The sequence below is a fragment of the Rhinolophus hipposideros genome (assembly GCF_964194185.1).
Source record: "Rhinolophus hipposideros genome assembly, chromosome: 21".
NCBI lineage: Eukaryota > Metazoa > Chordata > Mammalia > Chiroptera > Rhinolophidae > Rhinolophus > Rhinolophus hipposideros.
The window spans coordinates 45,152,013-45,221,870 of NC_138067.1; the positions used below are offsets into that span (position 1 = coordinate 45,152,013).

Below are 69,858 nucleotides of genomic sequence, written 5' to 3' on the forward strand. Positions count from 1 at the left end.
ACAACAGCAGCATTCTTGGGAACAAGCAGCAGTGTGGGAGATGCCTGAGTTTCTCTCTGCTACAGACCTGGCAAGGTTTTGATTTATGACTTTTCCAGTGCTGTTCTCCCCCAGTTTGGTGAGCTTTTGACATCTACTGTAATACTTACTATCCTATAGAGCTTATTACTGCTTTTGGATACTCCTTACTGATGGTATTTGTGTATTTAGCCAAGTGATTTTTGATCAATCGTAAGCATATGTTGGGATGTCTTGAACTTATATGTATGTGTACTCCTTTGACATGACATTGTTATCAGTGTATATAGTTTAGTCTTAACCACCTATACTCTCTGACATTAACATATTCTATTAATTGCCTTTGTCTTTTGCTAAATGAATTGATTAGGTATTAAATAAATAAATTATCCCCATTCTAGCTTGTGTCCCTCCTCCTTCTTTCCTCGCTTGTCATTACAGACACCCTTTATCTTGCTAGGGAAATTCTCTTTCACTCCTACTTGGCCATGAGTTTTATCAGGAAGCCATTTGAAATCACCCAATGCTCACTTTTTTTATCTCTTGAAATTGAATCAGTCAAGGGCCCACATTGAAAATAGAAGCCACACCATGTATTTCAGCAGTGGTAATTTAACACAAGGAATTTGTTATGCAGATGTTGAAACACTAATGGAGCACAAAGGAAGCAGTGCCTGGAAGTCTTGCACCACTCGAGTCTCAGTGCTCTGAGGGAGGTTTTCTATGTTTTCGTTTTATTTTAGTTTTCTTATATATATATATTTTGTTGAGATATAATTGACAGGTAACATTATGTTAGTTTCAGGTTTCTGACATCATGATTTAACATATGTACATATTGTGAACTGCTCACCACAACATGACAAGTAAACATCCATCACCGCATGTAGTTACACATTTTTTTCTTGTGATCAGAACTTTTAGGAATTTTCTCTCTTAGCAATTTTCTCTCTTAGAAATTTTCAAATATACAATTCAGTATTATTAACTATACTATTATAGTTGATAGTATTATTAACTAATATTATTATTAAAGCTTTTATTGGGGAATGGGAACAGGACTTTTATTGGGGAACAGTATGTACTTCCGGACTTTTTTTCCAAGTCGTTTTTATCCTTTCAGTCTTAGTTGCAGGGGGCACAGCCCACCATCCCTTGCAGGACACCAGGAGTTGAACCGGCAACTCTGCGGCTGAGAGCCCTCTGGCCCATGTGGGAATCGAATTGGCAGCCTTCAGCGTTAGAAGCACTTAGCTCCAGGTGTCTTAGCCATGGGGCCGGTCCCGAGAGCTCTATTTTTAATTTTTGAGGAACTGCCATACTGATTTATATAGTGGCTGTACCAATTTACATTCCCACCAACAGTGCAAGAGGGTTGCCCTTTCTCCACATCCTTGCCAATACTTGGGGTTTCTTCTCTTTTTGATAATCTCAACTAGAGATTTGCTAGGCCACTCAGTGATGTGCATTGTGGGGACACAACCATGGGAGTCCTGCTTTCTTTAGTCCTTTGCTTGCACAAGACAATGTTCTCTGCAATACATGCAGAGTCATGGGTGGGTGGGGGATAGGGCTGGTTACCTCCTGTTCATGTGGACCCCGTGGGCAGGGGCAGAGCCAGGTTTTGTGGAGCCTGACATTTATACGAATGTGGAGATCACTGCTTCAGAAAGAAAACACAAATGTGGCACCCATGTGAATTTTTCTGAAATGGTAAAGCACATTGCATGAAATCACAAAAACTAAAATGCTCCAAATCAAAATATAAGACAGTCCAATAATTATTACAGACTATTTTTAGTAGTCGTACAGCATACCTGTCTGGCACTCCTGCATAACACATGTTGCCCAATTTATGGCTGATGCTCTTTGATCGCCTGTTTTTATGAGAATAATTGCCATATAGTAATAAATAAATATTAATGTTATATTAGTAAGTATTATTTATTGTCGTAAGTAATATATTTATATAATATAGAGAACAGAAAGAGAATTCAATATTTTCTCCAGCACGATTGATTGAAATTTCTTTTACTCTTGTATGCTTTAAGAAACTTTCTTTCAATCCCAAAACTTGTTACTGGGAATGTCTAAAATGTTTAAGACCATTGTCACATTTGGGAAAATGTTTATCAAGTTTCCTTCATGAAAGAGCAGTAGGATTACAGGTCATTTCCTCATAACACTAGAGCCCTTGTCGGGCTTTGAAAAAAGGACCAAACATGTGAAAGACCCTGAAGATGGAGCTTCCTGAGCTTTCAGGCAGCAAATGTGCTTCTGTGCTGAGGTCTGGCCTTTGGAGTCCCCGCTGAATGGGGCGAGTGTCTCCCTTTCCACATCCCGTTAGGAGCAGGCCTGTGCTCCATCTGCCCCACTGACCTTAAACTCATGGAGACCAACACTCGTGCACCCACGTCCCCAGAACCCTCAGCTCAAAGGGGCTTCACTGCTCAGCTTTCCCCTGGACTCCACCGTCCACTGGATTTGAGTCTAAATTCCCTTCTTTCTTGCCAGCACTTGAATGATCTTCAGAAAATTTAAAATTATCCTTTTCCAGAGCATGCAGTGATTTCAGCTGGAGGGTAGCTACCCTGAGTCCCCAGGACCAGCCCTGTTTCTTCCAAACGTGTTGGCCCCCTTCAGCGACCCCGCTCTTGACTTAAACATGATGTGCAAGGTGATCACTCCCAGATTCACATCTGGACAAGTTTCTCAACCTCTGGGGACTTCGGTATATCCACCTGCAGGGTCGGGAGGGGTCAGAGGGTAGGACAGGGTGATTTCTCAGCCCCCAGCTCACCCCGCAGGCCTGTGGAGCCCAAGTTCCCTTTCCAGGCATGGCCACAGCTCTCTGAGCCTGGGCTTCCTGCTGGGGCGTCCTAGGCCGCACCCCACACTCTCAGCATTTCCTTCCCTACAGAGGACCTGGCCCCGCCTCTGCCCTGTCAGATGCAGAACATGGTGCCTCTGCTGCTGCTGCCCTTGCTGTGGGGAGGTGAGTGGCCCAGGGTCCTGGGCGCCAGCACAGGCTGGGGAGGGGCTGCAGCTGCAGCTGAGGCTCTGTGTCCCCCCAGGGTCCCTGCAGGAGAAGCCAGGGTACGAGCTCAGACTGAAGGAGTCGGTGACAGTGCAGGAGGGTCTGTGCGTGCACGTGCCCTGCTCCTTCTCCTACCCCTGGGATGCGCGGTCTTCCTCTGATGTACTCCACATCTACTGGTACCGGGGTGGGGACAACATACAACGCGATTATCCTGTGGCCTCAAACAACCCATATAAACCAGCAAACACTGAGACCTCTGACCGATTCCGCCTCCTTGAGGACCCCAGGACCAACAGCTGTTCCATGAGTATCAGCAATGCCAGAAAGAGTGACACAGGAAGTTACTTCTTCCGAGTGGAGAGAGGACATGATGTGAAATATAGTTACACAGATAAGAAGCTGCATTTGCAGGTGACAGGTACGGTGGGGCCCAGAAAAGGACCTGGGACATGGGACCCCTGTCTTAGGACAGGAACAGGATACTGGAACACTCCCTTTCCAGGCCCAGGGGATGTTGTTGTGGGAAGAGACACAGGACCTGGGGTGAGCTCAGGCCCCGAGGCGTGGGTCCTTCTCAGGGTCACACTCTGGGTCTCCTCCCCATGGGGCCCAGGCACGGCTTCTCTCCTCCTCAGCCCTCACAGAGGAACCCGACATCCACGTTCTGGAGCCTCTGGAGTCCGGCCGCCCCACACGCCTGACCTGCAACCTGCCAGGATCCTGCGAAAGGGGAAGACCTCTGACCTTCTCCTGGGTGGGGGCTGCTGTTGACTCGCTGGACCCCCAGGCCCTTCACTCCTCGGTGCTAAACCTCACCCTGAGGCCCCAGGACCACGGCACCAACCTCACCTGTCAGGTGAAACAGCAAGGATATAGCGTGATTACGGAGAGAACCATCCTGCTCAATGTGTCCTGTGAGTTTGGAGGGGTGGCTGGGTCCCTGTGGGTAGTAGCAGTGCTGTGTGTGTGTGTGTGTGTGTGTGTGTGTGTGTGTGTGTAGGGGACGGAGACGGGGAGGCTAGGCTGACCTGAGAAGACTCTCATGCATCTGAGTCTAGGTGAGGAGTCGGCCTGGACAGGAATTCCACCTTCCTGGGTCCACCACCCCTCCTCGGGTAGGGGTCAGCTTCCATCCCGCTCCTCACCTCTGAGTGGGGCATATGTTTCTATCCCAGATGCCCCACAGAACCTCACCATACGCATCTTCAGAAATGTCACAGGTAGGAAAAAGCTTCGTCTCGCTGGGGCTGGGATGTGTTTCTGGGGCCACCATGGACCAGAGGGGTCATCAAAGCTTGAATGGGATCAGATACGGCAAGGGCAAGGATAAAAGTTACCACCCTCCCTCCCTTACCTCCCTGAACTTGTTCGTTCCACATGTCTCTCTCTCTCTCTCTCTCTCTCTCTCTCTCTCTCTCTCTCTGTCACTCTCTCTTTGCACTTCTCTCCCCAAAGCCTTAGAGATTCTGCAAACCACTTCTCCCCTTCCCATACTGGAGGGCCAGGCTCTGCGGCTGCTCTGTGCTGCTGACAGCAACCCCCCTGCAGAACTGAGCTGGTTCCGGGGATCCTCAGCCCTGAGCACCACCCGCATCTCCAGCACCGGGATCCTGGAGCTGTCTCGAGTGGGGAGTGAAGAAGGAGAGTTCACCTGCCAAGCCCAGCACCCGCTGGGCTCCCCAAATGTCTCTCTGAGCCTCTCCGTGGCCTGTGAGTGTGGGGACCCCTGGGGGCAGGACACCTGGGTGCTGGGGAGGGGAGAGGCAGCGCTGACCTTTCTCCTCTCTCCCCCAGACCTCCCACAGGTCTCCTGCTCCTGGGGGGACAAGAAGCTGCACTGCAGCTGCTCCTCCAGAGCCCAGCCGGCCCCCTCCCTGCGCTGGCAGCTGAGGGAGCAGCTGCTGGAGGGGAACTTCAGCAACACCTCCTTCAAGGTCACCTTCAGCTCAGAGGGTCCCTGGGCCAACAGCTCCCTGAGCCTCAGCGAGGGGCTCAGCTCCAGCCTCAGACTCAGCTGCGAGGCTGCGAATGCCCATGGGACCCAGAGTGTCACTGTCCTGCTGATGCCAGGTCAGCTAGTCTGCTGGGAACTGAGGCTGAGGGAGAAAAGAGTGGATTGGAGATGAAGCTGGGGGTGAGGGGCTGGGGCCTGCACAGCAGGTGATTGCTAGAACAAGGCCCTCCAGCTGTGTCTGAACAGCCAGTTCTGTAAGGAGATGGGAAAACAGGGGACTCTGTGCTGGGACTGGGTCATCCAATGCCCTTTTCTCTGTAGGGAAGTCAGTGTCCCTGGCGGGAGTGGTTCCTGGGGCTCTTGGAGGCGCTGGTGTCATGGCCCTGCTGTCCCTATGCTCCTGTCTCATCTTTTGCATGTAAGCCTTTGTCCTGGGGAGGAACAGGGAGGTGTGTGGTAGGCGGTTATGACAGGTGTCACTGAATCCCAGAAAAGCAGAGCTGAGTGCATCCAGAGGGCCTAATTTGGGAGGTGGGTGGGGGTAACAGCTTTATTGAGGTACAATTCCCATATGGTTAAAGTGTATAATTCGACGGTGTTTAGTTCATTGACACAGGTTGTGTACCCATTACCACAATCAATTTTAGAACTTTTTCATTAGGCCAAACTGAAAAAGAAACAAGCAAAAAGAAATCCCACGCCCCTTAACTGTGATCCTGTCCCCATCTTCCCCGCAGCTCTAGGCAACCACTAATCTATTTTCTATTTCTCTAGATTTTCTCATTGTAGACATCTCATACAAATGGAATTATATAACATGTGATCCTTCATGGCTGACTTCTTTCATGTAGCATGATATTTTCAAGGTTCATGCATGTGTCAGTACTTTATTCATTTTTATTTCTAAATAATATTCCGTTTAATGGATGGGGCACATTGTCCATTCATGTGTTTTGGACATTTGGGTTATTTCTACACTTTGACTATCACGAATAACACTGCTATGATCACTCGTGTACGAGTTTTTGTGTGTAAGCGGGGTCTATAGTGTTAGAAATTCAATCTTGGCCAAATGCCTGGTCACCCAGGGAACAGAGAACTCACTTGCATGTCAGGAGGGGCTCTGAGTCTGGTTTCAGGGCCTCGATGCCTCAGTTGTTACCAGGGAGTGAGGGCAGCGTGCCCACCTGTGCCTGGGCCATTCTGGCTGCAGTATTTTCATTTCTCTCCTTAGAGCGAGAGCCCGCAGGAAACAAGCGTCCAGGATACTAAAGGGCCTGGATGATGAAGACGCTGTCATGGGTCCAGTGGCCTTGGTGAGTGATGTGGGTGTCTTTTCATGCGTGTGAACGTCCATTCAGCGAGTCCAGACGGCTCCTTAGCATTCCCCAAAGCCACTCCTCTGCGGTCAGCTGGGCAGGCAGCTGGGAGTGACTTTGTTTGGGTTCTTCCCCTTCCTCTCTCGGAGCCAATGGTCAGCCCCCTGCCCTACCCCTGCTGACCACTGAGCCCACCTCACCTCGTTGCCAGATAAAGGCTGCCAGACCATTTCCTCTGAACTATTACCTTCTACCCATTCTGGGCATGTTACTTCACCTGTCCCACCTCAGTTCCCCTATCTGCAAATGGGGATAATAAGAGTATCCTTTATACTGTATTTTTGTGATGATTAAATGTATTAGTAAGCCCCTGATATGATCTAATCAATTATAGTGTTACAAAAATTCAAATGAATGAGCAAATAGTTGAGTTCGTAAGAAATGTGTGTAGAATAAGATAAATGAACATCTGTCCCATCAGCCCAACTTGCCCTGGGGACCATGCCCGCCTTACTTCTTCCCGGACTCTCTTCTCTCCCCTTCACTCAGGGTTCAAAGCAGAAGCCCCAGCCAGACAGCCCCCCAGAGCAAGCGCTACCTGCCGGGGATGCCCCTTCCTCAGGGGAGCAACAGGGGGAGCTGCACTATGCAAACCTCAGCTTTCACGGGATAAAGTTGCGGGACCCTCAGGACCAGGAGGCCACCAGCACCTGCGAGTACTCGGAGATCAATACAAGGAAATGAGGACCCACCCAGGGCTCAGTCTTGGCCGGAGGGATCACAGCCCCTGTCAGGGAAAGAAATCAGGGACGAATTGTTGTCGCAGGAGGAGCCTTTTGGCAACATGAACAGACAGGTGACAGGACTAGAAAGACTTGGGCTACACTGCAGGCTTTAGCACTTCCTAAGGCATAGTTATCAAGCAATTCACTCTATCTCTCTGTTCCTCAGTTGCCCATTCTGTACATCAGATATCATGCAGCCTACCTCGAGGGTGGTTGTGAGCATTAAAGAAATTAACCCAGAAATCAACCAACAGAAGCCCTGTCACATGGAGTGTGCTCAGGGCTTGCTGGTCTCTCTTTTGTTTAACAGAAAAGTCTTGCTTGTAAGTTCTCCTGAGGCCAGGGGTGACCAGGCACAGAGCGCCGGGTGCCAACTTGTTGGTGTCACTGTCCCTCCCAGAACTCTTCGAAGCCTCCCCAGGGAAAGACCAGCCCCTCAGCCTCACATTCGTTTCATAATTTCGTATCTTACAGTCTCCCTGGCGTCATCTCCTCACCCCATTTTTACCTGTCAAATTTTCCAGCACGTTCCTCCTGACTTCCAGTCCCCTCCCTATCTCGTTTACGGGCCCCATAAGATTCTTTGCAAGTCTGCTGACCGAAAACAAAGGTCAGCTAGGTATTTTGTCATAAAGAGGAGTCATTCAGGGAAAAAGAAAGTGTTGCAAGGTGTATGTACAGCCATAGCGAGCCGTATGCACACACTGCACAAGAAGAAGCAGGAAATCCTTTTTACAGAGGGGAAGAGAAAGGGGAGAGGCTGTTACGACCATAGAGCTCTGTTGTAACCATAGAGTTCTTCCTGCAGGGCTCTTGGGACCACGTGGGCTGTGAGAGCTCCTTCACAGGCCCTTCTGATTCCTGTCTGGGTTAAGGTCTCTGTGGCAAATTTGGACAAGCCAGAGAGCTGACCCTGACTGTCTCCTACAAAAATCCATTCACAGTTCTCTGGCCTTAGACAATCTGTAACAAGCATCTTCCCCTGACATTTATCTACTCACCCACCCTCTCCTCTCGGCCTTTGTTCCTTCAGCCTTCCATGCTGGTTCATACTGAAGTTTTTGCAATTTGAGATTCCCTCTGCTAGAGGCCACACCACCTTATTTTCATCTGGCTTACACTGTCCTGTCCTTTAAACCTGAGTTCAGGGACAGATTTGGGATGAGAAGGTGGACTGAAAAAAGAGCTCATGCTCTCCCTCTTCTACAGTTAAACTAATTTAGTTTTTGAAAAGAGAGCACTAAAACCAAAGCAGCCAAAACTTTACCAGCAGTACTACAGCGTAAGCGTCTGACTTTTTCCATTGCAAGTGCCTGATGCTAAGCTGTGGATTGCCACGTCATCCATCTATGTCTAGGGAATCCATCTGCAGTAAACATGTTGTCAGTTACACAACCACATGAAGAGCCTGGCTACCCCACCCGTGACGTCTACCCTTAGAAAGCCCTGGGTGACCTAGACAGCTGATCTCTTGAGTGACCCCACTTTTCCCTTCCCAAACTTTAATTCCCACTCTGATATTTTAAATTTGCCAGTAGAGAACCCATGAAACCCTAGGCAACCCACCCTCCATCGCAGTAAAGGCAGAACCCCCGGTTCTCTCTCTCTTTCGCTCTCTCTCACTCCCTGTGCCCTTGCTGAGAGGTCGTTGGGCGTGTTGTGTGTCCTCCAGGACTTGTGAGTGCAGACATCCCCCCTTATCCGTGGGACCCCCAGTGGCTGCTTGAAACCATGGATGGTACCAACCTTATATGTATTATGACTTTACCTACACATACGTACCTATGATAAAGTTTCATTTATGAATTAGGCACAGTAAGAGATAAACACCAAAAACTAATAATAAAATAGAACAATTATAACAATATACTGCGATAAAGATTATGTGAATGTGGTGTCTCTCTCTCACAATATCTTATTGTACTGTACTTATCCTTCTTCTTGTGCTGATGTGAGATGGCACGTGCCTACCTGATGAGATGAAGTGAGGTGAATGGTGTCGGCATTATGGCATAACGTTAGGTTACCATAAGGGTTACTTGAACATAAGCACCACGATACTGCGACAGTCGATCTGATAATCAACGTGACGAATGGGCTGGAAGCATATATATCAAGGAGACACAGAGGGATGGTTCACAGCCCAGGCAGGACAGACCAGAACAGCACGAGATTCACCACGTTACTCAGAATGTCATGAAATCTAAAACATATGAATTGTTTATTTCTGGAATTTTGCATTTAATATTTTGGGGCTGTGGTTGACCATGGCTAACCAAAAAAGTGGAAAACGAAATCACAGGCACAGGAGGTCTACTGTAATAAACCTGTTTTTTCAAAGTTCTCTGATGGCTGTTGCTGAAGTGTGTTTTATAACAAGAACCTCAAGGGCTGGTTCAGCCACAACGTTGGCTCCAGTGGGGGAAATGTCGTGGACCATATAGTATGGGCCTAGGTGAGTGTCTCAGTGACACAAAACAAGCGCCCAAATCTGGATAAGTTATTTCCTAAACTTTAGAAAGTGGGCCTTAGGAAAGAAGTGGACAATTACAGTGTGGAAGTAGGAGAACACCAGTTCCCCACATCTACTACCCAAACCCCCCTTTTAGTGTGACAAGAAGTTGAGTTGTGACTCTTGTGTTGGTAATGACAGGTTAGATCATTCTGATCAAGGCTTGGGCTGACAATAACAAAATCCTTTGGGAAAAAAATAAAGAGAAGAAATAAAATTCTTCATTTTAAAAGTATCGTACACCAGAAAATAAAATTAAATGGGAACACATTAGACCAGAATTTGGGGGAAATCCTGAATCCAGAGAATTCGGCAGAATAGCGAAGCCAACATACCAAAATTCCCAACGGCATTTACCCATACTGATCATGTGAGCTTTGGTTCTGTGGCTTTGTGTGCTCTGGAAATGAAAGTCAAGACCCCTGCCCAAGGTGGGAAGTTTCATAGGAGATCACCCCCATATTGAGTTTGTATCAGGGCAAGGGTGAGGCAAAGAAAACCAAAGACAAGGAGAAAATCTGAACAGCAACTGGAGAAAAAAGGCAGATTGCCTTCACACACACACACACACACACACACACACACACACAAAAAGGAAAGAAAAAGAGAAAAGAGAGCAGTTTAACTGAATTATCAGTAGCAACCATGCAAAGAAGAAGAAAGTAAATCATATCTTTAAATATCACTTTATAATCTATACTCAGTAGACATAATTCAAAAGTGAGGAAGCAATACAGATCTTTTGGAAAAAATAAATGGAGGAAATCATTGCCTATAGAATAAACATAAAAGATATTTTAAAAATTCCTGACAATAATAACAGCTAAGTTCAAAGTTGGGGGGAGAGTATATGTATTTTACATTTTCTGATATGTACATATTACCTAGGAGGAGAGAGAGGTTTTCATTTACTAAAGACTTAAGCAAGTTAATTAAGCATGCAGTAATTTTTATGGTACTCATGAATAGAATCATATAACTTATGAACTAGTAGTGGTTAAAAGTATACTATGAAAAACTTAGTAAATCAAAAGAAGACAAGAATGGAGAGACAAAGTAATGTGAAATTGGTGGCACATATGAAAAATAAAATATAACATGGGATACTTACATCGAATATAATGGATAAATGCTTCAGTTAAAAAAGAGAATCAGCTTGGATTAGTATTCCAAGTATATGTGCCTTATAATATATGCATCTAAATTATAAGGATAGAGAATTTCAAAAATAAAAGGAGACAAAATTATATACTATGCCAACTATACTATTCCAATTAATAATAGGAAAGCTGGTGTGGTCTTATTAAGGTCATACAAAAACACATTTACTACATCGTTCCATTTAAGTAAAGTTCTAAAGCAACTATCTTGGTCAAGAATAATACTCAGGGGGCGGCAGGATGTTGCAATTGGTTAGAGCGGGAGCTCTCAACAAGGTTGCGGGTTCAATTCTCACATGGGATGGTGGGCTGCGCCCCCTGCAACTAAAGATTGAAAACGGCAACTGGACTTGGAGCTGAGCTGCGCTCTCCACAGCTAGATTGAAGGACAATGACTTGGAGCTGATGGGCCCTGGAGAAGCACACTGTTCCCCAATATTCCCCAATAAAATTTATTTTAAAAAAAGAGTAGATACTCAGATATCAAGCTTCGAGGCAAAGGAAGGAAAAAAATGGCCCCAAATGGCGATATGGTGGTAACTCCTGAGAGGATGGGATCGGAAGAGAAACAAAGAGAAATTCTGAAGTTCCTGGGGAGCCTCCAGGTTCTGGTTCTTGACTTGAGAGATGAGCACACAGTGTGAACAATAAATACATATGCTACATATAATATAAACTGCATGTTATGTAGTTTATAATATATTATCATGCATTATATTTATAACATTGATGTTATATAAATATATGCATTATTGAAACTATATATTAATTATATGTATAATATTTTATATATTTATATAATATAAACTATAAACATATATAGTTTACACAATATAAACTACAAATATATTTTTCATACCAAATCTGTGTAAAAATATTTCAAGCTAGGAAGCGTCTTATTTTCTGATGGTCATCTTTTGTAGAAAAATGTGAAGGAAGAATAACATTATTACACAAATGATGAGTAAAAGTTAATTGAAAAAACTCAGGCTTCTTGCCAGACATCTTGATGGATGTGACAACACCAAAATTGACAACATTGTGATAAAAGACACTTTAGACGCAGTTAATAGTGACAGGCTGGAAGGAGATATCGGCAAGGCATCACACTGAGGAGAGAGAATTGGGCGGTGGGGAAGCAGGGAAGGGCTTGCCAGTTGGAAGGACCAGTCTGAGTGAGGGCCAGGAGACCTGGCACTGCCTGCCTAGTCCTGACATTGCGAGGGGAGCTGTGGCTTGGCGTGGTAAATGCTGAAGAGAAGTTACTCCTGGCAGAACTGGGTCCCCAAAGCCCGTCCCCTTCCTCACAACAGCCCCAAGGGCTCCTCAAGGCAATGGTGTCCTGACCCATTATACAGATAAGAAAACTGAGGCTCCACAAAATGTCCTGGTTCACTCTGAAGTCTGTGTGAAATCTGCTTTGTCCACTTTTGAGTCACTAGCAGCTAGCACAGTGCAAATGCCCAACATTTATTTATGAATGTTTTAAGTAGCTTGGCTTCCCTCCAAATATTTATTTCATAAGGTGAACTCCTATATTGCAAGTGCCATTGAGAAAATATGCAACATGCAAACAACTAACACAGAATGTAGCCTGTGGGCAGTAAATACATTTGACCAGTAGTTCTTGTTGTCATTATCAGCACTTGTGCACATTCTTCCCCTTTATACCCACCTTTCTCCCCAGTCCCCTGCTGGCCTAACACTGTGCCCAAACTACCCTATCTGTAGGTCACCCTGAGATCTTAATTCTTAGTGCTGGCCTGACTAGCTTGCTCAATCCCGTAAGACATGGAGCAATTCATAGGGGAACTTCCTCTTTTAGGGACATTTCAGTGGCAAATGCTAAGTGGAATCCACCCCTTCAGTAATAGTGAGCATGTTTCTGGCACCACAAGGTTAAAAGAACAAGGCAACTAGAGGGATGAGAGGAAAAGCACAGAGATGAGCCCAGCCACTCCCACCCCTTCTTCTGACTCCTCCTTCCCAAGAGGAACCCAGCCTTTCCAAACTCCTCCGACTTAGCTGCCTTGCTGGCCTAAGGCTCAGACCTTGTGCAGGTAAATTGGGGTGCTTGGCAGGGTTAAGCCCAGGTATTCTCCAGAACCACGGACAGCGCCAACCCTTTGGCGAAGAGCTCCCCAGGTCTGGCATGGTGGATGGAGAAGTCACTGGAGGCAGAGCTCTCACCTGTCTCACCGGAGGTAACAGCGCTGGGGAATGAGTCTGGTGACATTCTGTCCTATAGGACAGAGGTGCAGCCAAACTCCTCCTCAGTCTCCCCTCGTGCTAGAGAAGAAGAGACTTAGCTTCAGACACACAGGACATTTCTCAGAGGTCACTGGGTTTCTTGCCCCCTCAGGGCTGACTCTGTCCTCACTCCCTCCAGAAAACCTTCTGTGTCAGGCTCCTGCCCTTCCTCCCCTCACTTTCCAACGGGTTGATATTTTACTTTTGCTTTTGATCTTTTCCTTCTACTGTCGCAGAGCTCTGGACAACAGAACACATGACCTGTGATCCTTTTCTGTGCCTGGAGCTTTGTCAAGTCCCGAGTCAGCTCAAAGGAAGGAAGTATCAGAAGTCTGTTGAGATGTTGTATTTGGAGCTGATGGGTCACAGAAGTAAATCCTAAGGGTTCGTTTGTTCTACATGAAGGGTAGATACTCAGATTTGGGAAAGGATCCTGTGTCCTCAGTGGGCCGCAGCATTGGGGGTTGTCATGAGGACAGAGCAGACCAGGCAAGGTCAGAGGAAAATGACGGTGGGGTGAAGAGAGGGAGATTCCATAGATGCCATAGGAAGGAGATGCCTTTGGGGGCTGGAGGAACTGCTTAGAAGTTAGAAGTCATTCTAAGGACATGAGTGCGAGGCTCGTGGGAACCCTGAGAAAGGGCTGAGAGCCACACACACGTCCGGTGGGTTTCTGAACTGAAATGGACACCAGAAACCTACAAACATCACACTCACAAGTGGGGCTGGAACCACGGTCACCTTTCTCAGTTCTAGCCCTGACTATAAAGGGCCTCTTGCAGATGACTATGAGTTCAGCCCTTTCTTTTTTGTTTTGTTTTAACTTTTTATTGGGGAGTATTGGGGAACAGTGTGTTTCTCCAGGGCCCATCAGCTCTAAATCGTCCTTCAATCTAGTTATGGAGGTTGCAGCTCAGCTGCAAGTCCAGTTGCCATTTTCAATCTTTAGTTGCAGGGGGCACAGCCCACCATCCCATGCAGGAATTGAACCGGCAACCTTGTTGAGAGCTCGTGCTCTAACCAACTGAGCCTTCAGGCTGCTCCCAGCCATCCCTTCTTGAGAGTTCTTGTGTGACCAGGCCTGGGCCGAGGGCCAAAGCAGAGAGAGGATTCAGTGAACAGAGAGACCACACCATCCATTTCTGAGGGCTATGGGGGTGGACAGTTGGGACAGGTAACATGAGTGGGGTGTCAGATTGAAGAGGCCACCTCGACAGGTTATCAGAAGACCTGGGGTGAGAAGAGCTCAGCCTTCACCTCCCTGGTCATCACTGGGGAGAAGGGAGCTCCTGAGAGAGGGAGGTGGGGGCAGCCCAATCCAGAGAGTCCTAGATGTCTGTTGTTCCTGCAGCTACTCCTGATGTTCAGATAGAAGGGACTACTGTAGTAATGTCAGGGGCCCCAGACATGCCCCTTCCAAGCCCAAGCTGCTGCTGTCCCTGGTGTGTGTGTAGGGGTAAGAGGGCTTCAGGACACGGTCCTTCATCTCCACTGGGGCAAAACTTGGAGAAGCATGCAGGGTAGAAGCTGCACACAGGCGAATTGGGGACACGATGTAGGACAAAGTGCCTATGTATCTTCATGCTCGGGCCTTCTCTCATTATGAAATTTGTGGGTTTACTGTAGAATAGCCTACATCTTTTGCTTTAAGGGAGACGCCGACTTATACCAGGGTCTGTCTCTGCCCGAACAGACCAAGAAAACAGCTGCAGAAGACCAAGGGTCTTTGCCCAGTTCCACCTCCTTGGGAAACTCCATCTCCAACTGCTCCCTGAGAAACACAGATGCCAGGATGGGGAGAGGTGGACATTGTTCCTTCAGAAGAAGACTCCTGGGGAGGCACCGTCACAAATAGAAAACACAGTCTCTGAATGTGACAGGCAGAGGAGAAGGCTCAGCTTAGGGGTTGGGCTGGCATGATGTCCCCTTCTGGTGTCACACTTCTCTGAGCTCTGAGGCTCTTCCTCTCCTCTCCATTGCTAATCCAGATATATGACATCCACATTCTGGGGACCCTGAGGTCTGGACACAAGGGGATCTTGACCTCCCATGCCAGGGTGGGGTGGGGGAATAGGACACTCAACAACTTTCACTGGCAAGGGGCCAACCTGAGTCGCCCTCCACCCAACACACATCTTATGGTTGTAATGAAGCAGAAGGGTCTGTCTGCGTCCCGGCTCCTTCTCCAACCCAGGACCCCCAGGTGAACTCAGATCTAGTTCATGCTGCTGGTCCTGGGAAGGAGCCATCCTCGCCTGGTGCCCCAGTGACCACACGTAACAGAATCTAAAATGTGTAAGAAGAGGGTCAGGGCAAATCCACCTCCTCTGAGATACCCAGACCAGCAACTGCTCACCAAGCATGAGAGGTGTCCAGATGTGGGACACAGGGACATCCCAACTCTCTGTGAATACGACAGGTACTCGCTGGGACTGGCTCTAGAAGAGGACATGGGGGATGGGGCGTGTGGGGACGTGGGGTGTGTAAGGCCCAGAGCAGGGAGGCATGGAGACTCCTACTCACCAGTTGGATGACTTGACCCAGAGCTGGTGCAGTCATAGAAAAACTTATCCTGTGGTGTGGCTCACGATTTTGAGGCAGGCTAGCTGGTCCTGGGGGAAACAAGGCTTCTGCGGGAGACCCGCAGTGGGTGGCATCCTACAAGCTTAAGGGAAAAGGCATTCAGAGCACGGAGGGAGGTTCAGAAAATTCTCTAGTTCAGGTGACATGATTCTGACAGTGCCTTGCCATGTTATTTCAAACATTACTCAAGGAAAAGGAAAAGGAACTAGAAAAGCTGATAAAATTTTTTAAACGTTTGGAGTCAATGGAGAGAAAATTTGCACAGTGAACATGGAAGGAGGAAGTCAAAAGAGATGAGCCAAGTATTTGAAGCCATTTTTTCCCTCAAATAGATTGCTGATTCTGAGAAGACGCTGAGAAGCTAGGCAGAACATTCACCAGTCTCATGGGGCCAGACGGTGAAAGAGTTGAGGGCTTGCCAAGGCATAGGGGCCCTGGTAAACTCGGCAGTGTTGTTGCTGTGAGCCTAAGGAACGAGGGGAGATTGGAAATAGATGAGATCCTAGAAGGCTTGAAGCCAGGTTTCAAATTCCCTCAATCCTTGGTCAGATTGAAGTGATCCATCTGCTAGAGACAACAGTAAATATGTCTGGAGGAAGGGAATACTACCCAGAGTCTGAAATTGTCTGTAATTTGTCATAGCTGTATGAGAGAGGCTGTGGTCATGGAAACAGCCACCGAGGGAACTATGAGAAGGGGGTAGAAAACCTACACTGTACACAGTGTCAGAGGAGCCAGGAAGAGAAGTTCTGGAAGGGGCGGGAGGGTAATAGCATCAGGAAGCAGCTCACCTGAAGCACATGTGTGGGTGGACATGGCACAGCTGGCAGAGAACATAAACAGCCAAGATATACAGCTGCCCACATGGGGGCCCAAAGGGGAAGCTCACAGAAAGTTCCAGGGGAAGCTGTTGCCTGTGTGCAGCCACTGCCTCCGTGGGCACAGGGCCCGAGGGTTGGTGGTGAACATGAGGTTGGTGGTGGTCATCAGGGTTGGCAGTTGGGAGGGCGAGCTGCATGTGGAGCGACACAGAGCACAGTGTGTCACGTCATGTCGGGTGTGATTTATAGCACTTGTTTACAGCACGAGGGTAAGTCTCGTCCTAGTCATTCCACCCTGCTTGGTTCTTTGTTACATATTTCAGTTCAACAGTGAAATTCTCCATTTTAGCATCTATCTTCTTCAACCTGTTGGTGACAGTTAAAATCTATGCCTGAAACTCCTACATGTGGATCACCAGTGACCACGTCTGCTCTGTTTTCCACTTGGTGTTCAGTCATTTTGTCCTATCGCCTGGCATGCTTGTAAAAAAAATTTTTATTGAATATCAGGTATTTTGTATGAAAAACTGTAGAGATGTCTCATGTTCCAGTTGAAAAATTTTCCCTCTGGATTCTAGAACAGTCTAGAACTGCACTGAACAATGGAATTTTCTGTGATGATGGAAACATTCTCTATCTGTGCTGTTCAATATGGTAGCCACTAGCCAAGTGTGGGTAACAAACATTTGAAGTGTGTTTAGTGTGACTGAAGAACTGGGTTTTAAATGTAACCAATTTAAATGTAAATAGGCTGGTGTGGTTAGGGCTACCCTACTTTTGCTTTCCGGCAAGCAGACAGAGTAGGGATCTTCTTAATTCAGTGTGGGATTGACTGGGTTTGAAGCTGGGTTCCGGTCTTCTTGTGGGTGGGTCTACTTGCAGGTGACTTACTTCTAATCTGTAATCTTGCTTGGGTCCTAAAGTGTTTCCGGGGCCTCTCCTGAACATCAAACACCAGGGGAAAATATGAGCACAGTATTGGGCTCACCCTAAAGCTCATTCCTTCTTTCCAGTATTTTGGCTTGTCAAGTCCTGCCTGCCTCAGTGGCCCCCAACTCCACTCCCGCCTCCAGCCCCATGACACTGCTGAACACTCAGCTCAGGTTCCCAGCCTCTTAGTCTATGCTTTCTGGTTGCTTCCTTAGTCTTCTGGCCCCTCCAGCAGAATGAGCTTCTCTTTCCTCTAGGACTTTGGGTGCCTTGGTAGCTCTTTGATGTCTTCAAATAGATTCTATTATTTTTAATTAAAATGTATTGGGGTGACAATAGTTAGTAAAATTACATAGGTTTCAAGTGTACAATTCTGTAATACAGTATCTGTATATCACATTGTGTGTTCACCACCCAGTTAGTTCTCCTTCCATCACCATATATTTGACCCCCTTTACACTCTTCTACAATCCCCTTCCCCCCTTACCCTTTGGTAACCACTAAACTATTGTCTGTGTCTATGAGTTTTTGTTCCTTTGTTTTATATCCCACATATCAGTGAAGTCATATGGTTCTCAACCTTTTCTGTCTGAATTATTTCGCTTAGCATAGGAATAGATTCTATTTTATATCTGTATGTGTGTTGTATTTTTTTTTTCCATTTGGTCTCAGTGGACGTGTTGTTCTGACATGATATTCCATCATGGCTAGGCACCTCCCTTGCTTTTGGTCTTTGCCCAAACCACCTTCTCAAAGAAGCCCTCATCTCCCAAACTAAAATAGCAACCCTCACCGCCTTCCCCTCATGTTGCTTTATTTTCTATTCATAGCACTCATCATCAGACCACTTAGTACATATTTCTTTCTTTGTTGTCCCTCTCCCACAAGACTGTAAGCTCCATGAGTGAAAGGTTTTGTCTTTTCTCCCCACCAATGTCTTGAAACGCCCCTGCATACATTAGGGGCTCAATAAATGTTAGATGAAGAATGATGCTGTATTACCTGGTGGGGATTACCTGGTCTCTGCCCTCAGAGCTCAGTCCAATTAGGGAAAACAAAACCCAAGGAGTGTGGATGGCCACACATGAGGGCAGGACCCAGGGGCTGGGAGAGTCCTATGTCCTAGGCGGGTGGGTTGGGAGTTGAGAATCAGGGAGGCTTCTAGGAGGACCCTGGAGGGCAGGAACATGGGAAAGGGAGGGCATTGCTGACAAGGGACCAGCCCAGCAAAGCGTGGAGGTGGGACTGAAAACACCATGTCACCCCAGGAGTCACGCAGGAAGCTTCTGGGCCTCACACCTGCCTGGGTGGGCAGGGCAGTGCCCCTGACATCCCGAGGCCCCGGTAGCCAAAGCTTAATATGAACAAGCAGGTCAGCACCATTTACTGAGCACTCGATCAAATCCTCACACTAGTGTCTTGACGGGGGGGGGGGGGGGGGGGGGGCTTTGAGTCCATTTTCAGAGGAGGAAACTGAAGGCCAGAGGGGTTAAGTCACCGACCCAGGCTCAGCCAGCTGCGCCTCCACAGTCGGAGGTCTGGGAGCCCACCCAGCAGCTCTCACCCATCACACAGAGTCACCAGGGGGAGAGTCAGGTGTGTGTGTGTGGGGGGGGGGCAGCAAATTCACTGTGTTTACGAGCCCCGGGCAGACCTGGTGTGAAGGCGTACTCCGTCCCTCTCCAGTCAGGGCTCCGGCCATCACCTGGGCCTCGGGCTGCGGTCCGCGAGGTCCCGGCGCCCGCAGCACGCGCAGTGCTCAGGGAGCACCGCGAGTACCGTGAGTGACGGGCGCCCATCGAGCCGTGGTTTTGCTTAGCCCACGGCAGGCACACAGGGCACCCAGACCATGCGGTAGTAGGTGCTCAGGAAGGGTCAGGGCTGAGCACGCCCAGAACGTGGCAGAGGTCCGGGAAAGCAGCCCCTAATGGCCACTTGCTCAGGAGGGGAAGCTGAGGTCCCTCCCCTGAGACCAGAGCCCAGGCCGCAGCCTCCGCAGGGTCACAGGTAACCGGTTCCGTCCCCCTCCCAACCTCACAGGGCAGCAAAGGTAACTCAGGTTTATTCAGTCATTACAGGGGCCCCCTGCTCCCGGGGGGATCCCTAGAGCAGTGGGGGCCTAGAAAGTGGGGACCCGCGCCGGCTCCCGCGGCGCCCCCACCCCGTCCCGCCCCCTGCGTCCTTTGCCGATGGCCAGGCGGGGCCGGCCGCGGTCCAGGCCGTCCAGGAGGGCGCAGGCCTGGCAGAGCGCGCGGCTGGCCAGCGCCCCGCAGCGGGAGCAGGCGCCGGGGGGCGGGGGCCGCGCGGCCGGGGCCAGCGCCAGGCGCTCGGCCGAATGCACGAGGTCCAGCACCGCCGCCGGCCGCGCCGCCTCCAGCCGCTTGAGCAGGTCGCGCGCGTGGCCGCGGAAGGCCTCGGGCGCGTAGACGCACTCCTCCGAGAAGTAGTCGAGGCGGCGGAAGTGCGCGTACAGCACCACCTCCTTCTGCGAGGCCAGCTGCAGCGGGCGGCAGCGCGGCAGGGCGCCCCCCTCGCCCGGGGAGCCCAGGCCCCCGCCCCGGGCCAGCCGGCCCGCGTCGCCCCGCAGGAAGTTCATGAGCACGGTCTCCGCCATGTCGTCGGCGTTGTGGCCTGGGGCAGAGATGGGGGCAGTCAGGAGGGGGCACCGTGGGGCAGCCTGGACCCAGGGAGACGGAGCAGGTGGCGGCAAGAGGTGCGGGCCAGGGCGACCCGCAGGGAGCGCGGGGCAGCCAAGTGGGGGTGCGAGGTGGACACAACGAGAAATGGGGGGGGGGACACAGGCTCCAGTGGAGCAACTCGGGGTGCCCTCATTTGCCACCGGCTTCCTGCAAAACAGGCCGTGCTAGATGCCCTTTCTCGGAGGGAGTGACCGTCCTCTGCTCCAATACCACTTCAGCCTCGGTCAAAGGGGACTGACCGCCCAGAAGCCAAATGCGTTTCCCGCAGATCCTCGGGAGAGCTGTGGGCACAAGTGCCTCTGGAAATGCACATCATGGAAAGACCAGGCAGAAGGCGACTATTTACACGACAGTCACTGTCACATTTAAGCGAGATCTTACCCTGCGTTTTATCACCTTCCATCTGAGTCTATACAGTAAAACACTGGTCTGTTTGGGGCTTCTCAAATTGGCCCCCCCTGCTCTCCTCAGGCCTCGCACACGCTGTGGCCTCTGCTCAGAACAGCTCGCCCCACCCCCAGCGGTCCTCACCTGGTCACCAGCGGCCTTCAGGGCGGGCTCACCCAGGAAACGCTTCCTAATCCCCACCTGTCCCCGACCACCAGGTCCTCCTGTTGCAAACGCGCAGAGTCTGTGTACTTTTCCTGAGTACTATTACTTGTCAGGTGATAGGACGTGTGTGAGAATCCGGCAGGCGCTCGCTGTCGTGTGTGTCACAGCAGCGGGTGTTTACATAACGCTCCCTGCTTTGCAGTCTCCAGTCTAAGTGCTTCACACACAGCTCATCCAATGCTGGACAAGCGAGGACCCAGATACTGTGGATATCCCTCCCCATTTTACAGAAGAGGAAACCGCCCTTAGGAGATTTGTTCTAGGTTGCGGAGCTCGTATCTGGTACATAGTAAATGGTCAATAATTATGTACTGAAGTAATGACTGGGAGACAATAAGCAAGTTATCAGAGAAGCCAACAGAGAAAAGGAATTAAAGGCAGTCGCGTTTCAGACTGCAGATGGCTTCTGACGGGACATAGTCCTGCCATCCTGTCCTTTTGTGAAAGGAGATACAAAGAATGTCTTTTTTTGTTAATGCGGAGAACCACAGGCCTAGCCCCTAGAGAACCCGCCACCTCTATTTTCCAACGTGTGTGTATCTAGATGACGGCAGTGGCTGGAAGGCCCGCCGCCCATCCCAGGGACGGCACACACCACGCCGTGCACCTTCAGGGGGCATGCGGGTCCCTTTGTCCTCATTGAGGTCCTCCACCTCCACCGAGGTCACACCCACGGCCTCCTTTTCACTTTTTGGGCAGGCGCCTCATTCCCCTTTCAATGCGCGCCCTCAGCCGTGTATGAGCCCGGTCCTCTCTCCCACAGCGCCCAGGGTGCTGCGCCTGTGCTCACCGGTCACGACGTGCGTGGCTCCCACGAGGCGCGCCCCTTCCTCCAGCGCCCGACGCCGCAGCACCCCGCAGAACGTGCAGCAGGAGCGGCTCCGGCCGGAGCCCGCCGTGCTGCGGGCCACGGCGTCCATGGTCCAGCCCCCGAAGAGGTCCTCGTAGGCCACGACGGTGAGCGGCAGCTCCCAGCGGGCCGCCTGGCGCCGCACGGCAGCCAGCGCCGCATCCCGGTACCCGCCGATGCCCTCGTCCACGGCCACCAGCTGCAGCGAGATGCCCAGGCGCGGTGCCAGCTCGCGCAGCACGTGCGCCAGGACTGTCGAGTCCTTGCCTCCCGAGGCTCCCACGGCCACCACGGCGCCGGAGGGCAGCAGGCGGCCGGCGACCACCGTGTGCAGCACCTCGGCCTCAAAGGCAGCGCAGAAGCAGGTGCCGCACAGCGCTTGGCCGGAGCGGGGCCGGCGGAGGGCGGCGCGCGCCTTGTGGCAGGAGGCGCACTGCGGCGCGGGCATCGCGGGGTCCAGGAGGGGTGGGCAGGGTCAGCTTCTCCTAGACGGGTCGGCAGGAAAGGCGGGTTACGGTGGATTCCGACCGGCGGGTCGTGGCCTCCGGGGACGCTGCCTGCATAGCGTGGCTCCCCGAAATAGATCCAGGGTGTGGACCCGGCAGGCGTTTTCCAGAGGCGGGGTTGGGCCATACATATGTGCAGGCTGAAAAAGGCTGCTGTGATACACACATTATTCTCACAAAGCCCGCAGCTTCCTGCCCAGTGTCTTCCCTACACCCTCCCGGGCATCTCATCTCACTTTAGAAAAAGCTAATGGCCTAGGAGGCTGTATGCGTTCCGACTCTCTTTTTCTCTGACCTCATCTCCCAGGCTTCTTCAGCCACGCTGGCCTCTGTTCCCAAACACCCTAGGTACACTCCTGTCTCCAGGTTTTCGCACTGGCTCTTTCCTCTGCTTAAAGTATTCTTCCCTGTCACTGTGCTCAGCAGGCAGCCCTCGGGATCCATTAGCCATGACCCTGAGGCAAATCTGTCACAGCTGAGCAATACCCCCTTAAAAATCTTTTTCTGGGCCAGCAGCACGGCTCAGGTGGTTGGAGTGCCTTGGCTAACACCGAGGTCCCCGGTGCAATTCCCACGTGGGCCAGTGAGCTGCGCCCTCTACAGCTGAGGCTGTGAACAAAGGCTCTCCCTGGCCGGAGTCGGCTGGAGCTGCTGTGAGCCGACCAGTAACCCTCAGCTGGGGGGAGCACAAGGCTCATACCACCAGCATGGGCCAGGGAGCTGTGTCCTACACAACTAGGCTGAGAAACAACGGCTGGAACCAGAGTGGTGGGGGAGGCGCAAGAAGGGAGGGGAAGTAAAAAAGTGTTTAATTTTTTTTTCCTTTGTCCAGCTTTTCGCTTGATTCTCTCTCTCCGCTCTCCTGTTTTTCCCTCCTGCTGAGTCTCCAGTCTCTTTTGGAGAGGCCTCCTCATGGTCCTTAGGTTCCACCCAGCTCATTCTCCTTGTGGGTGACTGAACGGCAATGTCCACCAGGCTGATCCTCCAAATGCCCCCCTGAGAGTTCCCACTGGTCCTTCTCTCAGATCCTAAGTGCTGTCCAGTCCCCCCTGCTCCCCAGGCAGAAGCCTGTTCTTGCCCAGCTGCTTCCTGTCTCTTGAGAGCACCACCACCTTCCACCCAGCTCCTCCACAGGACAGGACATAAAGTCACCCTGGACTCTCTCTCCCTTAAACCTACAAGTCACCCAGTCCTGGGGGGTCACCTCTTGAAGGTGGAAGACCAGTAGCAGGTGAATCTGTGCAGGTTGTCAGAGACCCACAATGTAGAGTTTTACTATTATTCAGAGGGAGATGGGAGACATGGAAGGGTGTTGAGCAGAGAAGGGATATAATCTGATTTAAGTTTTAAAAGGATCCCTTTGGCTGTGTGTGGGGAACAGACTTTAGTGGGCAAGGGCAGAGGTAGGGAGGCCATTGAGGAGCCTATGGGGCAGTAGTCAGGGAGAGATGATTGTGGCCTAGATGGGGGTGGTGGCAGTGGAGGTGAGAAGAAATGGTTGAGTTTGGGATCTCTTTTGAAGGTAGAGTCCATAGGACTTGCACAGACATTGATTGGGGTGGAGGGTGGGGTGATGAGAAAAGAGAGGAATGAAGAATGACTTGAAGGTTTTGGCCAGGACATCTGGGAGGATGATGGGACCATTTAGTCAGGGGTGGATGACCAGAAATTCCATTTGGACACGTCAGGTTTGAAGTTCCTGTTAAGCAACTTCCCCCTGAAGAATTTACGGACCCCAGGCTGGGTCAGGCGCCTCCTCTGGGCTCGCAGAACTGCTGCTATGCCTCCATCCCAGCCTAACCACACCTCTACCTGTCATGGTGACAGGCTTGACTCCCCCACTATAATGTGAGCTCACTAAAGGCAAGGATTTGGTCTGCCTCACCCACCACTGTCTTCCTCCACTTCGCACAGGGCTCGGCACACAGAGTAGGTGCTCCGTAAATATCTGTAGGATGAGGGAATAATAAATGCGCCCAGAGGATAGCACGCGGACCCTACAGCTTACTGCCTTGGCAGAGGATGGATAGTTTCTGACATCTATCAGGATAGCGGTTCTAGGGAAGAATAGAAACCTCCTGGACGTACCCAATTGGGGGCAGGGGAGGGAGACAGATGGTCGAATCCCGACCTGGGGGAGGGAGTGGACGTGCAAGACACAGGCTGGGCTGCAGTGTCCAAAGTGGGGATCCTGGCCAGAAGGCCTCGGGGATACTGAAGATGGGAAATCACAAAGGCGAGCCAACCCCCCCCCCCCCCCCGCACCCCAGAGACCTTTAACTCGCACACACCACTGCAACAAAGAGCGGACGCCCATGGGCCCATCCATCAGGGGAGGAAATACTCACCTGGGCAGACTGCCGTGCTGGGAAAACCAAACTGCGAGACGCGCGGAAGCTCAACACGGAAGTGGTTCAGAAGACTACGACTCCCACAAGACTTTGGGGCTGTCTTGCCTACGGCTCCCAGAATCCCATGCAATAGCTCCACCTGAAACCCTAGTGGCTACTGAGCCCCCTTGGCCTACAACTCCCAGCAATCCTTGCGCCCCCTTCTTGTGCTCTGCCTTCTGCTCTTCAAATGCATTGCCCGCTTTCCTTTCTGCGCCTGCGCATGGGCATGGACCGCGACAGAGCTGTATAGTGGTACCTCGGTTTTAGAAGGTCTCCGTTGATGAACATTTCAGTTTACAAACGCCGTAAACCGGAAGTAAATGCTTCGGTTTTCGAACCCGCCTTGGAAGTTGAACATGTTACATGGCTTCTGCAGAGTGCAAGCTGTTGGGTCCTGAGCATCCGCGCAACACGGAGGTGATATTTGGGCTTATTTGGTGACTGTGTGCAATCAATTTGTGCTCATCTAATCTAAGTAGTCCTCTTGCAACCAATTTGTTTTTGTGAGTGTGTAGTCGATCTGTGTTCATGTCATCTCAGGAGCCCTCTGCCAATCACCCCTTGCTGTGAGAAATGGATAAAAGCTGCAAAACCAAGAGTATCATTAACAGAACAACAATAGAGGTAAAGAAGGAAATTATTTCCAAACATGAAAGTGGTGTCCATGTATGTGATTTGACAACATAGTTTGGTATTGCCAAATCTACAATTTGTGCCATCTTAAAAAATAAAGAAGCCATTAAAGGAGCCAATGTTGCAAGAGGTGTTGAAACACTTACAGGACAAAGAACACAGACAATTGAGGAAGTGGAAGAATTGCTTTTCATATGGATAAATGAAAAACAGTTGCCCTGTGACAGCATTTCTGAGAGCATAATTTGTGAAAAAGCTTTACATTTGCATGCTGACCTCATCGAAACCACCCCTGGAACAAGTGCTGAGAGTGATATTTTCACAGCAAATAGAGGGTGATTTGAAAAGTTGAAGAGGAGAAATGGCATACACCATGTGGTGAGACATGGTGAAGCTGCCAGTGCCAACAAAGAAGACGCTGACCAATTTGTTTTGGAATTAAAGATTATGTAGAGGCAGAGGGCTTCCTTCCCCAACAAGTTTTCAACTGTGATGAGACAGGCCTCTTCTGGAAGAAAATGACAAAGAGGACCTACATAACAAAGGAGGAAAAATCATTGCCAGGACACAAGCCCATGGATTGCAGCCTAATCCTTCTATTTTGTGGGAATGCAAGTGGGGATTTTAAGTTAAAGCCTTTGCTATTCTACCATTCTGAGAACCCCAGGGTATTTAAGAAAAACAATGTCATAAAAAGCAAATTGCATGTGATGTGGAGGGCAAACAGCAAAGCTTGGGTAACCAGGCAATTTTATATTGAGTGGATTCATAAAGTGTTCGGGCCAAGTGTAAAACAATACCTCCAAGACAAAAATCTTCCAATGAAGTGCCTGCTTGTTATGGGTAATGCTCCAGCTCACTCCCCAACACCTGGAGGACAAGTTGATGGAAGCGTTCAGTTTTATCAGTGTAGAGTTTTTGCCCCCCAACACGATTCCTCTCATCCAACCCATGGACCAGCAGGTCATATCTAATTTTAAGAAGTTTTACACCAAAACACTGTTCCAAAGGTGCTTTGAGGTGACCTCAGACACAGAGCTAACCCTCGGAGAGTTCTGGAAGAATCATTTCAATATCCTACATTGCTTACATCTCATAGACAAAGCATGGTGGGATGTGTCTCACAGAACAATGAGGTCAGCATGGAAGAAACTGGGGCCAGACGCTGTCCCTGAACGTGTGTTTGAGGGTGTTGAAGAGGACGCTCCTGTAGGTGAGGAAGTGAGTAGTGATGATATGGAGGAGTTAGTGGAGGACTACATTATTGAACTCACCACAGAAGAACTTCAACACATTCTGACGGAGCAGCAACAGGGGCAACTGAGGAACTGTGTTCGGAGGAGGTGGGAAGAGAAAGTGTTTCTACTGCACTGATCAAAGAAATGTGTGCAAAATGGGTTGAAGTGCAAATTTTTGTTGAAAAATATCACCCTGATAAAGCTGCTGTAATTCCACTCACACTTTCAATGATAATGCTATGTCTCACTTTAGACAAATTTTAAAACATTGGAAAATGCAAATGTCAATTGGAAAATTTATAGTGAGGAAAAGATTCAGTGAGTGTAAACCAGGTGTCAGTGGCGTAAAAAAATCAAGGGAAGGAACGGCAGGAGAAGAGTCACCTACAGTGATTCTGGAAGAGTGCTACAGAACACCTGAACAATGCTCACCTATTGCGATTACTGGAGGGGACCCCCCTCATCCAAACCATGGCTATCATAATTGCAGGTAAGAAAAAAATCACATTTTCATTTTTATTATCTACAGTACTGTGTTTACATTGTGTTTATTTATTATTGCCTTTACAGTACAGTATATTGTGTTTATTGCTTTCATTGTGTATCATTATATGGATCTATGGCACCAGTAGGTAGTAAAATTCATGCTAAATTGCTATTTTAGGGGTTGATTTTAAAGGTCTGGAACGGATTAATCCATTTTGCATTGCTTTCCATAGGAAACCATGCCTCGATTTTCAAACGTTTCAGAACTCGAATGGTCTCCAGAATGGATTATATTCGAAAACCGAGGTACCACTGTACTTCTTTTTATGTGGCAGTGTGCTGTTATGGTGCCCAACGCTTGAAAGGCTAGGTGGCTGTGTTTGGATTATCTGCTTTTGTGGGATTATTACAGGCTTTTAAAGGAATTACAGGGCATATGATTTCTATCCTTTGAGGTGGGGTTGCAGGTGGAAATTGAAAGTGGTAGTGTGGGGGTTGGTTGCGAGTAGGGTTTCCAGGCGGGAATTCCCTCCTATTCTCAGGAATTTTTTTCCGCTTTCCAATTCCTGAATTCCGAGAAACATTGATCGGGAAATCGGGAAAATCGGCTTCTTGAACCTAGGTGGTTGGTAGGATTGGTTGTCACTTTGTGGAAATGATTCATCGTGGAGAAGAGAAAACAGTATCTTGGGATTTGGGAATGGGAAAGCCAAAAAAATTCCTGAGAAGGGGCGGGAATTCCCACCTGGAAACCCTAGTCGTGAGGATAAAAGGAGACAGTGAAGGCACAGCGCAGAGATTCCGAGGGTGGGGGCTTAGAGTGGGTTTATGCATACCCTGCAAGGGTGGTAATGGTGCGCGTGAGTGTGCTGAGTGGGGAGAGGGAGCAGTGTGTGAGTTGAGGTCTCTGCGTGTGTGCATCAGCTGTTAGTGATTTTGGGAGGTCTCTGCACGTGTGCTTGGATCTCGGTAGTGGGTGCGATTGAGATCCACTGCGCAGGCCCAGGCCAGTGAACCTGTACACAGTTCCTTTCATGTGGAGGTGGAACTCGAGGAGGGAGAGCAGGTGAGAGAGATCTCGATGGGACCAGGAGACCCTAGAGACCCCGGCTTCCAAAATAGGGGTCCAAAGGTTCAGACCCCTGAAGCCCAGTAGTCCTGAGGCCCAGAGCCATTAAGATTCAGATCCAGAAACCCAAAGGCCTGGAAACCCAGATCCTCTAGACTGTCTCGTCAAAAGGCTTAGACCCTTCCCCCCAACCCAGGTCCCCTGAGGCTGGGAGACCCAGAACACTTAGATCCAAGCAGCCAAGAGAACCAGGGTTCCAGAGACAACTTTCTCCCACCAAAACCCAGGGACCTGGAGACTCCAATGGCCAAGGGACGTGGAGAGCCCTGAAACTGAATCTGGGGGCCCAACTAGTCTGAAGACTCAGATCTCTGGGACCCAGGAGACCAGAGATTCTGGGGCTAAGAAACTGAGACTCTGGGTCCCCAAACCCTTGTCCCCAAAACCAGGGCTCAAAGGTCCTCATGATGAAAGGAACAAACCCTCAGAAATCTCAACACTGAGAGGTGCAGAGCTTGAGGGTTTGTGGGTCTGTGGTGAGTGATGATAGAAGGGACATGGCAGGCACTGTGTAGCCCATGTTTTCTTCACAATGGGAACCATAATGCCTCAATTTCAGATTAGATGACCTCCATGAAGTCATCATTAAGCACGGCCAGTTCTGGCATCACTGGCTCATTGGTTCATTTGTTTAATGGTCATTTCCTGAGGTCTCTTTGTGCCAGCCTGATCCTCTGCTAGCACAAATGAGGTCACTGTCCTATGAGCCCCCTGCCTGGTAGAGGTGATGGAGACACAGTTAATATGGGGTGACAAAGCTTCACAGGAGTGTTAGGAACTCTGGGAATTCAGTCTCAATTACTGCCAGCCAGGATGTCAGGGGGAAAAAAATCAACCAGACGTTACTAGACATTCTGCTTAGGACTTTCATACAAGTATACTGTCTCAGTTGTTAATCTGTAAAATGGGAATGGTAATAAATAATACCTGCCTCATAGGGTTTATCTGAAATCAAGTTTGATTAATACCTATAAAGAGTTTAGAACAATGCTTGGTAGACAGTACGTGTTCAGTAAATGGCTGTTGTTCTCATCTCATATAATTCTCATAATATTAATGTTATATATTACATATAAGTTGGTACCACTATAATTACTATTTAATAGCTGAAGAACAGAGACTCAGAGATAAATCCCTTCCTCGGACTTCCTGAATTTAAAGCAGGAGTCAATAAGCTATTTCTGTAAAGGACCACATAGCAAATATTTTAGGCTTTGTGGGCCATAGGGTCTCTGTCCCAACTCTGCTGTTGTAGAATGAAAGCAGCCACAGACACTGATGTAAATGAATGAGGATGGCTAAATTCCAAAAAACTTTATTGATGCAAATTTGAATTGCATGTAATTTGTGTGTGTCAGGAAATCTTTTCATCTTTCCCCCAACCAAAAATGTAAAAACATTCTTAGCATGTGGCCATATAAAAACAGGCAGCAGGACAGATTTGGCCGGTGGGCTACAGTTTCCCAATTCCTGTTTTCCATGCTGTGCTTCCTCCTGGAGGAGGTGGGAGTGTGTGTGGCTAAACCATCCAGGGTGCAGAGATTTTGAGGGCTGAAATGGCCTTCTAATCAAGGAACCAGACTAAGCAAAGAAAGTCTAGTGGCAGGGAGGTACAGGATGTATTTCATTTTAATCTAATTTATGTTCTCTAAACAAATTAGACACTTAAATGCTATTAAGTGAAAAATATACAAGGATCTGCAGTGAAGTCTCCTGCCCCCTGGCTATTTGTGACTATCTAGGAACTCATTCCAAATCGGGTGCACAGAGTGTTCCCATTATTCGCTGAGGCCGGGGTGAGAGCGGGATATCTGGGGTCCCAGACACAGCATGAGCAGCTGCCTCACTCCTCAGCCCCCTGCGCCTGGTCTCTTCCCTCTCTGTCCCCTAAGACAGCTTCCACATGAACAGCAGTGGCCTCTTTGTCCAAAAATAAGGGCTCCCTGTACTTTCTTGACTCTCTGCCCTGTCTGTGAAAACCTACCCTCTCTGGTCCTCCTACATATTTGGTCAAACTATTACATATCAATTCATACCCCAGGAGCCTTGTTCTCCACAGCTCTGTCTTTTCTCTGAAAACTTATTTTTAAATGAGCTCAGTGCAAATGAGCTCTTCTTAAATTCTTTCAGTGCAGCCACACTGCAGCTTCCATCTCTGCCCTGACGCCTCCCCCACCAGGACAGCCAGACATGCAGAAGAATCCTGTGGATGAACTAGGATTCAGAGAGACGCAGATGAGGTTGGACAATTAAGTTCGTGAACTTATCCTAGAAAAAGTGCTACATACCTTATCCCTGAATCTGACTATGGTCACCTTCGAAGTACTCCCCTTCAGAAGCTATGCACCAACGTCAGTACCTAGTCCACCCTTCAAAGCAATTTTGGAAATCTTTTTCTAGAAAGGCCATCAGAGCTGCTGTCGTATTATCCTTGATGTCCTGAATGTCATCAAAATGTCTTCCTTTCAATATTTCCTTTATCTTCAGGTAAAGAGAGAAGTCACTGGGGGCCAGATCAGGTGAGTGGGAGGGTATTCAAATACAGTTATTTGTTTACTGGCTAAAAACTCCCTCATAGACAGTGCCGTGTGAACTGGTACATTGTCGTGATACAAGAGCTGTGAATTGTTGGCAAAAAGTTCAGGTCATCTAACTTTTTCATGCAGCCTTTTCAGCACTTCCAAATAGTAAACCTGGTTAACTGTTTGTCCAGTTGGTACAAATTCATAATGAATAATCTCTCTGATGTCAAAAAAGGATAGCACCATCATTGCAACAAGTTGGTGAACTTAATTGTCAGAGAACACCAGTCCACTGCTTGTCCCCAAATCCTTTCCTCCTAGGTCAGCCATACATTTTCACCGCTCCAGGTCTTGGATCCCACGCTTAAGAGGTCAGACCCCCTTCAGAGCTGGGCGATTTCTGAGCTCAGGACTCAGCCCTATTTCAGCACCACGGACAGCACCACCGTGTTGCCTGGAGCCAACCAGGTGTACAATCTAATATCTTGGGAGGACAGGCATCCCCTTGTTTGCTGAGCCACCTTCATTGCATCCCAGGCACATTAGTTCAAGATAATGCTGGGAGAGATGGGAGAGTTCACTGTATCATAGCAAATGAAGGATCTGGACAGACACCTCATCTGAGGTCATCGACCCACAATGCTGGGAATTTGGCGTAAACAGTTTGATGTTGATGGAGCTTGCATGATCATAGAAAACTATCCAGCTCATTGTCTCTTATGAGTGTGGGGCCCAGGCTCCCAGGACCCTGAGTGCAGTAGGGAGTCCAAAGAGAGTTCAGGGCTTGGGATACTCAGTGCCTGTTTCCTGGGGACCAGACTGACGAGAGGGGCAAGAGGAATTTCATAACCCACCATCTTTACTGTTTCTGTGGCTCTGGAAGTGGGGAAGGCCAACACCTATTATATCTTTAACCACTAAAGAGGAAATTGTTATGTTTCTGCCCTAGATACTTCATCTCCCTGGACATCATGAATTTCAAGAACATAGCACAGGTGAGAAGGAATCGTTCCTCTCTGGGACTAGTTGGGAGTGGGGTCTCTGCCACCCCATAGCAAAGCTGGATTCCCAAGTAACATAATCGGAAGGATGATGTCAGACATGGGATGTCCTTATTTCCCCACAGTCAGGTTTCTGCCCACATCGCCTCCTGATCAAACTCAAGAGCTCCACTGAAGTTCCCTCAGATATCACAAGCTGAAGCCTTGGGGGCTAAGGGCTGGCAGCATCAGCACCAGTATTCAGAGGCTAAATGCCAGTGAGGAATCCCACAGGGCTTCCGGCCCGGTCCTGGAGCCCAGAGCTTTCGTGGTAAAGGGAGACTGCAACCACTGGTTCTCACAGAGCAAATGTATCTCTAGTTAATCGGTTATAAATGATTTCATGGAAATTCTTTGCGGTAAGGAAAAAATACAGGCTTTAGAATAGGTGAAACTTGGATCCTGGTTTCTCCACTGGTAAGAGGGTGATAATTGGAAAGTTAGTCACTTTCCCTCTCCGTTTCTCAGTTTCTTGCTCTGTAAGTGGGGGGACGATACACCCCATCTCACAAGTGTACACATACATGCAAAACACCATCTACAGGTCCTGGGACAAGGTTGCGTTCATTGTGTGCAGGTTTTTTACCTCCTGCAAACTCAAGTTTCTGCCAACAACATCTCATGATACATTAGCAGTGCCAAGACCCATCATGTATTAAATGAACACATGACCCTTAAACAAAAGGAGCTAAACGTTCACCAGCAACATTCAAACCAGGAAATGAAGAAAACAGCACAATATGCACTCCCAAATGGGAAAGAGACAGACGTTTTTAGTGTGACACTGAAAATTTTCTGATCCTAAATAGTTATCTCTTCTCCAGAAGCAGGAATATAGGGGGAAATGTTGGGCTGACAGAACCTTGAGAATTATCACTGAGATTCCCCAATAGACACATATGAGTGGACAGACCTGACTAAAATCAGTAAAAAGACTCCCAGAGAAGAAGCCTTACATACCATTGATTCTGTATCTGAGGGTCACCAGAGCTTTCTGTCTTCCAACTTCTGAGTTGTGGTTCGAGCACAAACCCCAATGTAAGATACACCTCTGGGTTGGTGGAGAGGACCCTAGTGAAGGTTGGAATCTCAGAGAAAAGAGTAAAGTCCTGGACCCCAGGAGGTGTGTGTGTTGAACCCCTTTAGAGTTTTACACTCTTTCTCTCCCCTTGGTCTCCCTCAAACCCAAACATTTAAGTCTCAGAGAAGTTGATTGAAAGCAACACCCATTCCCCAGACACTAGCTCAGAAAGAAGAGGCAAGACACCATGTCTGGACAGACTGCCTGTGTTAATCTTGAGAATATGAAAAGTAATCACGTGAATGCTGTGCATACAAACTACCTTGTTTTTGGTTCTATTCCGGTGTTCAACGCATTGGATGATGCTTCACCACCTGGGGAAGGGCGATCCACTTTACTGAACCCACTGATTTAAATGCTAGTCTTATCTGGAAATACCCTCAGAGACACACCCACAATGATGTTTATTCTGGGCATCCTGTGGGCCCAGATAAGTCTGTATGTAAAATCAACCATCACACTGTCCTAGAAGGCCACCCCCCCCCCACACACACACACAGCTGTGCATTGAACACTGAGTACTGAGATGGACCATATCCTGCCTCAGCTCTGAATCAGCACCAAGGACAGCACGTAGCCCTTTCCTAGGGATGCCCAGGAACCAAGGGATGTCGGGGCAGAGAAATCGGCCTCTATGGGCGGTGGCCTGACCCCTGCTGGGGCAGAGGTTGGGTTGGTCACAGAGCACAGCACCTGGTAGCTGGCAGAGCAGCTCCAGTACAGTGAGGCAGTGAGTGGGATTGAGAACACAATACCTGGCTCCAGCAATTCCCAGCATCACCTAAAGACTTCACATCTCTTAAGGGTGCCCGAGAGTCCCTACCATGTCTACCTGGCCCATTCCTCCCCGAGAACTCAGCTTCCAATCCAGAAGGTCAAGAGCCCCGTCTATCCGCAGGCTCTGACTCCCGCATCACCGCCACGTACCCGACGGCACTGGAACTGTCGGGTAACCTGTCTGTCTCCCAACCAGATGTTGCTCTCCTCAAAGGCAAAGGCTAGATCTCTCATAGCCACCCCTTTCCTAGAAACCAGAAGGTATAGTGTAGATGGTTGTTGAAGGAAGGAAGGAAGGAAGGAAGGAAGGAAGGAAGGAAGGAAGGAAGGAAGGAAGGAAGGAAGGAAGGAAGGAAGGAAAGAAGGAAGGAAATTTCCTCCTTTACCTCATGGGAAGATTTGGCAATTCTTCCCTCTCCGATACACATACGCTTCCTGTCTCCCAGGACAGTGAATCCTGGGCAGACAAACATTGATGAACTGGCTCCCCGTGCAGAAAATGAGCATGAAACACCTATTCTTTGGGCAATTCATTTGCTCACCCTACACCTCAGTGTCTTTTTCCGAAAATTAAAGAAATGGGACTAGAAGGTCCCCAGCTCTGATGGTCTGAGGGTTACAAATTCCTCTGTTGCACACAGTCAGATTATCTGTCATTTCCCCTTTCATGTATCTCCTTCCCGTTCTTCCCCTTTTCTTTGCAAATTAGGGATGATGGGGAAAAGACAGGGTATGTCCCAGCCGTTCTGACCACAGAGATGCTGCAACTTCCCCTGTAGGGAGAGATGAGTTGGCCAGGACAGGGAGCCCAGGAGGGGATGAGATGCCCGCTGAAAACGCAGGAATTGGTGGTGATCTGTGGGGGAGCGTGTGTTCATGCTGAAACCCTGCGCCTTCCCTTCTCAGTAATCCCAGCGCTGACTCCACTGCAGGTTGTGGGAAGGGGACAAATAGGATGGGCAGATTCACGAACTTGGATGGAAGAAAACAGACTAATTTATTTCTATGGATGCAAAGTCTTAAGAAAGACATATGCAAAGCCGTAGTATCAAAAGCAGCATGCTGGGATGATAAAAATATGAAGAAAGGCAAGGAAACAATTAGCTTTAAAGCTAGGCTAAGGGCACCTGTGGGGGGATGTGGGTGCGGTGAGAAGGGTGGGGAACCGGGGGAGTCCTGGGTGGCCCACCACGTTCTATTCCCTGGAGGGTGTTCATTTCCTGATGGATCATTGAGTTGTTCTTGTGGGGGCTCTTCTCTGTATGTGTTTCATATTTGCCCCCCACCCCAATGTTTCAAGAAACCCAACCTGGGCCTAAGGAGGCACCACCTCTCATGCTTTCCCACCACTTCTGCCACCAATGCCCCCAGTTAAAAATAACCTGTGAAATCAGGGGCCTGTCTCTTCTCTCATGAAATCCTCACCATCGCCGAGGGTGGACGTCCCCAGGCTGGCATTTCTCACTCCGTGTGTCCTGCACACCCCGATTGCTGGGAGCAGAACCTACACAAGCAAAGTCCCAGAGGCCAGAAGATCCTGCCATGCTCTGGAGCAATGACAAATGTGGTCCCATGAGACATCGGTGATGAAGAAATCCTTCCTGGCACCCAGACAGCTGCGATGAAGGGGTGTTTATCCCTTTCAAAACCTGCACCTGCCTTTCCGCTCTTCCTTCCCTAACAAATCCCACTGTGCAGAAAATCACAGCCACAGTTTCCCAGGTGTCCTGCCAGCCGGGCTCCTGTGACGTCCTCCCTGTGCGTTAACACACAGAATCCTCACCTCCACTGCCCGGGTGTCCCCTCTGCACAGTCCCCTGAGACTCAACCTCCAATAGGGAAAGAGTGACATCCCACCCCACCTGAGCGTCACCCATCACAGCTGCTGTCCCAGGGGGCTCCAGGCTCCAGCACACTTGTGTCCCCACTGGACAGTGACTCTCAGGGCAGCATCCAGGCGGGTGTGTGACTTTGTGAGCAGAGAGGGGACGCCCACTGGTGGACATTAAAGCAGGACAGACTGGCCTCCTCCACCCCCTGCACCTCCCCCGTTCCCATGTCCCTGAGCCCCACCCCTGGCTGGACCCACTCCACAGACGTCTACAGCCTGTGACGAGAGGGTTTGGCCAGAAGGAACCTGTTTTAACTTTGCAGAAAATGACCCCCAGGGGGAAGGGCATGACAGGGAGGCAGGGGATGCACGTGGGGCCTGCGTGGGGTGTGATTTGGCTTCTCTCACCTTCCTGACCCCCAGGCCCCCAGAGGTGAATGTGGGGGTCGAAGGTTGACCATCAAGGGCTGCCGCCGCCTGTCAGTGTCTGAGTGTGGAGTTCTTCCTCCTCCAGGAAGCGTCACTGTCCTGACCTCACTTCTTCTTCCTCTGGAACCTTCTCTAAATCTTGCACTTTTACTTCTAATTTCTGGGAGACAAACCTTGAGAAACAGACGTTTCCAGAGGGAACCTGGCACTGCCAAGCCCAGACATGTTGCTGGCCCTGCTCTGGGGCCGGAGGGAGTTCAGGAAGGATTACAAAGGCAGGTGTCCAGGATCTGTGGACCCTGGGTGTCCATGTGCTCTGTGCAGGGGGTGGGGGATGAGCTCCATCTCTGAGTTCCTCTTCTGTGAACCAGGAGGCCCCACACTCCACCCCAGCTTCCGTGGTTTCCCCCTGTTCCCCTCCCACTTCCTTCCTTCTCTTTTCTCCCACAGGAGCCAGAAACCCTCCGTGTCAGACATGCTGCTGCTGCTTCTGTCCCTGCTGTGGGCAGGTGAGTGGTCAAGGGGAGGGGGCAGGGTGGGGGCTCTGCTGACCCTCCTTTCCCCACAGGGTCCCTGGCTCAGGATGAAGGATACCGGCTGACAATGCAGAAGTCTGTGACGGTGCAGGAGGGCCTGTGTGTCTTAGTGCCCTGCACTGCCATCTATCCCGGGTACCAGTGGCAAGACTCTGACCCAGCTCACGGCTACTGGTTCCGGGAAGGGGCCCATACAGACGAAGATGCTCCTGTGGCCACAAACAAGCCAGGTCGTAAAGTGCAGGAGGAGACCCAGGGCCGATTCCACCTCTCTGGGGACCCTCGGACCCACAACTGCTCCCTGGACATCAGAGACGCCAAGAGGAGGGACGAAGGAAAATACTTTTTTCGGGTGGAGGGAAGATATGCCTTATGGAATTACAAACCTAACTTGCTCTCCGTGCAGGTGATAGGTAAGGAATGGCCAGGAGAAGCCACAGGGGAAGGACATGGGGGTTCGGCACACAGTTGGGATGGACCCCCTCCTGGGGGAATATTGGGGGTCCAGCGTGTCTGGTCTCAGAGGGAGGAGCTGGACCAAAGCCTGAGGTGTCTCTCGGTCCGCACATGGGACCCTCCCTGATGATCTCATGTCTCCCCCTTCTCACCAGCTCTGACCCACAGGGTCCACATCTCCTTCCCGGGCACCCTGGAGTCTGGCCGCCCCAGGAACCTGACCTGCTCTGTGCCCTGGGCCTGTGAGCGGGGCACGCCTCCCATCTTCTCCTGGACATCAGCTGCCCTCACCTCCCTGGGTCCCAGGACCCTCCTCTCCTCCATGATCAGCCTCACCCCTCGGCCCCAGGACCACGGCACTAACCTCACCTGTCAGGTGAAGTTCCCTGCAGCCAACGTGACCGTGGAGAGAACCATCCAGCTCAACGTCACCTGTGAGAGCTGGGCCAGGAAGCTGGGGTCTCTGGTGGGGTCCTGAGGGCAGTCGGGAGGGGGTCAGGGCCTCGGGCACTGGGTGCTGGGTCCGAATCTGGTCTGGGAGGGGGTCAGGAAGATGCCTGCCTCCACCTTTCCTGAATATATGCAGCTCCATTGACTTGGGTCTACCATGTCTTTCTAACCCAGACTCTCCACAGAGCTTGACCGTAACTGTCTCCCAAGGAAATGACACAGGTAGGAGGAGCCTGTCATGGGCTGTAGGGAGCAAGGCTCTTCCACTTTAGGGCCAGGCTGGGTCCTGCCTCATCCTGCTCTCACCCCGGTGACCAGACATCCCCTTGTGGTTAAACCCAGTGGTCCCTCCATCCACAGCCCACTCGGCCCCTGTGAGCAGCTGTCCCCTTCGGCCCCTTGCTCCCAAGGCCCCCTCTTCCCCCACCTCTGTCAGCTGCACCAGGAGAACAGGGTACCATCCACATGGCAGAGCTGCCTCTCAAGGCCCCATATCATCAATCTCCTGGCGACATCTCCAGCTTAGCTTTGAATTTTCCCTAACGATGTTTTATTTAAGTAGTTTTGAACAGGTAATATATTCACATGGCCAAAAAGTTCAAAATGCGTAGCTGAGTCTGTCCTGAGATGCCGGGTCCCCTCCTAGGTAGTGACCAGTGTCCACACTCTGCTCTGAGCCCTGGTTGGTTCACCGAAAGGATAAGGGGTTCTTTGATTTCAGTGGGACAGACGTCATTGTTCTCTGTGACCCTGTGGTGTTCCCCTGCCTGGCTGGACTCCAGTTGTGTTTCCATCGTCTACGGCGTTTATTAAAACCATGGCGTTTATCTCATTTACCAACAGGAGCACTGCAGCGAACAATCTTGTATCTGTTTTCAGAACAGTGTGTTGGGGGGGTAGGGGGATGGGGGGGTGATAAGTTCCTAAAAGTAAAATATAGCTACTTTGTATGTTCCTTCTAATTTTGAGAGAAATGGTCAAATTGTTATGCATGGAGAGTGGACAAGTTTGCCTTCCTACCAGCGAGGAGTGAAAGTGTGTGTCAACCTATGTCTGTGTGTCTGTTCCTCCCAACTGGCCTCCTTCTGTCTGTTGGCGGTCTCTTGAACGCTTTGTCACTCTGATGTCTGTCTCTTTCTCCAGCACCCACAGCCCTGGAGAACGGTTCATCTCTTTCAGTCCCGGAAGGCCAGACCCTGCGCCTGGTCTGTGTGGTTGACAGCAACCCCCCCACCAGGCTGAGTTGGACCCGGCGGAGCCTGACCCCGAATCCCTTGCACCCCTCAAACACTGGAGTCCTGGAGCTGCCTCGAGTCCACGTCGGAGATGAAGGGGAATTCACCTGCCGCGCTCAGCACCCTTGGGAGTCCCTGCACATCTCCCTACACCTCTCTGTGCAGAGTGAGGGTACCAGTGGATGGGAGAGGGGCTGGAGGAGAACAGCACCCACCACCCTCACAGTCCACCCAGGAGCCCCCTGAACTCCAAAGGGGAGCTCAGCTCTGTCTGTGCTTGGCTGTGAGGCCTGGAATTTGCCTGGGACTCAGAGCATCACTGGTTGTCTTCCTGCCTGGCCAGCTCTGTGGGGTGGGGGAAGGGCTGGGAGGGAGAAGACAGGGAAAGGAAGTGAGGCTTGGTGGAGAGGGGCTGGGGCCCGGACACGTGTGTGTTGGGGGCACAAGACCCTTACTTTGCGGGGCCGAGATGACGGTCAGGCAAATGAGGCACTCATCTGGGGTACACAATTTCAGGAGAAGCCAAAGAAGCCTCAGCAATTAAGAGAAAGAATATCACAACATAGTATTTCTTTTAAATAAAAAAGAATGCAAAGTGAGTTCCACAATGAACAAAACCCCCAACATTTTAAATGAAGGCAGGCTGCAGCCCAGCTGCTGTACGCCTCACTTGCGTCCCCTGATCTCTATGCCGCCCCTGTCCCTGTTGTGTCTGGCAAAGGGGTCAGAAAATGGATATGTGGGGCCCTACAGGGCGTGGGAAGAGAAGAGACTGAGTTCTTGGTGGGGGGTCACCAATAACCCAATCTGTCTGCAGGAAAAGCCTCGCCGTTTTCAGGAGTGGCGCTGGGGGCAGTCGGGGGAGCAAGTGTTACAACCCTGCTCTTCCTGTGCTTCTGTGTCATTGTCATCATGTGAGCACTGTCCCTGGGGAGGGAGGGAAAACCCTTGGGGAGGGGAGGAAGGGCAGGAGGCCACAGAATCCCTGAAGCCAGAGCTGGAGGAACCTGGGGTTCCAGAGCCTGAAGCAAGGGCGGGAAGGGCGTCTCTGGCACCTGGGTGAGTCTGGCTGGACTGAAAGGCTCTCTGGTCTCTTCACTCAGAGTGAGATCCTGGAGAAAGAAAGCGTCGAGGGCTGCAGCAGGCATGGGCGACATGGGCACGGAGGGTGCAAACACTGTCATGAAGTCAATCTCTCAGGTGAGTGACCTGGGAGTCTCACCATCCAGCGTCCCACCTGTACACCTCGCCCAGGGGGCCCTCTGGATTGCTCTGCTCAGCATGGCCCAGGTTGCTCTCATCTCCCCTGGCCAGTTCCCCATCTTCTCAAAGCACAACAGCCCAGCACGGAGGAGTCACCTTCTCTCTGTCCTCCGTTTCTTCTTCTATAGCTAAAAGGTTGCCATGTCTTGTCTATTTTTCCTCCTAAGAACAGCTGGCATTGGTCCTCCTCCCTCCATCGTGACCCCCATCATTGCCCAAGCTTCAGGATCTCTTCCTGGAGCCCCTCATCTTCGTGCCACTCACCTCTGTTGCCCTACACAGAGCGATTATCGAAAGTCATCACTGTCCAGCTCCTCTGCCTCTGAAAATCTGTTTGCCCCCATTGTCTACAGCAGAGGCTGCCAAACTTTCTATAAATGGCCAGATAGTAAATAATTTTGGCTTTTAGGCCATGCAGTCTCCGTGGCAGCACTGGGATCTGCTATTGTGGCATGAAGGCAGCCATAGACCGTATGTAAATGAATGAGTATGGCTGTGTTCCAATAAAACTTTATTTACAAAAACAGGCAGGGGGCCGATTTGATCCCAGGCTATAGTTTGTCCACCCCTGACCTAGAGAATGAAGCCCAAACTTCTCAGCCTGCTGTTCTGCATATTCTGACCTCTCAAGTGCCTGCCTCTCCAGAAGGACTGGCATTAGTGTGACGTGAGTGAGGCATTCACCTCAGAAGCACAACTTAAGAGGGTGCCAGAAATCTCGGGAAACGAGATAAGTAATGCTTTAATGCCCTGTTTTTCTTTAAAATCAAAATTAATGAAAAAAATCAGGATGTCAAAGTATCAAAAATCTAAACGATGGCAGGATCAGTAGACTGAGGTTAGTTAAAAATTATTTAAGATCATAACTTACTCAAGGGAAATGTCAAGCATGGCATCATTCTCAGGTGAAAATGAGAGAAGCAGACGGATTCATTTTGAAAATATTCTTTCCACATTTGCTTCCAGTGAAGCCAAGAGAACAAAATTATAATAAATTCCGGTTTGGGTGTAAATAAAATCTTTAAACTTAAAATAAAGTTTTAACATACCAGTTTTCAGGTTTTCCATAATACTGCAATTAATTTCATGTTCTGGAGAAACTGATCTTTAAAAATACATAAAGACATACATACAGTGGCACACATTTTTTTCTTCTGTCTCAAGCTCCAGTTGGTTTAGAAGCGCACTCTTACTAATCGTAGGTTTATTTAAATGTTTGATATTTTGTTCTCAATGGATTTTCTTTGCATTCATTTTGATTTTAAACTCTTGCATTAAAATATCAACCTCAATATGAGGTGTTTGGCCCCCCTTTTTAGTTTGCACTGAGCTTAATCCCAGCCCCACACTCTAGCCCGATTTCTGCCACTCCCCCTGCCTCCACCCTTTTCCACTCTTTTACTCCATTTCCTCTCTTCATTCCATCCACACTGGACTTCTCGTTGAATCAACCAGAACAAGATTATTTTTGCCTCTGGGTCTTTTCATAGGTTGTTCCTCCCTTCTCAAATGCTTTTTCCTCTCATTTCCACTTATTCATTCCTGTTCAGCCTTCATGTTCCAATGTGTCACACTTCTCATTCATTTATTGTATTCAGCATGTGAGTGGAAATCTTTGAAGGGTTGTGAGCAGCAGATTAGCATCCATCCTTTCCTTCATTAATTTGTCCAGGAAATATTGAGCACCTACCAAGTGACAAGCATTGTAGGTGCCAGGGACCCATGTATTAACCATGTATGTTAAAATGTTTTCTAATCTTGAGATCGACGAAGCAGAGGGACACACCCAAACCAATCAACCAACCAAACAATGAATACGTGAATAGAATGTCAAAGATAGACAGATACTTTGGGGAAAGTGCAGGATTCAGGGAATATGGAGTGTTGGGGAGACGGCTCGTGGAGTTTTGCTGTTGTTGTTGTTATTTACTGTTGTGTTAAAAACATAACATAAATTTACTGCCTTAAATACTTTAAGTGTACAGTTGTGCAACATATTTCTAGAATGTTTTCATCTTGCAAAATGGAAACTCTGTACCCACTGAACAACGACTCACTTCCCCAACTACCCCAGCCCCTGGCAGCCAGCATTCTACGTTCTGTTTCTGTGGGTTTGACTTCTCTATGTTCCTCATATTACTGAAATCACACGGTATTTGTCTTCTTGTGACTGGCTTATTTCATTCAGCATAATGTCCTCAAGGGTCATCCATGTTGTAACATGAGACAGGATTTCCTTCTTTTTGAAGTCTCACTAATATCCCACTGGATGTATATACCACATTTTCTTTATCCACTCAGTGATGTCAGTGGATATCTGGGCTGCTTGAGTCTCTTGGTTATTATAAGAAAGTTGCAGTGAACATGAGTGTGCAAATATCTCTTTAAGATCCTGTTTCCAATTCTTTTGGATAAACACCTATAAGTGGGATTGCTGGGTCATATGGTTAGAAGCTCCACTGTTGTCCATAGTGGCTGCACCTTTTTGCATTTCCACCAACAATGTACAAGTTTTCAATGTGCCCACGTTTTCACCAACACTTATTTTCTATTTTATTTATGTAGTTTTATGTTTTAATACAGAATTTCACCATATTTCATTTTTTTATTTTTCAATAACAATTGACATTTAATATATTTTACATTCATTTCAGGTGTACAGCATAGTGGTTAGACCTTTCCATAACTTATGAAGTGATTCCTCTGTTGATGAGACTTGTACCCCAGACTGAAATACACTCATAGATGCACAGAAAAAACTGATGGTTGCCAATTGGAGGGGGGCTGCAAGGTGGGTGAAAAAGGGGAAAGAATTAAGAAGTACAAAGCGATGGATGCAATATAGTCCTGGGGATATAAAATACAGCATAGGGAATATAGTCACTAATATTGTGCTGACTCTGTGTCTGTTTTTTTAAAAAGATAGTGGCTGTGCTAATGGATGTGAGATAGCATTGCACTGTACTTTTGGTTTGCATTTCTCTAATGATTAATGATGTTGACCATCTTTCCATAAGATTTCTGGTCATTTGTACAGAGAAATGTCTAATTTAATTTTTTTGCCCATATTTTGATAGTTTTTAAAAAATTTTTGAGTTGTAGGAACTCTTTATCTCTTCTAGATAGTAACCTCTTATCACACATATGATTTGCAAATATCATATATATTTACAATTTATTGATATTTGATATTTGATAACCATTCCATAGGTTGGCTTATGGTTTTTGTTAGCGATGTTTGAGCAAAGGCTCAAGAGTCTGCCCCTTGATTGTGTGATCAGAAAGCGCTCCAGGCAGAGGGAACAGCCGGTGGAAACGCTCAGAGACAGGAGGCTGACAGTAAGAGGAGAAGCACCAAGGACGTCCATGCGATTAGCGAGGGAGACAAAGGCCAGCAGGCAGGACACGCGTGTGGAGAAGTCAGCACGGGCATAGGTCACATCTGCACACGCCGGCTACTGAGGGCATTTGGAGACTTTTCAGCAGAAGAAGGACATGATCCAACTTTCATTTCACAGGACCCCCCTGGCTGCTATGTGCAGAATAGACTGTGTGGCAGGGAAATGAGAAAAGAGGTTGGAAGGAGATGGTGGTGGCTGGAACCAGGCTGTCATGCGCTGGGTCCTAATTGGGTTCTGGATAAAATCTGAAGTGAGGGCTACCAGAAATTGCTAATGGATTGAGAGTGGGGTATGGGTGAGAAAGGGGTCAAGGATGACTTCTAGATTTTTGCCCTGCGCAGCTGGAAAAATGGAGGCATCAACCATTAAGGTCGAGAAGATTGGAGGAGGAAGAGACATGGGGGAGGAAAGGAAGTTCGGTTTCAATACATGAGCTTTATGTGCCTTTTGGACAAGAGAATGGGGATTTCAAGTATACCGTCGGATCAAGGTCTATATTACCAGAGAGGGGATGGGCTGCAGGTACAGACGTGGGAGCAGTCAGCCTACAGATGACAGGAAGCCCAGGTAACGGATAAGATCACAAAGCAAAGTTGCAGAAGGAAAGAGTCTGGAGGTGTTCTGTTATGTAGGGGTCAAGGAAATGGGGAGCAACCAGCAAAGGGGCTGCCAGTGAGGCAATGGACCCAGAGAAATTTGACGTCTTGTAATCAAAGAAGGAGTTTTATTTAGAGAAGGCATGTAACTGAGTGTCCTGTGGCTGCAAAGTCCAGAAACGCAAGGACTGAAAGATGACCATACGGATTTCTTACAGGTCACTGGTGTTCTTGATAATAGCAGTGCCGGAAGTGGTTGTGTGTATGTGTGTGTGTATGTGTGTATGTGTGTGTGTGTGTGTGTATTTAGATTTGTACAATCGAGAGAAAATAGGAGGAGCAAAAAGATTAACAATTCTGTTGAAGCGTTTTGTTCTGTGATCTGACACCTGTCACTATCCACTGTTTGAGTCTGCATTAGTTTCCTATTGCTGCTGTAACAAAGTGCCACTAAGTTAGTGCTTCCAACAACATAAATGTATTATCTTACACTTCTGGAGGTCACAAGTCCAAAATAGGTCTCACTAAGCTAAAATCAAGTCATTGGCAGGTGGGGCTGAGTTCCACGGGAGGCTCCAGGGAGAACGCAATTTCTTGCGTATCCCAGCTTCTACAGGTCACTTGCATTCCTTGTTTGGTGGCCCCTTTCCTCCATCGGCAAGGCCAGAAGCATAGTACCTGTATCTTCACATTTCTCTCTGCCTCCTTCTTTGCTTGTGATTACATTGGGCCCACAAGATAATCCAGGAGCATCTTCCCATCTCTACATCCTTAACTTAATCACAAATGCAAAGTCCCCTTTGCCATGTAAGGTCACATATTCACAGGTTCCGGGGGATTAGGGTGTGGACATCTTTGGGGGCTGTTGTTCTGTGTACCACAGAGCATCATTTCTTTCACTGACTTGTCCTCGCACCAAACTGAGCTTCCCAAGGGCAGGTGCCATGCCTGAATCAAGGCCCTGGAATTCTCTCTCACTTACTTGGTTCCTGTCCATCTTGTCATAATTCACCATTAGTTATTTACTTGTTTAACTCATTTTTGCTGCCTCCCTCAATTAAAAAGTGAACTGCAAGAGGCCAGGGCCTGTGTCTGCCATGGTTTATCCCACACCCAGCTCAGGGCCTCACACTCAGGAGACCAGGCTTTGGGATCAAAAAAGAACTCGATTGGATCCTGGGTCACCAGGGACTTTGAGCACACTACTTACTTGGTTCAACCTCAGTTTCCATATCAACAACATGGAGACAATAATATTATCTTCCTTACAAGGTCGATGTGGGAAGTTAATGAAATTAGCAAGCACCAAATAAGGTGCTCACCAAGTATTCACTATCTGAGGAAGCATGAAAGAAGGAAAGCTCAACAAAAAAGTGTGTGGCATGAATGGATAAAGGCATTCCTGGGCTTTTCTCCCAGATACTCTCTGGCTTATCTTGTCCCCACTGTTTCACTCTTTCTTTTCTTTCCCTCAACTCAGGGTCCCGTGATGGAATCCCAGCCAGGCAGCCTCACAGACCACCCTCCTGCAATTCTGACTGTCCCCTCGATGGGAGAGAAAGAAGAGGTTCATTATGCATCCCTCCGATTTCATAGGAGGCAGCCAGGAAACGCGAAGGCACAGCAGGTCACTGAGAGTGAGTACTCAGAGATCAATATACCCAATTGAGGAACTGCACAGACTTGGCCCTGATTTGATGATGGCGGCCTCCGACAAGGAAAAGAAAAAACCAAAGGGGGATTCCTGTGTAATTAAAAGCCCTCTAGGGGAAGAGTTAAAAGAATAGTGGAAAGAACACAGGCTTTGGAACCAAGAGTTGTGAGTTCAAATCCACACTCTACACCTTTACTAAGTGACAGACCAATCCCCACCCCTCTGTGCCTCAGTTTTCTGCCCTGTGAAACAAGTTGAGAAGCACTACTTGCAAGTTTGTGGTGAGAATTGTGGGAGGAATATCCTATCCGAGCACCTGGCTCAACGTGTATGCTGAGCACATGTTGGATCTCTGTGCTTTGAACAGAAAGTTCCTACTGGGAATTTCTCTTGACTCTGGAGGTGACCAGCATCAGACAGTCCTTGCAGCTGAGGTCCCGCTTCCTGGAATGCCCACCTGGCCTTCATCTGCTTCTGTCTTTGAAAGTAGAGTTCAAGGGGCAGAATTCTGGGTTGAGATGGCAGTCAAGCAGAAGCTCATGGCTTCTCCCCATAAAGACAAACCAAATGAAAGCAAAAGGTTCCCAAATGATCACACGACCATCTAATGAAGGAAACATGATTCCCAAATTCACCTAAAGCTACCAGATGAGGAAAGAGGTATTTCACAGCAGTTACTTCCTAAAGTAGCCTGGACGAAAAGCAGTAAAAGGACGTGACAAGGCATTAAACATTCCTTAACTCTGTTCTGCAGCTCATTTATAACAGCATTGAAAGTCATAAAGTACCAAGGAACATTTTTTTAAAATGCAATACTTCTGTACTAAAAATACAGAACATTACTGAGAGAAATTAAAGAAGATCCAAATGAATGAAAAAATATACCATGTCCATGGATTGGAAGCCACCAAACTGTTAGGATGTCAGTTTTCTCTGTGATTTAAAGTAATTCGTGTGTGTGTGTGTGTGTACACAAATTGACAAGTTGATTCTAAAATTTATATGGAAAGGTAAAGGACTTAGAATAGTCAAACAACCTTGAAAAAGAACACAGTTGGAGAAATCAAACTTTACTATAAAGTTAATCAAGAGTGTGATATGGAACAAAATAGGGTGTGTATGTGTGTGTGTGTGTGTGTGTGTGTGCGCGCGCGCATTAATTTGAATAGCACAAAGTCTATTCAACCGAGAAAGGAATTTTTTTTAAACAAATGGTGGTAGAACAAGTGGATCAATATTTGGAAAAATGAATCTTATCAATTATATCATTAATTTATATAACTGGAAACATACAGTATGCACTCTTGTCTTTTTTTTCACTCAGCATTACATATTTGGAAATTCATCTGAGCTGTTGTGCATACCAGTATTTTGTTCCCTTTTATTGCTGAGTAGGATTCACTGCATGAGTGTATCATGGATTGTTTAACCATTTTTCTATTGATGAACATTTGGTTTGTTCCCAGCTTTTGGCAATTATGAATAAAGCTGCTGCGAACATATCTGTATATGACTGTGTCAATTTATGTTTTCAGTTCCCTAAAGTGTTGGCGGTGCAGGGCCGAGAGGTGACGATGAGGTCACAGTCACATGCTGGGAGCTCGAGGGTCTCTGGGACCTCCCTACGGGTCCCAGAATCCATCAGGCAGCCAGAGGGATGAATGGTCTCGCGTGCAGGAGGAATGTAGGCACTGGAGATGGACAATGGGAAACATCAAGAGGTCCAATAATCCTGATGAGTCTCTGTTACTGTGGGTTGAACTGTGTACCCCAGAAAGATGTATTCAAGTCTTGACCCCTTGAGGTACTTGTGACTATGATTCTATTTGGAGAGAGGGTCTTTGCTGATGTAATGTTATATGGGGGGGGCTAAATACAGTGACTGGTGTTTCCCCCCACAAAGAGGGAAATGTGGACACAGAGACACAGGTCGGGAAGAAGGCCAGGGGACAATGAAGGCAGAGATTGGAGTTATGACACCACAAGGCAAGGAATGCTGAGGATTTCTGGTAACCTCCAGAAGCTGGAAAAGGCAGGGAAGGATTCTTCCCTAGAGCCCTGAGGGAGCACGGCCCTGCCAAAACCTTGGTTTTGGTCTTCTAGTGTCTGGAACTGTGAGAGAATGCTGTTTTAAGGCACGCTGTTGGTGGTCACCTGTCACAGCAGCCCTAGGAGACTAACACATTTGCTCAGTACCTACTGTACATCAAACCTTCATGCATCCTGTCTCATTCAATCCTCACAGTGAGTCTGAGTGTGCTGGCTCTACCCCACATTACAGAGGAGGCTCGTGTGGGCTCGGCAAAGCCACACAGGCTGCAAGTGGAGGGACCAGGCTGAATCCATTTATGTGACCCCAATGCCACAAGGGGGTCTTCATCAGAGGGCCCTGGGGTCTTGCCTTGTGTCAAGACACTGTCCTAAGTGAGGTTTGTGAGCATTCAAAGCAGTTATGACCACAGCTGCTAGGTGACTGTCCCCACTTCCATTGATTCTGCCAGAAAGGAGTCTCTGTCTCTCTCCACTTTCTTATCTCCCTCCCTCCCTTCCTTTCTTCTACTGTAACTGCCATAACGATGAACAAATTTGCTTACATTTTTGGGGCACTCAGATAAAGACAGCACAGAAAAACATTTCAGAAATGGCATTATGGGGCCTGAACTAACTTCATACTGTTTTAACTTTATTGGTGTTTTTTTTGATTATAAAGGCAATTTGTACACTTTGTAAGAAAAAACTTTAGAATATATAAAGCGTAAAGTGTAAAGAAGGAAATTAAGACATAGAACTGTTAATAGTTAATGTTTTCCACATTTTTGTGCACTTGTAGATGTGTATATATACACATGTGTGTGTACACATAAAACTGTGGAAAACACACACTGTACATATTATATCAATCAATTAATCCATACTTTTTATAACTACGGTCCTATCAGATGCTGCTTTGTATTACTCATTTCCAATTTATCAAGTTATGAGCATTTTCTGAGTCAGTAAGCATCTTTCCCCAGCATGGTTCCTAACAGATGACAGATTAGCTCAACATGTGCTGTGCCCCTATTGAAGCAATTCCAGTTGTTGGATATTTATAGGTTGTACTGTTTCCCTGCCATCAGCAGTGCTGAGATGGGGCATCAGTGTCTCTGATGGTCCATGGCGTCGATTAGGGAAGCGGGGAAGTTAGAAGCACATTTGCTGGTGAAGAAGAAGCAATGGAATTAGAGCACAGAGCTCTGCACAGGCCTGCCCCAGCCTGCATCCTATTCGTTGGCTCTGATTGGTGATGGAGCAACCAATGGCCACACAGCCCAGGTCTTAGGTGGGGTCTCCAGACTTCCTCCAAGAGCCTCCATCTCCCAAGCTCAGTGTGACTGGGCTGGTTCCCTCTTCACTGTCCCCTACGAGTACTAGACCCCATAGCTTAGCCCACCTCTATGGATACTCTCAGCCCTTCTCCATCACTGACCCCTTACCTCCTTGCCCATCTGGTCTCGTCCTCCAGTTCTGATGTGGACACTCAAATGGCCCGGTTTGTCCTATGGGAAGAAATCAGGGAAGAAGTCACTTCTCAGATCATAGGAAACTAACAGAACACAGGAGAGTCCCGGGTAGATGAGAGGTTAGCTTCTTTCCAAGCCTTCCCTGGTGAGGGACCCCAGGAGTAGGAGGTGAGAAATCTGGGGGTTTAACCTCTACCCCAAGGGTCCTTATCCCGATACTTTAAAAAATATTTCTGAAGTATTAAGGTCACTGGAGGGACGTACCATGGGACAGGGGCTGTGGGGAGTGTGGAGGGAAAAGGGGCTGGTGCACTTAGGGGAGGCGGTGGCACTATCTGGCCTAATTACTGATGATGATGGGGATGATAATTCATTGCATGCCTATTATATGCCAGGCACTACGGTAGATGATTTATGCAAGTCATCTTGAACCCTCCCAACAGTGACACAAGTTGATACTTCAACCCCATTTTGTGGATAAAGGAACAAGAGCTCACATAGATGATGTCACTTGCTCAAAGTCACACAACAAGAAAATGACAGAGGCCAATATTCTATCCTTGTCTGTCTGACTCCCAGCCCAGACTGGAGACCTCAGACCATGGAAAAGGGGGCACCTCTAAGGAGAACGGGACAGTGAAAATGTTGGGTTGACTTCCAGCTACGATGAGGGGGTGATGCCTGGCTAGGTGGCTTCTTCCAGGGTGTAGAAGAGGAGACCTGGATCTCCTGGAAACACCCTTGTACTCCACAGAGTTTATCTCAACCAGTTTGGAAATTGTACACTGAATGATGATGATGGTATGATAATAACATCTAAAATTCTATTGAGTACTGACTACATGCCAAACCTTGCTCCAAGATCTTTATCAGTAATGTCTTACTTTGTCCCCATAGGAGATATCCCTGTGAGGTCAGTACCAGTGTTACTCCCATTTTACAGACGGTAAACTAAAGCACAAGTGGGTGAACCTGCCTACTGATGGCCAATACTCTAAGCTTCTTGATACAGAGAGCACATAATGATCACAAATAGTCTCAATATCAAAATATCAAAATGTAAAAAAGAATGTATCTTCTAAAATCTTCACATCATCACTGTATCAATACCACTATCACCAGAATTACCAACACCATCATCACCATCAGCATAATCACCACCATCACCACCGTCACCATTGTCACCTCCATCACCACAATTGTCATCATTATCGCAACTATTTTTATAATTTCCATCACCATCATCATCATCACCATCATCATCATCACTGCTATTCTTAACATCTACTACAGTGGTCTTCAACCAGGGCTTTTTCACCCCCTACGGGAACTTTCTAAAGCCTATGGTCATTTTTGGTTGTCCAAACTGGAGGTTATGGTGGCTGTTGCTACAGACATCAAGTGCGTAGAGGCCAGGATGCTGCTGAACGTCTTACAATGCACAGAAAAGCTTTACCCCACCTACCACTGAAATAATCATCTGACTCTCAATATTGATAGAGGTTGAGAAACTGGTCCACTCCGCCACGAATGTTGCCAATCCCTTCATCCTCCAAGGTGTGTATCTAACCCGCCCATCACCCTTCAGAGCAGGTGTGACCCTTCACATATTCCAAGTGGGGCTAGGAAGAGCTGAGAAGAAAAACGATCGGCTCAAGATCGCCCAGCCAGCTAGGGGCAGAGCTGGAATTTGAATCCAGATTTTAATCATCCCTCCACCCAATCTCTTGCCCCAATGTACTTGACCTCTGCTCCCTGTTTCTCAAACGTGACTTGGAAACTCGTGACTACCATGTACCAGACACATCTCACATCTGCCCTTCCAGGTGGTCCTCTACAGCTGTATTTAAACACATAGAAACTGGAATGAAGTCAAGTCACTGGATGAAACCCTACTGATATGTTAGAGGCCTGGCTGACTCTAAACCTTTCATCTCTCCTTCTGGCTGGCTCTGGTCCTTGAGACCTATGATCATCCCTGATAATCCCTGATAATCAGTTCCAGGTTTGTCCATTCACCTCTGGCTCTGCTTCCCCCTCTCAAGGGAGTGATGGCTCCTCAGTCCCAACCCCCAGCCAGTGCCCCGTCCTTGACCCAGAGCAACACGCACCTGGTGGAGAAATGGCTGATCATCATGTAGACCAGGATTCCGCAGAGGTAGACACCTCCTAGGACTGTCATCACGATCAGAAACACCACCAGGGATCCGGAGATGTAGAAATCCCTTTTACCCACAGGAATGTGCCCTGGAAGGAGAGGATACGTGGGGGTTAAGGCCAACATTCACTTGTCCCTTCATTCACCTGTACATCTGTTCTTCAAAAATGTATCAGTACCTGTTATGTGCAAAGCTCTGTTCTAGGTAGTAGGGATTCAACAATGAAAACCAACTTCCCGCCCTGGTGGGGCTGTTGTTCTCGCTGGGAAGCGGAGAGTCAACTATTAAGCAAAGAGATGTCTAATATGATTGCGGGGGCAATAAGTGCTCTGGAGAAGGACAAACCCTAAGAGGACAGAGTGTGACAGGGCAGCGGGGTGTTGTTTACCCAGGCTCATTAACTCATTGCACAGGTATTCAGTGAGCACCAGCTATATGCCAGGCACCGTGGTAAGCAATGGAGAGAAGTGACAATCCAAGAGCTCACCCAACCTCTGTCCTCCTGGAGTTCATAGTCCAGTGGGGTAGAAAGGTGTGAGGCAGACAGTAGCACCAATACATTGTGTCTGGTGCATAATTGGTGCTTGGTAAATAGAGTGACTGACATAAATGTCTCTAGCTCACAATCAGTATCTGCTCTTGGCTTTGTTTGGGAAGTGCCAGGCTGATGGCTTCTCATGCACTTTCTTCCTCATTTCTTCCTGATTTCATTCTTGCAGCAGTCTGGTCGTCAGGGACCCTTATTATCCGGACACTACAGATGAAGAAACTGAAGCTCAGAAAGGTAAAACTGCCCCTGGTTTATGCAGATGGTCAGAGGCAGAGCTTGGATTTGAACTCAGGTCAACGCGTTCCAGTGTCCCTGCCTTTTATGGCCCTGCATGTCTGCTCTCTCCCCGAGGACGTCAGTCTCTCTTCTTGATGCAGAGGATTGAATGTGTGGATGTTGAAAAGGTTCTTTCCCCATTTAGAAATTCAGTCCCAAGCCATGTTTCAGACACCATATCCATGACAAATGTCTGTTTCCTCTGCACCACTTCCACTCCTGTCTTTACACTTCCTCGTCTTGGAGGCAGCCCCGTAGGTTGACAGATTAAGATTTGCGGTCAGATTGCCAGGGTTTGTATGCTGCCTCCTCTGCTGATTAGAACTGGAACCTTGAATAAAGCACTCAAACTCTCCAAGCCCCATGCTCTTGCCTATAAAAGGAGGTGATGCTTATAACAGTCACTTACTCTGGAGGGAACCTGAGGGTCACACAGGCTGGAATGGTGGCTGGCACTTAGTGCTCAGTAAATGCTGGCTGACCTCATCTCCCTGGAATTCACCCCAATGCTGAGAAGAGGACTCTGCGGGCTTCCTAGAAGAGGGAGCTTTTGGCTCAGATCTGAGGACGGGAGGATTTCACCCAGCCATTGTGAGCATGACATGGCAAGGTGGAGACAGCATTCCTGAGGATGGGCACTGCCTAAGCACAGCATGGAGGTGGGAAGATTTGGAGAGCGGAATCCCAAGAGGGGAGTTGATGCACTTACTGGGAGTTGTCTGGATCTGGACGTTTCTGTACACGGTCAGCTGGGTCACAGGATTCTCCACGATGCATCTGTATCTGCCCGTGTGCTCCCACGTCAGACTCGGGAGGGTGATGTTTGCCTCTGAGACGCTCAGGAGGGAGCCGTTGTGGATCCAGCGGTACTTGGGTTTCGGGAAGGCAGTGGAGGTACACTTCATCTCCACCTTGGAGCCGAGCTCAGCAGACAGGATGCCGTTGATCGTACTGGGATCACTTTTCAACCACACATTGTCGGGTCCATCTGCAGAGACAAGCCAAGAGACCTGGAGCTATGGTTCTGATGTCCGGGTTGGAGGATCAGAACCTCCAACCAGGAGGTGTCCCACTCTGCACCCTGAGCGGACCCATAGGCGCACCCTTGGCAAGGCAGCTGTGCCAACAACAATGACAATAATAATAATGTCTTTCGTTATGAAGAACCTACTATGGGCCTGCACCTACTATGGTAGCCATTTAGGTCATAATGAAATGGGTACAGAGTTGAAGCAGATGCATGCCGAGCACTGTCCTAAATACTTTACATGTTCACGCACTTGCCCAATTCCCACCGCAGCACATGTGATCAATTCCACAATTGATCTATCTCACAGATGATAAAAATGAGGCTCAGAGGAGTGGATTGCGGATTCAATAGCCTCCTATTGACCAACAAATGGGCTAAGCAGGTGCCCCTGTGGCTTGGGAGGAAGCCCCATGAACAGCTGTAGCCCATGGGTCCTGGGTCCTGGTTCTAACCTCTGATGTGTAAGCAGAGTTCAGAGGTCAGGAATTGTCCTCTCTGTGACAGCTTTCCCCGCACAATTGCCACAGAATGCACTTAAGAAGCTGGAGAGATGATAAGAGTGGTTCTAGATTTCCCTAAGAAAATGATTCTAGACTTGTGAAAAACATATGGAAGAGATGGAAAGCATCTGAATTCCATCAAACTGACAAGTTCAATGTCTTCGATTGACAAGACCTGCCTGAGAATTTGAGAAGGTCTTACTGGATTGCAAACTTGCCTTGGTGGACAGCCAAAGGGTTATAAAACAAAGAGAATGTATGAAATGCGTAATTTACTTTTATCAATTGAACTGTCTACTTAAGAAGTATAGTCAGTTCAATCAGAGTAAAAGAAAAAGTAAGGGTGATGTCATGAAATGTAGAACAGAAATAAAAAAAACAATGAGCTGAATTTGAAAACTCAAGGAAAGTAGGGTTTTGAAAACTTAATAAGTTAAATGTCAGTTTAAGAAATGATTGGTTGCAAACTGTCCCCTCTTTACCCAAATACCAGATCTCAACAAGTACATACTATGTCTCAGCTCCCCATTTTAAATGGTGTGGGCCATGGTTCTGAGCGATGAGGGTGGGATCTGAACTCCAATGAGTTAAATAGTCAGAGCTGGGGTTCAAATCCAGATCAAGCTGGTTCAAGACGTTACCTCTCTCTGGTTCTGCCTGCATTATCCTTACGTCCCTGGAAGACCTGCAACCCACCCCTGCCTTCACACCCATGACCCCAGCCCACTCACAGGCCACAGTCAGAACGATGTGTTCACTTTTTTGAAGATACCCTAGGATGTTTTCCAGCGCACACTGAAGTATCACGTCATAGCGGTTGACCTTGAGAATGATGAGAGTCTTGCCGTCTGGGGAAATTGTCATCAGATCATTGCTGGACACCTGTATGCCAGACACGTACCACGTGATAGTAGTGGCGTTGGTGTGGCAGAAGGCGGTGACAGAATCCATGTACTCAACCACAGAGGTGGTGTTAGTCGAGATGCCTGGGTCGCTTTCCTCTTCTGGGTGAAACAGGAAAAGATTAGAGGTGGGTCCTACCTCTTCAAGCTCTGCATGTCTCCAAGGGGGTCGTTTTGGGGTATGTTGGGGAGAAAGCAAGAGTTGTAAAATGTGGTCTGGGGTCTTGGCATAGGCATGTGGTCTAATGGTTATTTCCACGCCACAAGTTCAGGACACTCCCACTCCTACCCAAGTCGCTGTGGGTAGAATTCAGAGCGAGAGGTGGTATTTGGACTCTCCATAATAATTGCTCCCATTATCTGAGTCCCACTTACTTTACAAATACTCCCTCTAACCTTACAACATACCACAATAGTAGACACTACCCCCATTCTACAGGTGAGGAAGCTGAGCACCACAGAGAGAAAACAAAGTTCCAAGGCTGTGAAGTATATACAGGTGGGACCTTTGACTCTTTTCTAACCTACAGAGTGTGGCCAAGGTGAGGACTGTCTGTCCCATTACTACCTGTGTTAAATAAGTCTCTGTCTCAGCACGCGAGAGAGACTTTTGCTGACCTCGAGGAAACACGCAGCCTTGACGTGAAACACCCGTGTACAGAACCACACTGGAGAACACAGCCACGGCCAACACTTATGAGTCTCAGAGCATAGGACTCAGCTAAGCCACACCGGAAATTCTGACCCCCAAAACCTGTGTGCTAATCAAATGGTATTGTTTTAGCTGCTAAGTTTGTGGCTATTTCGTACGCTGCACTACTAACAGATAACTGATACAGAGTGAAATGGGAGCCCTTAAGGTAGTAAGTGACCCATGTCTGTGGGAGAAGCTGGACAACCATCTGCCAACGCTCCCAGTGTCATCTGCAGGTGGTTGGCAGAACTGACAATATGCTCTCCAAGTGACCTCACTGCCAAAGCCTCCAGACTCGACTCCTGCGTTAGGGAAATGGGGCAACCTGTCAACTCACCTCGAATCTCGAGCCAGCCGGTTGCTCTGTGGGTCCCACTGCTGACGTCCACCCGCACGGTGTAGTTCCCCGTGTCATTTAGCACAGAGTTCTTGATCTTCAGGCGGCCTTCCTTGGTGACATTCTCCCGCCCGCTGAACATGGGCCCAGACTGCCAGGAATTGGAGGGAGGTTTGTAGCTGACAATCATGTTTCCCTCACTGTCGTTTACACCCCGGTGCCAGCTGTATTCCTGAGCATCCTCAGGGAGGTTCTCAAGGTCCAGGAAGCTCCCATATCCCTCTAACCCTACGAATGGGGTGACGGAGAGTTGGCCGGAGGTCGGAAAGATCCCACCGGCCAGCAGACTGGCTGAGGAAGACACAGAAAGAGAGATTGGCTGACACCACCCAGACAACAATCCACAGACACTGGTGAGCACACTAAGGGTTTCCAGCTCCCGATGACTCCCCAGCCTGTCCCCTCCTCTCCATCCGCTCAGCCCCTTCCTGCTCCATTGTCCCCTCACCGTCCTTCAGCCTGGATTCTTCCCTGGACACTCAGACTCCAATCCGTCCTCACACAACCCTTATGTGGATCCTTATAAAGCCCTAGTTGTGGCCCAGCACTCCCCCTGCTCAAATACTTTCCACGGCTCCCCAGTGCTCTTATGATAAAGTTTAAACTCTAGAGTGGCTCATGGGACACTCTTAGCAAGAGCTGGGTTTTGTTTTATGACTCATCTAGCCCTCTTTTAGATTACACCTACCCCATCATCCCATGTACTTCCTCATTCATTCATTAATGCATTCACCCATGCATTCATTTATCAGAAGACACAAGATCCACATTCTTTGTCCCAGCTACACATACAGACAAGCAAAGCTTGAGGAGGCATACCCCTCCTCTAATCTTTTCCTGCTTCACCCAGAAGAGGAAAGCGACCCAGGCATCTCGACCAACACCACGAATGCACCGCACTGTCTCCCAACTTCAGGCTTTCGTACCTGCTGGTCCCCATTTCTGGCACACTGATCCCTGCTCTCTCCTTGTTGACTCACTTCTACTCATTCTTCAGTTCTCAGCTTTGAGTCTCCTCCTCCTCAGCCTGGGACAGCCTCCTGGGCCCCCTCACTGCAGTCCCCACACTCTGGGTTATGCGGTGTGGTGACAGGGCTGCACGTCAAACTGCATGTGAGCTCCAGGAGGGCTGCCTCGGGCACCACTGCACCCCCATTTCCCCTAAGCACAGCGTGGAATCCAGTGGGAGTCTCAGCATGATTCTCTGGGTGGATAAAACTCCCTGGAAATGTGTACACACGTCTTTGATTTGGCGTCTAAATTCAGTGAAGTCGATATGAACCAGGGTGGGGATCTGTTGTCACCTAAGACATCAGGCGTCTACTGCTCTGTGAGCCCTAAGCCTTGGCTCCATGGAGGAGGCAAAGACACCCAAGATCCCCAGCTCCAGGCCTCCAGCTCCAGGAAAGTACACCTGGCTGCCAGTGAAACACGATAGTCGTGCATGTCAGGGGCCCACAAAGGGTCCTGGGGAAAGTGAGGAGATGGGAAGGGGTGCAGTTGGAGAAGTGGGGGAGGGGATCAAGGCAGATAGCCACCCAGGGGCACACTGTGTGTGTGTGTCTACGGGTGAGGTGTGTCCAGGTGTGTGAGCTATGCAAGTCCTGGCCAGAGTCCCGTCCCTCTCACCTCCCCCTGCCAGTCCTGCAAGGTCACCTCTCTCTTACCCACAAAGACCAGTTCCCTCCAGAGGCTGCATCTGGGTCTGGAAAAATCCATGAGCTGCAGTGGCTCCTCGTGTTGGAGGGATCTCTCCAGATCCGCTGCCCCTTCACCGCCCTGTGTGTCAGGCCTGGAGCTGCTGTGTCCCCTTCTGCTTCCTGTCTCGGGGTTGGACTCTGCACCACAGGTGGGAGGGGCGGGGAGGAGGGCCTCCGGGGAGTCAGTCGTTACCTTTAGGACTTTGTGTTTCCATCACTTTATTATTATTATTGTTATTATTATTAACTTATTTACACTATTCTCTCCTGGTAACAAAAGGAAACGAAACAAAACAAAACTCACTTTTAGGAAAACTAGAAAATACCAATCTGGGCAACAAGCACGAGACGTATTTACTTGTGACAGACAGTGTAGTTATTGGTGGGTGTGAAGAGGGGCCGCGCCAAGGCTCCTGAGAGCAGGGCCTGCCGTTCGTCCAGGGACCACGACCGGGGTGCACTGACCCCACGGCCACCCGGGACGAGCCGCGTTGGAGCCCGCACGTCTTCCAGTTCATCTGCACTGAACTCAGTAAAGCCCCACTTCTTAGAGACGTGGGTCTCCCGGCGGCAGGGACACTGGCACGTGGCCCCGCATGGAGCCTGGTCACCGGCTCCTTGTGCTGCAGCTGGTGGGAGGGCCGTGATGGCCTGCCCTCGGGGACCTGGCCGCTGTGCCCCGGGACTTTCCAAAGGCACCTGCGCCCCTCCCCCGCCTGGAGGGCGTCAGCCCCGGCGCAGGACCACCTCTTGCCCACGCGGCTGACGTGGAAGGGGCGAGCCCCACGCGGACGTGAAAACCCGTCTTTGCCCCGGCTTTGCACCGTGTACTTGTTGGCACACACACGAGCGGCCTCCAGAGCTTCGGGAGAGAGCTGCTCCTGTCCGTCAGACACCACGTGGCCACCGAGTGGGACCTCGGCCCCTTTGGCCTCCCTCCGCCCCAGGTCGAAGATGAGTGTCTTCGCATCGGAGACACCTCGACAGAAGCGACAGAAGCGACACTGGGTCCGGGGTGTGGTTACAACACCGGTAACCTTGGGTGGCGCGGCGGCCCAGGGCGACACCAGGACCTTCAGGGGTGCGCCCGAGGGGAAAGAGGACGGCAGGCTTTTCAAACGTGTGTCTTGTTTTTTTTTGTTTTTCCGAAGCAGTGCTGAATTTCCAAACCGCGTCATCCCAGGTGACAACTGGCTGCTTTCCCCCTGGACAGACACTGTCCTGTCAGGGGCTCCCCAGGTGACTGCCTATTCCCCCAGGTGGCCCCTTGAGTGGCCGCAGCGCGTGCTAGTGTATGGCTGAACCAAAAGTTATAGAACCATTTCTCTGGGGGTTGGGCCCTCAGGCTCTTCCTAAAATTCAGCATAGGAGTGATGGTGCGGGAGAGAAGAATGTCCTCCACGCAGAGGGGAGCCGGAGCTGTGCCCACGAGACACATGGCTGCACGTTGAGGCCGACTGAGAGGGACACTGGGGCTGAGGGACACACCGAGGGGGGGAGGAACAGGGCACATCCCCAAGTCTGCGATCCATACGGAAGTTCCTACTGTACTTGGGACTAGGTTCCTCTTTCATTTCATACCAACAAATACTACTCTTTTATTTGCAAAAGGAATGCATTGGGTATAAAAATATTTGGAAAATTCTTAACATAGAAAACACTATCTTAATAATTAAGCCATTTAAAATGATTTGTTATGAATCTTTATTATAAATATTTTAAAATCAGATAAGTAAGTACTTATCTAAATATATAAAATGTTTATACATGTATACATTTTTACGTTTATAAATAAATAAATATATTTTATAAATAGAACAAGTATACAGTTATTTATTATGCTGTAATTAATGCTGGTCAAAATCACCTGTAATCATTTGACGCCCTGGAAAATATTGAGCTTTTTCCTATGAGTGTTTTCAGTTCTGATATATGTCACTTCTGATACATATATATATATATATATATATATGTATATATATATATATATATATGCATGTCTTTACCAAAGTGCAATCACACCATTAAATACCCTCCTTTATTTGGTCTTCTCCAATGTTAAACCAGAATTTAGTCAGAGGAACGTGAGTGAATACACACTTCAGAGTGTCTGGTGTCTTATTAAATATCTCTGAAGTCTTCTACTGTAGCCTGAAAATCCATATGCAAAACACACGTGTGCATAATATGAAAACAATGTATTAGTTACCGCTGAAGTTACTTAATTAGTCGTCCCCAGCATTTGAGTATAAGTGGTGGTCCCAAAAGACATGCGTATTTGATCTTCTGCCTTTAGCTCATCTGAAGCACGGGGCTACAGTCCGTCCCCTCATCTTCAAACCGCCTCACTCCAAACTGTTTCCATTGTCACTTCACCTTCCTGGACTCTGACTCTGCTGCCTCCCTCTCTCACTTACAAGGACCCTTGTGGATACACCCAGCTTTCCTCCTCCCTAAGAGACCCTTTTGTTTAGGATTGCATCCAGATGAAAGGAACCAAAAATAATTAAGTGTCTTAAACGAGGCAGCAGTTGATGTCTCTCTCACATAATGACTCTGGTGGCATGCAGTCCTAGGTGAGTTTGGAAGCTTGGTGACAAGGAGGAGCCCAGGCTCCGTCTGTGTTGTTACTTGGCGACTCTTGTGGCTCCGCTTCCTGATCCAAGATGGCTGCCGGAGCTCCGCAGGCCTGTCTACCCACCACACAGGAGGAAGGAAGAAGAGGGTGGGAAAGCCTCCCTTGGAGGACACCTCCCTGAGAATGGCTCACAACAGTGCTATCTCACTAGCCAAAATGTCCCATGTGGCCACACCTACCTGCAGGGGAAGCTGGAGAGTGCAACCTTTTAGTGGCGCTCCCATGTGTCTAGAATCCTCATCACTAAGGATAAAGGAGGGGGGGAGAATGGGAGGAGCCCAGACACCTCTGCCCCAGAAAACATCTGAGTGGCTCTATTTGACCACACCCAACATGAAGCATCCCTGTCAGCTAAAGCTTTGTGCCAAGTCATTGCACAAAAATGTCCCTCCCTTGTACCCAGATTGTATATGGCCAATGATGACCGGTCTGCTCAAGCAGCACCAAGATGGCAGAGCTGATTTTATTCAGAGCCCGTGGCTTGAATCCGAGCATTTAATACAATGGAACCCTCATGAGGCTCTTGCCCCTGGGAGGTGACTGCCACCTTGAAACATCCCTCTGGCTTCAGTGACTCATGATTGTTCCCTCAAGTAGACTCCAAAGCTGGACCTGGCCCATCTCATCCTGGGTCCCATATAATTTGGAGCATTTTATCTTTAATCAGGTGAGTTTCCTATGTCATCAGCCCCTGAAATCCCCAAGCTGAGAAGTGTGACAGGTTTTGGGAAGTGACTCCCTCCAGAAAGACATGTCAGTAGTGGGTGTAGTTCCCTTAGGCCAGCTTTGCTGCTTCCCTGGTAGCAAATGAGAGTCTGGGGAGCAGTCCCAAGGAGCCACTAATCTCTTTCTGGAGCTGTCTTTTACCAGTTCAGCTTCTCAATAAGCAATATTGTGGCTGGACCAGCCCTTGGAGTTCTTATCATGATTGCATGATGCCCTTGGCAATAACCATCAGGAAACTTTGAAAAAATAAAGGGTTACTAGTTACAGGCCCTGCAAACTACAGAGCACACTTGGGGCCACACGGTAAGGTCAGAGAGAGACAGAGAGAGAGAGAGAGAGAGAGAGAGAGAGAGAGAGAGAGAGAGAGAGATTCACAGGCTCAGTCTTTATTGGTAAATTAAAAACATAAGAGAAGGAATTTAAAGTTCCAGAAGAGAAAAAAGAAGAGGCCCAAATGGTCAGTTAGTGAAACCAACCAAGATCTGTAAAATAACAGAACCTTGAGGGGAGAAGTGGCTGGGATCCTTATGTAGTCCTGTGATTGCCCATCATTGAAGTGGATGCATTGGCAAAGAATGTTTCAGTCAGGCCCTTGAATTACAAAAAAGGAAAACCCCAAGCGTCAGGGCTCACACTAGGGAAACCCAGTTTGTACTTTCTAATCAAGAAGGCACGTCCTCACAGCCCCTCCCAGGGCAAGGTTCTGCCAAGCGCAGCCTGAGTGTACACTTATAAAACATGCACTCCTCCCTGCTTATCAGGCCTGGAAACCTGGGATCTTTGTGGAGCTGTAAACCTGGTGGAGTCAGGCAACCCCCAGCTCCTGTCACTGTGCTCTGCTGGGCAATCCCCATCACCCCAGGGCATCAGGCCACCAGGGGGGCCATGGAGCTGTGAAATTCAGCAGCCCTGACCTTGGTGTACATCCTCATAGAGGTGCTGTAAGAACTGGATAGACAGGTAAGAGGCAGGAGCCCCTGTCAGCTTGCAGAGAAGGGAGAGGGTGGGAAAACAATAATATTGACATTAACAACCATAGCATTGTTAATAACAACTATTTCCTATTTCATTATTCCTTTGTAGTGAGACTGTACATCGTGAGATAGATTGGCCTCTGAGTGACAACACGGGAGTAGTTGGTGGTGAAAAAGGATGAATTGAGAGATGGTTTGAAGCCTCCAGGAGACTGGTGATCCTGGTAACTCCGGAGTGACCAGCAGAGGGCGCCCTCAGCAGGGCCTCACCAGGGAACGTTGAGACAGAAGCACAGACTCCAGCTTCTCCTGGAGGAAAACTACCTGATCTCTGCCGGCCTCAGGTCCTCATTTGCAAAAAGTCTAGCCCTCCCATCACATGAACCCTGGAATCCAGCCGCCTCTCAAGCCAGGTCAAATTAGGCCCTGAATAAAAAAGGGGGACACAGGAGGCAGAGAGACACACGACCGGAACCTCAGATCTGGTGCACAAATCAGTAATTACTCTAATCCACAGTTTATCCCTCATACTATATTTTTTTCTTTGTGGATTTGGGAATTAGGAGTGTAGAGTTAAAAACAGATGCTCCACAGACAGGAAGATCAGATTCAAATCCTGGTTTCAGCATGAGGTGAGTCTGCTCTCTAGAAAATGGGATCATGAAATAGTTCAGGGTGATGAGTGTATCATAAGTATCAACGTAAGAGCACCCAAACTTGTGGAGAGTTTTTACAAGAGTTTGTTTGCGCCCAAACCGATGACAACTGCTAGGAAGCAAGTTCTCAAGAACTCCTGACAGCTTTTCATTTTCTTTTATGCATTTGAAATTAAGCAGGGAAACTAAGGACGGTTACATGAAGGTGGAAGAAAGCAAAGCAGGGATTGGATTACAGGATAGTGAAGATTATGTGCTTTCTTGAGGGTGGTCACGCTTTAGAAGGAGGATCTGAAGAGGCACTTCAAAAGTGTTCACCAAGAGGCATGAGGACAACGGGCAGGGCTTGTTTACGGCAAAGACACACCTTTTACTAGAGAAGTTATAGCCTGGGTGTGACTCCCCACCACGTCCTGCCCAGTGAGGGATGTATGATCAGATCACCCGTGACGGTACTTTCCCTAGAGCCCCTTTCTCATCCACACAAGCTAATGAATGACAACTTTGATCACATGCAAAAACTCTACATACCTCCCCCCGTAACACTTTTTGTTCTTGATGTCACAATTTACATCTTTTGATTGTGTATCCATCAAAAAATTGTTGTTTTAATACTTTTGTCTGTTAACTTTTATGCTCAAATTAAAAGGGGCACCAACGTTTCAGTCCATGACAGACCACATAGCCTAGGTGTGCGGTAGACAGGAACATCCAGGTTTGTGTACGTGTGCTCTGTGGTGTCCCCACAGTGACAACATCGCCTAAAGTCACAGTTCTCAGAACCTATTAAGTAGTGCACGACTGTATGTAACATCCTGTCCTTCCAACCTGAAGAACTCTTTGAAACATTTCTTGTAAAGTATTGTGATGAGTGGAATAAGCAAGTCACAGAAGGACAAACGCTTTGTGATTCCACTTACAGGAAGTGTTGAAAATACTCAAACTCACAGAAGCAGAGAATAGAGTGGTGGCTGCCGGGGGCTGGAGGGAGGCGAAGTGGGGAGTTGCTGTTCAACACGTATAAAGTTTCAGTTATGTGAGATGAATAATCCTAGAAACCAGCTGTTGATCACAGTGCCTGTGGCTTCCAATCCTGTATTGTGCCCTGAAAAGTGTTGTTAAGCGGGTCGGCCGGGTGGCTGATGGTTACAGCGCAGAGCTGAGAACACCAAGGTCACCGGTTTGATACCCACATGGGCCCATGAGCTGCCCGCTCCACAAGTAGAGTGAAAAACAGTTTAAGAAAGTAGATCTTGTGTCAAGTGTCCTTACGACAAACAAACACGCACACCCAAACATGAGGCCCAGGGAAACGTCGAGAGGTGATGGATATTATTTCTTACCTTGATTGTGGTGATGGTTTAAACCGCTGTATCCGCACGTCCAAACTCACCGAATTGTACACGTTAAATACGCCCCATTTTTGTATATCAATTATACTTCAACAGTCTGTTTTAAGTAGAGACACATCTATGAACGTCATCATCACTCTTGCGATGCAGGGATCATTACTCGGGGTGTCAGCGGGTGGTCATAAGGCTCAAAGGATCTTTTGTAAGGAAAGTATTTAGAACAGTAATGAATTGATACCAAACACTCACACTAACATGCCTCAAACGATTAACTGGACATTTCCAGCTAATTACCTAAGTCGCAGACGTCCTTTCGCCTGATTCCCATAGCGGTTCAGTTGGAGGACCAGAAAGTGAAGGGTCATTTCTGCCATCTGGTGGCCAACACCTGAATTGCTGCCTCTGCAGATTCCCACGGAAAGGGGAACACACTCACTCATCCTCTCTTGAGGAGATGAGGTTTCACAGTAGGTTCTATTTTGTCTTGCTGGGCATTGGATGGGAGGGTGTTACACGGTAGCATTTCAGGAACCTCTGCAAAGAGAGCTAGAGCAAGAGCGAGAGACAGAGAGACACAGAACGAGAGAGACTTTCTGGTACTTTGTGAGAAATTGTGTAACAAAACCTTCTGCAACTGATACAAACCATTTCCTGAATTCACTGTGTCCACCAGACACAAATTGCTCTTCCAGCTACAGAATAGACAGGAGTCTGCGTGACGTCAGGCAGCTCAGGACGCACACATACGGGCTGCTCAGGACATGTGAAAAACAGAAGAAACAGCCACTTGGTTGAAACTTGACTTGGAGGGGCCCCCAAAGCAAAAGCATCCATAAGAAAAAGACTGACCTGAGGGGCCAGATCCAGAGGAAACTTGCACTGTGAATGCGAAGGAGAGTTTGGAACAGCCTTCCCCCATTATCCAAGCATTTATTCACAGAAACCTATACTGAGCATGCGCTGACCAGGCCCTGCCCTGACGTGCTGATTGATGGAGACAGGTTGGAGACATGGCCCCAGACATGGGGATAAATCCCTGAGAATTAGTAGCATGCTTTGTGTTCTAGAGACACCCATGTTCCCATCCCGTTTCTGTACTTCTGAGCAGAATTAATATGCCATCATGATGACAAGCAGTGACTCACTGATACCTGCCTTTGTTCCAGGTACAGAAAGCAGGTACCAAAGGTCCGGACATGGGCAGGCAGCCAGGAGAAGGGGAGCAGGTCCTGCCTCCCCAGGTTCGTGGGGATGCGCATCGCCCTCTCTGGACTGCAGTGTCCGCGTCTGAAAAATAAGGAAGTGAGCTAATCTCCCAGGACAGCCCCGCTGTGATAAAGAGCAGGGCTGGTGTTCCTCTTCTGTGCACATACTCCCTTATCATCTTATCTTGCTGTGTAAACTTCCCCTTGACCCTACAGCTCTTGGTTCCTTGAAAGAGGGAACCTAAACACCAGACAATCCTAGAAAATGGCTCAGCCTGTCCCATTCCTGAGCTGCAGCTGCCCCTCCCTTCTGGGGGTGAGCTGGTAGGGCAGGCGGCTGAGGTCAAGCCTCTCACCCCCAGGGCCTCAAGCTGAGCTCCCAGATTTCAAGCTAGAAGTCATGACACAGAAGGGCTTCTACAGCCCTGCACCCTGTACCATCTCCAACCCGTGGGGTGGCTGGAACGAAACCACACCGGCTGTGGCTACTGGTTCCCGAACAGAGACAATCCTGTTCTGTAAGGGGACCTTAGTGTCTCCAAGCCACTGAGATGGAATACTACATGTTGAGACTCAGAGAGAATTCCATCTCCTCGGGGACCCTGGGAAATACAACTGTGCTTTAAGCATCACCGACACCTGGATGGTGGAGATGGGACAAATTTCTTACCACTGAAAAGAAGAAACAGTATATAATTACGTACATGGCTTGATGTCTGCATGTGACAGGTATGGAACTGCTCATAAAAAGGACAAGGATGGATGGAACGTGGGGTCCCCATGGAGCCTGATCGCTATAGACTGAATGGCTCTTGTCCAATTCAAATGCTGAAGGCTTTACTCCCACACGATTGTTATTTCAGAGATAGTTGCGATTAAGTGAGCTCATGAGAACAGTGGGCTTATAAAAAGAGGAGAAGAAAGAGAAAATGATTTCGTTTCTCTCCCCATGAGCATGAGTATGTGGGGATGTAGGGAGAAGGCGGCCTGCCAGCCAGGAAGCGGGCTCTTACTGGGAGTCAAATCTGCTGACACCTTGATCTTGGACTTCCCAACCTCCAGAACTGCCAGAAGTAAGTTTCCGTTGTTTAAGCCGCCCAGGCAATGGTATGTTGTTATGGAAGCCTGAGCTGACCTGTCAGCCTGAGGCACGATTCAAACAAAAGCAACCAATTCTCCAAGAGAACCAGGTGACACCACGCCCTCCTGTTACTACAGAGCCTCTTCCCACAGCCCCGGTTTCTTCATGCTGTTCCTGGGTACAGCCCTCAGGGGGCCTGCGTGGGGTGGGGTCCTCCTCTTGGGGCAGTGAGTACTTGTGATTCATTATGTGCTGCCAATCTCATTTGATAGTATTGGGGGCCATAGGCTCAGCCTTCCCCGTTACCCCGGGGCAGAAATCCTCCCCCACCAATGTGGTGACTAGGAGGCCATCAGACCGTCCTGGGGGCCACACCCTGAGCCCCTGCCAGCCCTCAGTGTCCAGAGTCCTGAGCTGTCCTCGGGAGGAGCTGGAGATAGAGGAACGTTCACTGCTGAGTGTGGCACCTGCTGGTACCCAGGTCCCCCTGCCGGTCTGTGTGGAGTGAGACTCAGGAGGCTGGTGCCTGGGCTGCTCCTGCTGGGCAGATATGAGAGAGGACGGCAGAAGCGGTAGGAGCTACTTCAGGCCGGTGGTGACCTCAGCGCCGTATGAGGCCCACCAGCTCAAGATTGTTCTCAGGTTCAGCTTCAGGAGTGCCAGCGACGTGGACCATCTCTGTCCTGCTGTGGCCAGGACAGGGGTGTGTAGTGGGCTTTCCCGGGGATCCCGGTCCTAGAGGTGATGGGACCTGGATGAAGGGCCGGAGGCTGTCCAGCATGTGGGGCGCAGGGGTGTGGGGATGAGAGACACAGGGAGGGGGGAGGCGGGGCTAGCCCAGAGCTGGCGGGACAGCAGCTAAACATCCCCTCCTTTGTGCAGCTTCTGCTGAGCCCCCCACGGGGAGGATTTGAGTGGTCCCTGCATGTGTCCCACAATAGCCCAACCAGACAGGCCTCGGGGCTACCTGAGGTCCAGGTGTGGCTGTTCACCCCCCAGCCCCAGCCCCAGCACAGGGCCAGCTCGGAGGCCGTGCCCAGTGAATGCTGTAGGAATGGATGAGCCGGTGTTGCCACGTGCAGGTCAGAAGGTTGATGGCAAGAGGAGAGGGGCAGCTCCAGAAGGCTTTTAAGCATCTGGACTGCATAAAGCCACCACCATCAGGGGGCATAGGTGTGGCCTATGTGGCAGACCAGGAGAAAGAGAAGTGAAAAATGAGCCTGGACCAGGAGAAAGGGAAGTGAAAAATGAGGCCAGACCTGGAGGCCAGCTGAGGGCATTGTGAAGTGTCACCTGAGCAGGGAGATGCAGGGCAAGTTGGGAAGTGCTCTCCCGCTTCCCTCTGTGATTTTGCCTCCTAACTGACCCCGGGCCCACAGGAGGGTCTCATAGCTGGGAATCTTCTTTCTTGCCCCTTGAGAGTCCAAGCCATGTCCACCCAGTTGGGTCACTTGTGGCCAAGAACAACCAGCTGACAGAGCCTCGAGCACCGACGAGGCAAGTCCTAGAGATTGTCTGTCGCTCTCTGGATGGGGGACGTCTCAGGGCACCAATGGCATCTGTTGTGTCCCTTCAGCCTCCAGCCCCGACACAGGGCAGATGCTCCCTCTGTGTTGAGTGAACGTGAGTGAGTCAGTGAGTGAGTGTGTGAGTGAGTGAGTGTGTGAGTGAGTGAACGTGAATGAGTGAGTGAGTAAGTGAGTGAGTGAACGTGAATGAGTGAGTGAGTAAGTGAGTGAGTGAACGTGAATGAGTGAGTGAGTGAGTGAACGTGAATGAGTGAGTGAGTGAGTGAACGTGAATCAGTGAGTGAATGAGTGAATGAGTGAATGAGTGAATGAGTAAATGTCTGAATGAACGGTTGCCCCCTACAATACATCTGAGACTCTTCCTCACATTTTATGAGCCACACACCCAGACAGCACCCCCGACAGCCCAAGCCTGGAAGAACTGCCTGCCTCCGGGGTGTGGACGGGGGTTTCTTGCACTGCTGACCTTTAGGCTGTCTGATGCTTGTCAGGGGCCGTCCTGTGCATTGTACCATGTTCAGAAGCATCTCTGGATTCTGCCCACCAGCTGCCAGCCGCACCCTCCTCCCAAGCTGTGACAATGTGTCCACGTATGGCCAAGCGTCCCCTGGGTGGGCCGGTTCAGAAGCACAGACGTAGACAACACGTGACCCTTGGGCCAGGCCAGGCAGTGACCGCTCCGTGCACACAGGGCTCCAACAGCACCTCAGCCTCGGCAGCAGGACTCAGACACCCATTGTTTGTCATGACGCGAATCTGCAGAGGCTGCTGCTGCCCCCCCTGTCCCCCAGATGCCCGGACGGGCCTCACCCAGGTCCAGACCTGGTGGACAGGGCCCATGTCCCTGGTCCAAGCGCCAGTGCTGAAGAGAAGTCCCCGAGATGGGACAGGACAGGACCTGGGGTCTGCTCCCTGTCTCCCTGACTGCTCCTCTCTAGGAGGGTCTCCAGGTCTCTGGGTTGTGGGGTGTCCATCTGCTCTGTGCAGAAGGGGGATGAGCTGCAGATGTGAGGTTCCTCCTCTGTGAACCAGGAGGCCCCACACTCCACCCCAGCTTCCGTGGTTTCCCCCCAGTTCCCCTCCCACTTCCTTTTTCTCTTTTCTCCCACAGGAGCCAGAAACCCTCCGTGTCAGACATGCTGCTGCTGCTTCTGTCCCTGCTGTGGGCAGGTGAGTGGTCAAGGGGAGGGGGCAGGGTGGGGGCTCTGCTGACCATCCTTTCCCCACAGGGTCCCTGGCTCAGGATGAAGGATACCGGCTGACAATGCAGGAGTCTGTGACGGTGCAGGAGGGCCTGTGTGTCTTAGTGCCCTGCACTGCCATCTATCCCGGGTACCAGCGGCAAGACTCTGACCCAGCTCATGGCTACTGGTTCCGGGAAGGGGCCAGGACAGGCCAACATGCTCCTGTGGCCACAAACAAGCCAGGTCGTAAAGTGCAGGAGGAGACCCAGGGCCGATTCCACCTCTCTGGGGACCCTCGGACCCACAACTACTCCCTGGATATCAGAGACACCAAGAGGAGAGACGAAGGAAAACACTTTTCTAGGATGGAGAGAGAGATGTGTTATGGAGTTACACATCTAACTTGCTCTCCGTGCATGTGACGGGTTAGGCATGGGCTCCAGGAGAAGCCACAGGGGAAGGACATGGGGGTTCGGGACAGGGCTGGGATGGACACCCCTCCGGGGAGGGTGTTGGGGTCCAGCGTGTCTGGTCTCAGAGGAAGGAGCTGGACCAAAGCCTAAGGCTTCTCTCGGGGCCGCACCTGGGACCCTCCTTCCTGATGCCATGTCTCCCCCTTCTCACCAGCTCTGACCCACAGGGTCCACATCTCCTTCCCGGGCACCCTGGAGTCTGGCTGCCCCAGGAACCTGACCTGCTCTGTGCCCTGAGCCTGTGAGCGGGGCACGCCTCCCATCTTCTCCTGGACATCAGCTGCCCTCACCTCCCTGGGCCCCAGGACCCTCCTCTCCTCCATGATCACCCTCACCCCTCGGCCCCAGGACCACGGCACTAACCTCACCTGTCAGGTGAAGTTCCCTGCAGCTGGTGTGACCGTGGAGAGAACCATCCAGCTCAACGTCACCTGTGAGAGTCTGTGGTGGGGTCCTGAGGGCAGCAGGGATGGGGGTTCCCATTATTCTCTGAGGCCGGGGTGAGAGCGGGATATCTGGGGTCCCAGACACAGCATGAGCAGGTGCCTCACTCCTCAGCCTCCTGCGCCTGGTTTCTTCCCTCTCTGTCCCCTAAGACAGCTTCCACATGGACAACCTTGGCCTCTTCGTCCACAAATAAGGGCTCCCTGTACTTTCTTAACACTCTTTGCCCTGTCTGTGAAAATCTACCCTCTCTGGTTCTTACATCTTAGGACCAAACTATTACATGTCAATTCATACCCCAGAAGCCTTGTTCTCCACAACTCTATCTTTTCTCTGCAAACTTATCCTTAAAGGAGCTCAGTGCCCCTGAGCTCTGACTCAATTCTTTCAGTGCAACCACACTGCAGCTTCTATCTCTGCCCTGACGCCTCCCCCACCAGGACAGCCTGACACGCAGAAGAATCCTGTGGATGAAGTAGGATTCAGAGAGAAGCATATGAGGTCTGACAATTAAGTTTGCGAACTCATCCTATAAAAAGGGCTACACACCTCATTGCTGAACATGACTACGGTCACCTTCGAAGTCCTCCCCTTGGGAAGCTGGGCACCGACGCCAGCGCCTAGTCCACTCTTCAGAGCAATTTTGGAACTTTTTTTCTGGAATGGTCATCACAGCTGTTGTTGTATTACCTTTGA

The 69,858-nt window shown here is 49.3% G+C and overlaps 5 protein-coding genes across 6 annotated transcripts; 3 read left to right on the forward strand and 2 right to left on the reverse strand.

The window, feature by feature from the left end:
- Positions 1-2,944: 2,944 nt before the first annotated feature.
- On the forward strand, positions 2,945-18,860 carry LOC308489681 (sialic acid-binding Ig-like lectin 5). The gene is made up of 9 exons (XM_081031175.1): positions 2,945-3,013; positions 3,093-3,476; positions 3,694-3,972; positions 4,234-4,278; positions 4,514-4,768; positions 4,853-5,128; positions 5,334-5,430; positions 6,247-6,328; positions 6,881-18,860. Exons 1-9 carry the CDS (start codon positions 2,968-2,970, stop codon positions 7,073-7,075), a joined length of 1,659 nt encoding a protein of 552 aa, XP_080887301.1. The 5' UTR covers positions 2,945-2,967; the 3' UTR covers positions 7,076-18,860.
- A 558-nt stretch (positions 18,861-19,418) lies between these two features.
- LOC308489692 (cytoplasmic tRNA 2-thiolation protein 1) lies at positions 19,419-24,525 on the reverse strand. The gene is made up of 3 exons (XM_081031219.1): positions 24,388-24,525; positions 21,474-22,018; positions 19,419-20,003 (listed from the first exon to the last, which is right to left on the reverse strand). Exons 2-3 carry the CDS (start codon positions 21,979-21,981, stop codon positions 19,492-19,494), a joined length of 1,020 nt encoding a protein of 339 aa, XP_080887345.1. The 5' UTR covers positions 21,982-22,018; positions 24,388-24,525; the 3' UTR covers positions 19,419-19,491.
- A 6,772-nt stretch (positions 24,526-31,297) lies between these two features.
- LOC308489682 (sialic acid-binding Ig-like lectin 13) lies at positions 31,298-46,690 on the forward strand. 2 transcript variants are annotated; one of them, XM_081031176.1, is made up of 9 exons: positions 31,298-31,435; positions 36,049-36,107; positions 36,167-36,547; positions 36,746-37,024; positions 37,215-37,262; positions 38,184-38,447; positions 39,093-39,189; positions 39,379-39,475; positions 45,016-46,690. In XM_081031176.1, exons 2-9 carry the CDS (start codon positions 36,074-36,076, stop codon positions 45,202-45,204), a joined length of 1,389 nt encoding a protein of 462 aa, XP_080887302.1. In that variant the 5' UTR covers positions 31,298-31,435; positions 36,049-36,073; the 3' UTR covers positions 45,205-46,690. The 2 variants fall into 2 exon arrangements, with proteins under 2 accessions (XP_080887302.1, XP_080887303.1); XM_081031177.1 differs by having other exon boundaries at positions 38,184-38,441.
- On the reverse strand, positions 43,046-56,919 carry LOC308489694 (cell adhesion molecule CEACAM18-like; the record flags this gene model as incomplete). Its single annotated transcript, XM_081031222.1, has 6 exons — positions 43,046-43,086; positions 48,666-48,728; positions 52,387-52,665; positions 53,939-54,211; positions 55,141-55,491; positions 56,868-56,919. 6 exons carry the CDS (start codon positions 56,917-56,919, stop codon positions 43,046-43,048), a joined length of 1,059 nt encoding a protein of 352 aa, XP_080887348.1.
- An 11,278-nt stretch (positions 56,920-68,197) lies between these two features.
- LOC308489924 (myeloid cell surface antigen CD33-like) lies at positions 68,198-69,358 on the forward strand (the record flags this gene model as incomplete). Its single annotated transcript, XM_081031540.1, is given in 6 exon segments — positions 68,198-68,231; positions 68,291-68,620; positions 68,623-68,670; positions 68,873-68,952; positions 68,956-69,151; positions 69,315-69,358. Coding segments are annotated over 6 exon segments (732 nt in total).
- Between the last annotated feature and the right edge of the window lie 500 nt (positions 69,359-69,858).

Coding starts and splice junctions, on each gene's coding strand:
- LOC308489681 (XM_081031175.1), top strand. CDS start 2,968: ATGCAGAACATGGTGCCTCTGCTGCTGCTGCCCTTGCTGTGGGGAG. Junction 4,279..4,513: donor CATCTTCAGAAATGTCACAG/GTAGGAAAAAGC, acceptor CTCTCCCCAAAG/CCTTAGAGATTCTGCAAACC. Junction 5,129..5,333: donor CACTGTCCTGCTGATGCCAG/GTCAGCTAGTCT, acceptor TTTTCTCTGTAG/GGAAGTCAGTGTCCCTGGCG.
- LOC308489692 (XM_081031219.1), bottom strand. CDS start 21,981: ATGCCCGCGCCGCAGTGCGCCTCCTGCCACAAGGCGCGCGCCGCCCTC. Junction 20,004..21,473: donor AGCCACGCACGTCGTGACCG/GTGAGCACAGGC, acceptor TCTCTGCCCCAG/GCCACAACGCCGACGACATG.
- LOC308489682 (XM_081031176.1), top strand. CDS start 36,074: ATGCTGCTGCTGCTTCTGTCCCTGCTGTGGGCAG. Junction 36,548..36,745: donor GCTCTCCGTGCAGGTGATAG/GTAAGGAATGGC, acceptor CCTTCTCACCAG/CTCTGACCCACAGGGTCCAC. Junction 39,476..45,015: donor TCATGAAGTCAATCTCTCAG/GTGAGTGACCTG, acceptor CCCTCAACTCAG/GGTCCCGTGATGGAATCCCA.